This window comes from Lagenorhynchus albirostris, chromosome 6 (assembly GCF_949774975.1).
Source record: "Lagenorhynchus albirostris chromosome 6, mLagAlb1.1, whole genome shotgun sequence".
Lineage (NCBI taxonomy): Eukaryota > Metazoa > Chordata > Mammalia > Artiodactyla > Delphinidae > Lagenorhynchus > Lagenorhynchus albirostris.
Genome location: NC_083100.1, coordinates 114559888 through 114620835, shown reverse-complemented (window position 1 = coordinate 114620835; position 60948 = coordinate 114559888). Strand labels below are relative to the sequence as shown.

General features: G+C 43.3%; 1 protein-coding gene across 2 annotated transcripts; it reads left to right on the top strand.

Moving 5' to 3' along the window:
* The first annotated feature begins 11711 nt into the window (after positions 1 to 11711).
* Positions 11712 to 48906, top strand: ERCC3 (ERCC excision repair 3, TFIIH core complex helicase subunit). 2 transcript variants are annotated; one of them, XM_060153068.1, is made up of 15 exons: positions 11712 to 11790; positions 12157 to 12362; positions 13049 to 13285; positions 15006 to 15055; positions 15485 to 15620; positions 15797 to 15961; positions 16433 to 16637; positions 17916 to 18230; positions 23322 to 23506; positions 26511 to 26713; positions 38322 to 38418; positions 39763 to 39880; positions 44399 to 44517; positions 46704 to 46856; positions 48427 to 48906. In XM_060153068.1, exons 1-15 carry the CDS (start codon positions 11763 to 11765, stop codon positions 48556 to 48558), a joined length of 2349 nt encoding a protein of 782 aa, XP_060009051.1. In that variant the 5' UTR covers positions 11712 to 11762; the 3' UTR covers positions 48559 to 48906. The 2 variants fall into 2 exon arrangements, with proteins under 2 accessions (XP_060009051.1, XP_060009052.1); XM_060153069.1 differs by lacking the exons at positions 46704 to 46856; positions 48427 to 48906 and adding an exon at positions 46547 to 46696.
* The last annotated feature ends 12042 nt before the right edge of the window (positions 48907 to 60948 follow it).

Below are 60948 nucleotides of genomic sequence, written 5' to 3'. Positions count from 1 at the left end.
GCATACATGCAGAATTTGTCCCCAGGTAGGATTTCTGAGTCCCTTAATGCCAGTTGAGAACAGTAAAGTTTGTGACTATACTGAAAAGCACTTTTGTGTTCACTTATTTATGTAAGTAACAATTGGTGACTTTAGCATTAGCATTACTTGGAGGGGAGAGATAAGTAACAAAATTACATCCTAACTCTATTAGATACTTAGGCTCCAAAATGGATTTGTCATGTTCTCATTTTTTGCAAAGACTTTTTTCCACCTGGAATAAGAAGAGAGAACTAGTGGAAACATTTGAGCTGGAAAGGTTTATGGGCCAAAAAAAAAAAAAAAGTGGGCCAAACCCTTGCAATATACCCTGTTCAAGTGAAACTACAGTGTCTAACGATAAGAATACTTCTTTAAAAACAAACAATTGTTTTTAATACAATCTTAATTAGTAAGTAAAAGGTTTACATTTTTTCTATTGCTGTTGGTTTTAAAATTTGCTACCCTGCATTCTGAAACATTGTAAAAGAGTTAATACCAAAAATACTTTCAATGTCTGACATCTCTTACATTTCACATGGTTCTTTTTATTCAAATATCATTGTAAATAAAAGTAAACTTGGATAAATCTGAGAATAAACTTTTAATTGTTGCAAACTATGATTATCAATTTGTAAATTTACCCTTTGACCTAATGTACATTTTTAAATGTAGCCATTAAATTCTCTATATTTAATCCATTAGTTTCTCTCTGTAAACGTTTTTAATCTCAGTTGAATGCTGGGCAGTTTATAATTATGTACAAAGGTGTTCTTTTCCTATCAAGGTTGACTTTTTTGCACATTTTTGGAAATGTTTAATTTGTACACTGATTTACTACTCTGACCAATAATTGTTGATGGGTGTATGAGCATCATGAATGCGTGCATTGAACTACTGTCTGTGTCTCTATGTTTAAACTTCTTTCAAGATGTAGCCGTCAGTAACTGCACTGCTATTACTGACTTAAATGGACTTTCTTGCTTTTACAAAGTATACATATCTATGGTTCTATCTTTGTTGAAGAACTCAGGAGTTCGACATCACTTTCTGATTTTATATGTATTCTGAAATCCATGACTAAGTGGAAAGTATGCTTGTAACTCTGTGTCAGGGGGTGTGTGTGTGGAGATGTCTTTGTCTGTAGGTACTTGTATATATCCCAGTAATTTCTTATTTTCATTTCTACATTTTTATGAACTTGTTTTATAAGGGTACTGTTTAGTTAGAATAATTAAATATATATAAAGCTTTCTGAGAGATTATTTACTATATGAATATATTTTCAGCTGGCTGATCAAAAATATTTTTTTAGTTTTGTTTTTAACCATTCAAAATGTATTTGTATTTCCACAATTGGATGCAGATTTACTTAGATATCTATCAATTAAAATACTCTTGCAAAGAACAACATTGAATTCTCTCTGAGAATTCTATGAAATGCAAATTAAGAGAAAAAAATAGGTTTTAAGCAGTAGCAAAAACACTGTCCACTAAAACAGTCTTTGAATTCTCAGAACTATGAAAAAATGTGAGAAGCTAAATTAATTTGAAGAGATGTCAAAGGTTTTTATATCTCCAGTTGCTGTTGGCCTGGCCTACTGTTGTTTTTGAACATTTCCTTTATTCTTCCCCAAAGATTTCAACTTTCAGTTTTTTTCTTACTGGGCAAGGTCAGACCTCATTCATAAAACAATATATTGACAAATTCTGATTCTCTGTAATTGACTATAAATTGGTTTAGAAATGTCCAAACATACATTGTGTCTTTATACCGTACTGTGTATTTTAAGTAACTGGCAGAAAAAGAATTGGGAATTAAAGTTCCAATCTGACAATGTTGTTGTGCTTAAGGAAAACCTTGTTTTTAATATGCGGTACCATGTAAAATTACTTATGTTAGGAATAAAGTCCACTGTTGAAGTTGAATGTCACTAAGCTTATTATGTTACAAGGAGCCGATATGATTAGAAAAACCTACCAGAAGCCAGATACAGTGTGGTGTGTGCCACATTTCATGCACATTTTGACTTTGTGTTCATTCAAAATTGTGCTTGTAAAAATGTATAAAATTTCTGAGTTTTACAGATTTTATGTACTTGTTTTTTCTTGCTGGTAAATAGCCTTTTTTTTTTAATCTAATGTGAAAGAAACCATGTTTATATTTTGTTAGTGATCAATGACTTTGTTTATATGGAAATTTGTATATTGTTGGCACCCATCTTTATTTAGATTTATCGTGCATGAAGGCCTGCAATAATTAGCACAATGAAAATTGCTTTTTCTTACATGTTAGTTCATTTTTTGAAAGATTGTGGTGCAAAGGCTTACTCTAAGTAACCTTCTGGACTATGGAATGAATATAAATGAATGGCACTTTGAGTGTTAATAAAGCTGATATTTATTTCCACTGTGACTGTTTTGTCCAGATCTGTTCTTGGACACATTGCGCTCATGGTTATCTTTCCTTTGCCTGAGCTGATCACTTCCTAGGAGACCAGTAATAGACCAACCTAGAAACACTGCAACTAAATCTTCCCAGGATACAAGTTTATAATGTTCTACCCAACATACTCTGGCATATTTCTCTGGACACTTGGATTACCCAAATCAGAGATCAATGGTGATTAAAAACAAAGTCTGTTGTCAGAGGGTAAGGAATGGATGCTCCCACAGTATTGGAGATCATTTGAGTTAATGCCGCATATAGAGCAGGGGTCCCCAACCCCTGGGCCACAGACCGGTACCGGTCCACGGCCTGTTAGAAACTGGGTCGCACAGCAGGAGGTGAGCAGCGGGTGAGCGAGCGAAGCTTCATCGCCCCGTCGCTCCCCGTCGCTCGCATTACCGCCTGAACCATCCCCCCCGCCCCACTCCCCTGTCCGTGGAAAAATTGTCATCCACGAAACCGTTCCCTGGTGCCAAAAAGGTTGGGGAACGCTGCAGAGGGCAACTTAGCTGTGCAAGTCAACAGTCTCAATCTTGTATATCCTCTGACACAACAGTTTTGTATGTAGGAATATGATTGCAGATGCGCTAAAGTATATCCATAAAAGCCCAAAATTGAGGTGCTACATGTCCAACAAAGTACTACAACGGGGTGGCTTGTAACAGAAATTTATTGCCTCAGCTCTAGAAGCTGTAAGACCAAAATTAAGGTGCCAGCAGGGCCGTCTGTGCTCCCTCTGAAACCTGTAGGGGAGCCCTTCCTTACCTCTTCCTAGCTTCTGGTAGCCCCAGGCATTCCTTGCATGTGGCTGTAACTCCCACCTCTACCTCCTGTGTTCCTGTGGTGGTCTCCCTCTGTGTGTTTCCCTTTTTGTAAATAAGGACACCAGTCATTGGATCAGGGCCCACCCTACTGACCTCATTGTAACTTGATTACCTCTGTAAAGACTATATTTCCCAATAAGGCCGCATTCTGAGCTACTGGAGATTAGGACTTCAAAATACCTTTTTGTGGGGAACACAACCGATTACAGTCTGCCCTGTGGCCTCTGAAAATTCATATTTTTCCCAGGTACCGAATACTTCCACCCCAGCCCAACTTCCCCCAAAGTCTTAATCGTTCCAGCGTCAACTCTTAAGTCCAGTATTTCATCTAAACCACATCAACTCAGATGTCATCATCTAAATTATCCAAATCAATTATGGGTAAGAGGTATGATTCATGCTGGAGCAAAATTCCTTTCCATCTGTGAACCTGTGAAACCAGACTGGTTATCTGCTTCCAAAGCACAGTGGTGGGGCAGGCAGAGAGGATAGACACTTTCATTCCAGAAGGGAGATGTCAGAAGGAAAAAAGGGACACAAGTCCCAAGCAGGTCTGAAATCTAGCAGGGCACATTTGATTAGATTTTAAGACTTGAGAAGAATCCTCACTGGCTCCATGCCCTGTCTTAAGGAACCTACTGGGGTAGTTGCACTGCCCCCTCAGAACCAAGAAGGTGGCCCAGAGTCAGTGGACCTGCACCCTGGCCTGTCTCTTCTGGGCCTATGGTGGCAACAGCAGCCCTGCTGGCATCTGAACTGCCCTCAAATCGTTCTTCCCTTTTCTTTAAGGGTAACACATTTGCAGCCGAAAAGCTCTATCCTTTTCCTGCCTGTAGAATACCTGATATCTACCAGCCTTTCTTCATTTTGTCCCATCTCTGTCCCCTTCCAAGTGGTCAGGGTTTTAGTTGATTGGATCCACAAGTCACAAGCCTAATCTCTTTAGCAAATGGTTGTCCAGCCACACCCTTGGTGTTTTCTTCAGAGCATCCTTTCTAGTTATTTGCCAAATGGATAGGCTGAGAACTTTCCAAATCTTCAAATTCTGGCTCCTTTTTGCTTAACAATTCCTTCTTCAATTTATCGTTTTCGTCTCACATTTAAACTTAGCAGCAAGGAGAAACCAGGCCACACCTTCAACCTTTGCCTACAAATCTTCTCAGCTTATCCAAATCTTATCCAAGTTCGTCACTTAACAAGTTCTCCTTTCCACCCAACAGAAGCAGTTCAGCCAAATTCTCTGCCACTTTATAACAAGAATCATCTTTCCTCTAGTTTCCAATAACAGAATGCTCATTTCCATCTGAGCACTCAGCACAATGTCCATGTTTCTACCACCCATCTCTTCAAGGCACTATAGGCTTCCTCTATCGTGCATTGCAAAATTCTAGCCTCTACCCATTACCTGATTTCAAAGACACATCCACATTTGGGGGTATTTATTGCAGCACTTCCCTTTACCAAAATCTGTACTAGCCTAGGTTCTCAGAGAGGCAGAACTTGTGGGTCACAGTCTGGAGGCAAAATTCCTTTTTCCTTCGGAAACTTCTCTTTGCTCTTAAGGCCTTCGACTGGTTGGATGGGACCTGCCCACATTATTGAGCAAATTCTGCTTTAGTTAAGTCTACTAATTGCAAATGCTCATTGCATCTAAAAAAAAAAAAAAAGACCTTAGTAGCAACATCTAGACTGTGTTTGACCAAACAACTGGATACCATAGACTAGACAATTGACGCATAAAATGAACCATAGCAGGGATTGAGCAAAAAAATTGTAGTATATCTGTACAATGGAACTCTTCATCATGTATTATCGACTGAAAGAAAGCAAGTTACACAAGATGTATAGTTTGATCCCACTTTTTGTTTAAAAATAGCTAGAAAAAATATTGAGAGAATATATATGTCACTCAAGTGATGGTTATTACTTTACTTATCTGTAATTTTAAAACTTTTATGATAAATGTGGGTGTTTTTGTTTTGTACAAAATACTTTCCACCCTCCCAGCTTTATTGAGATATAATTGACGTAAAACATTGCATGTAAGTTTCAGATGTACAAAGTGTTGACTTGATACACTTACATATTGCAATATGATAACTACCGTAGCATTATCCATCACATAATTACCATTTCCTTTTTTTGTGATGAGAAGATTAAGATCTAGTCTCAGCAACTTCCAAGTATTTATTTATTACATGTGGTTGTTTTTTTAATGTGGACCATTTTTAAAGTCTTTATTGAATTTGTTGCAACAGTGCTTCTGTTTTATGTTTTTGGTTTTTTGGCCCTGAGGCATGTGGGATCTTAGCTCCCTGACCAGGGATCCAACACACCTCATCCCCTGCATTGGAAAGCGAAGTCTTAACCACTGGGCCACCAGGGAAGTCCCCGTCTTACAAATATTTAATACAGTGTTATTAAGTACAATCACCATCCTGTACACTAGATCCCCAGAACTTATTCATCTTCTAACTGGAAGTTTTACTCTTTGATCAACATCTCCCCATTTCTTCCCACCCCCAACCCCTGGTAACCACCACTCTACTCTCTGTTTCTATGAGTTCAGAGTTTTTTAGACTCTGCATATGAGTAATATCATACAGGATTTGTCACAAATGGCAGGATTTCCTTCTTTCTCATTGCCGCATAATATTCCATTGTATATTTAAACCGAATATTCTTTATCCATTCATCCATTGACACACACTGAGGTTGTTTCCATACCTTGGCTATAGTGAATAATGCTGCAATAAACATGGGAGTGCAGACATTTCCTTGAGACCCTGTTTTTATTTCCTTTGGATATATACCCAGAAGTGGGATTGCTGGATCATATGGTTGTTCTACTTTTAATTTTTTGAGGAACCTCCATACTGTTCTCCATAGTGACTGTATCAATTTACATTCCCACCAACAGTGTAGGAGGGTTCCCTTTTCTCCACACCCTCTCCAGCATTTGTTATTTGTAGACTTCTAAAAAAAAATTATTGGAGTATAGTTGATTTATGACGTTGTGTTTGTTCCTACTGTACAACAAAGTGAATCAGTTATACATTTACCCACTTTTTTAGATTCTTTTCCCATATAGGTCATTACAGAGTACTGAGTAGAGTTCCCTGTGCTAGATAGTAGGTCCTTGTTAGTTATCTGTTTTACATATAGTAGTGTGTATGTGTCAATCCCAATCTCCCAGTTATCCCTCCCCCCTGCCCCTTTCACCTCTGGTAACCATAAGTTTGTTTTTTTAAATTTCCACCTCTATATCTTTTTTGTAAATAAGTTCATTTGTACCCTTTTTTAGATTCCAAATATAAGCAATATCATATGACATTTATTTTTCTCTGTCTGACATTTCGCTCAGTGTGACAATCTCTGGGTCCATCCATGTTGTTGCAAATGGCATTATTTCATTCTTTTTATGGCTGAGTAATATTCCATTGTATATATGTACCACATCTTCTTTATCCATTCCTCTCTTGATGGACATTTAGGTTGCTTTCATGTCTTGATTATTGTAAATAGTGCTGCAATGAACGTTGGGGTGCATGTATCTTTTTGAATTATGGTTTTCTCTGAATATATGCTCAGGAGTGGGATTGCTGGATGATATAGTAGCTCTTTTTTCAGTTCTTAAGGAACCTCCATACTATCCTCCATAGTGGTTGTACAAATATACATTCCCACCAACAGTGCAAGAGGGTTCCCTTTTCTCCACACCCTCTCCAGCATTTATTGTTTGTAGATTTTTTGATGATGGCCATTCTGACTGGTGTGAGGTGATATCCCATTGTAGTTTTGATTTGCATTTCTCTAGTAATTAGTGGTGTTGAGCATCTTTTCATGTGCCTCTCGGCCATCTGTAGATCTTCTTTGAAGAAATGTCTATTTAGATCTTTTGCCCATTTTTTGATTGGGTTATTTGGTTTTTTTGATATTGAGCTGCATGAGCTGTTTGTATATTTTGGAGATTAATCCCTTGTTGGCTGATTTCATTTGCAAATATTTTCTCCCATTCTATGGGTTGTCTTTTCATTTTGCTTATGGTTTCCTTTGCTGTGCAAAGGCTTTTCAGTTTCATTAGGTCCCATTTGTTTATTTTTGTTTTCTATTTTCATTACTCTAGGAGGTGGATCCAAAAAGATCTTGCTGCAATTTATGTCAGAAAGTGTTCTGCCTATGTTTTCCTCTAAGAGTTTTATAGTATCTGGTCTTACATTTAGATCTTTAATCCATTTTGAGTTTATTTTTGTGTATGTTGTTAGGTATTGTTCTAATTTCATTCCTTTACATGTAGCTGTCCAGTTTGCCCAGCACCACTTATTGAAGAGACTGTCTTTTCTCCATTGTATTTTCTTGCCTCCTTTGTCGTACATTGGGTGACCATAGGTGCATGGGTTTATTTCTGGACTTTCTATCCTGTTCCATTGATCTGTATTTCTGGTTTTGTGCCAGTAAATTACTGTTGGAGAGGAGCGAGTGACCAAAGGAACCATAACTGATTTAATGAGCCATTCACAGTTTCACTGTAGCAGCCATGCATACTTAGACAGGCATGGTTTAATCTTTGAGACAAGCATGTGCTACTGGCATGACCAACCGGGTATGTTATTTGTAGACATTTTAGTGATGGCCATTCTGTGGTGTGAGGTGGTACCTCACTGTAGTTTTGATTTATATTTCTCTAATAATTAGTGATGTTGAGCATTATTCATGTGCCTATTGGCCATCTGTATGTCTTCTTTAGAGAAGTGTCTGTCTAGGTCTTCTGCCCATTTTCTGATGGGGTTGTTTGTTTTTTTGTTATTGACGGACACAGGAATCCCTTTCCTCCACATCCTTGCCAGCATTTTTTACACTCTGTCTTCTTGATAAGCCATTCTGACCTGTGTGAGGTGATATCTCACTGAGGTTTTTGATTTGCATTTCCTTGATGATTAGTGATGTTGAACATCTTTTCATGTATCCTTTGGCCATTTTTAGGTCTTCTTTGAAAAAAAGGCCTTTACAGTTCCTCTGCCCATTTTTAAATTGACATTTTTTTGTATTGGGTTGTGTGAGTTATTTATATATTTTGGATATTAACCCCTTATCAGATATATGGTTTACAAATATTTTCTCCCATTCTGTAGGTTGCCTTTTCATTTTGTTGTCATCCTTTTGCTGCACAGATTTTTACTTTGTTATAGTCCCACTTATTTATTTTTGCCTTTGTTTCTTGTGTTTTTGGTGTCATATCCAAAATGTTGCCAAGACCAATGTCAAAGAGCTTTTCCTTGTTTTTTTCTAAGAGTTATATGGTTTCATGTCTTTTATTTAAGTCTTTAATCCATTTTGAGTTAATTTTTGAGAGTGGTATAAGAAAGGGGTTCAATTTCATTCTTCAGCATGTGGTTATCCAGTTTTCCCAACAAAATTTATTAACGAGACTAACCTTTCCCCATTGAGTATTCTTGTCAAATGTCAGTTCACAAAATATCTTCTTAATTATGAAAAGGTCAGATTAGTCATTCTTCCTCATCAAATCCTTCAGTAACATTAACCAGGTTTGGCAATTAGAGCTTAATCAAAAGCCATATGTTTAAGGCCATTATTTCTTTTCTCTCTCTCCTTTTTTTTGGCTGTGCCATGCGGCTTGCAGAATCTTAATTCCCCAACCGGGGATCGACCCTGTGCTCTGTGGAAGCGTGGAGTCCTAACCACCAGAAAGCCAGGGAATACCCAAGGCCATTATTTTTATTTCTTAGAATTTGCCTTAAAAAAATTCAAGATGTAGTTAGAGATTAATTGCCAATGATACTCATTGCAGAGCTATTTACAATGGGATAACCTGGAACTATTCCAATGCCCCCAAATTAGGGTTTGACTAAATAATGATATTACCATACAACAGAAAATTAAGTAGTCCTTAAACATTCATTTTAGTGAGAGGTGAACAAAGCTTATGTTAGAAGAATATAAAATTATATGTCCAGGTGACATCTTCTTGGTATTAAAAATGCCTACTCACAGGAAAAAAGCCTGAAAGAAAATAAACCAAAATATAGATAGCTAGGGGTAGTGTTATGTATGATTTAAATAAGCTTCACCATGCTTTTCTCTGTTTTCCGAGATTTTCACACAGCATGCATTACTTTAATCAGAGGGAAAATATAAAAATGCAAAAGTCAGTTTTAACGGTGTGGTTCCTCCATTACCTGAGGAAGTGAAATTCATTTAGAGCAGGGAACAAAGCTTCAATTTACTGAAGGCCATTTAGCTGAGAGCTGATCTCTACATTGCAAATTTTGTGGCTGAGTCTTGGTCTTCAATTTGCTCAGCTGATCAGCAGCATCTAACACAGTAGATCACTCCCTCCACCTTGAAATGAAATGAATGAAAGGACTTACAGGATTCCCGATTTTCCTATCTCACTGACTGTTCTTCAACTGGTGTTGCCCAATTCTCCATCTTCCAGCCTCTTCACTGTGAAATGTTCCTAGATGTTCTCTTTACCTACATTCATTCCCTAGGTAACCTCAATCAGTTCTATAGATTCAATAGCATAGATATAATGGCAATTCCCAAACTTATATTTCTAGGTCCCTTGTTGGATGGAACTTCAGACTTCCATCCAACTGCCTGCTTGACACTTCCTTTGATCATGTAATAGGCTACTTCTGTGAATTGCATCCTTCCCCAAATTCATACATTGAAGTCTTAACCCTCAATGTGACTGTATTTGAAGACAGAGCTTGTGAGGGGGTGATAAAAGTTAAATGAGGTCATAAGGGTGGGGCCCTAATTTGACAAAGCTGGTACCCTTATGTGAAGAAAAGACACCAGAGAGCTTGCCGTTCCCTCAGTCCCCATGTGAGGACATAGCAAGAAGGTGGCTGTCTGTGAGCCAGGAAGAGAGCAGGACCTTCAACTTGGACTTCCAGCCTCCAGAATTGTGAGAAAATAAGTTTCATTGTTCAAGTCACATAGTCTGTGGTGTTTTGTTATGGCACTCGGACAGGCTAACATAGCCACTTGTATTAAATACATCCAAAACCAGTGTTCAAATCCGTACTTTCCGAGGAGAGGACGCTGCCGAGTTCTGGGAGCCGCCCACACAGATTGTTTCCTTCAGGTGTTTCGAAGTCTGGGGAAAGGTGCAGTGCAGCAGGGACCCATACTTCCTGGAAGGACAGTGCAGATCTTGGCCAACGGTGAAATCGTGCAGGATGACGAACTCCGCGTGAGGACCACTACCCAACCTTGCAGTAGCACCCCTTAACAGAGACTTTGAGCGGGGGTCCTGGCCCTCACCAGCAGCAGGCTGGGTGCTGCTCAGTCCCCCTTATTAAAAAGAAAACAAAAACCTGTACCTTCCCTGAGGTACAACATTTTTGTAATTGCTCAGATCAAAAACATTGCAGTTTTCCTTTATTCCTCTCTCTCACCTTCCATATCTAGTCAGCAAATCGTGTGCTATCTTCAAAATATATTCAGAATGGAACCACTGTTCATCACCTTTACCCCAACACCCTAATAAAGCCAGTTATTTCTCAACTGGAGCGCTGCGATAGCTGCCCTTGACCTTGCAAAGTCCATCTTCAACACAGCAGCCAGTGCAGAGTGATCCTTTAATACGAAATCAGATTGTCATTTCTCTGCTCAAACCTCTCCAGTAGCTTCTCATTTCATAATAAAATCCAAAGTTTCTGCAATGACCTACACAGCTCTACATTAGTTGTTCTCAGAGTTGAGCATCACAGTCTTCTGGAGGGCAGGATGGTTGCGCCTGCCTGCAAAATTTTATGACTTAGATATTTTGCGTTTGTGCCTTTCCGATCAGTTTTAACTAGTTTCCATATAATGTCGATGCAGCCAGGGGACCCCATTTTGAGAATCACTGCTCTCTACGTCCTGTACCGTCTCCCACCTCTTACAGCCATACTGCTCTCCCTCTCAGCTCCCCTTAAACGCCAAACGTGTGTCGGCCGGCCCCTAGACCCACACTGCTCCTTCCTGGTATTTACATAGGACATTATCTCACTTTCATGACCTTTTTCTCAAATAACACCCCTTCAGCGAGCTATTCTGGGACAGCACTGCCTGCCATTCTGGGCTCTGTTTTATTTCTTCCTTAGAGCGCTTAACACATTTGTTTACGACCCACGTCTCTCTGTTCCAAGAGGCCAACGCCTTCGCTCTGTTCACTATCCTGCCCCAGGGGCTAAAACAACAGTGCCTGGACGATCGTTAACAGGTACTGAAAAAATACTTCACTGACTAGGAGAAAAAATGGGGAGAAAGGGCCTGCACCCGGGTACAGTCAGCGGACCGCTCAGCTGCGGGCTCAACCACCGACGCCTCGCCCGAGCGCCCAGAGGCGGGACTTCCTGTGCGGTGGCCGGAAGAACTTCCGGTGTGGACCGGAAGTTCCACAGAGAGCCGTCTCCGGGGTTCCTCGGCGGTACGGGTTGCCTGCTCCGGACGCCGACATGGGCAAAAGGGACCGGGCGGACCGCGGTGAGACGTGGCGTAGGCGCGTTTCGGGGCTGCCTGCACCTGCCGTCCCTATCATCCTGTGTGGTAGCTGCTCAGGGTTTCTCGGCGGCGGTCGACCCCAGAGTCGCTCGCCGTCGTCACGTACTGTCCCGACAGGCCGCTGGGCGGGGGTGCGACCCCTGACCTCCGGGCAGCCCTGCCCCCCGGGCTGGGTGGGCAGCGTTTGAGAGAGAGGACGCCTGCGGCGCGCAGTGGCTTTGGGCTAGGGGTGCTTGGCGCTGGGGAAGTCCGGCTGCAGCCAGGTTCCCCCGACCTGCGGCTAGTCGGTGCTGGGGGAACGCAAGGCTCCTGCGGGGCTCACTTCTGTGTCCGTGTCCGTATCTGCAGAGAAGAAGAAGTCCAAGAAGCGGCACTACGAGGATGAGGAAGACGAGGAAGACGACGCCCCTGGGAATGACCCTCAGGAAGCGGTTCCCTCGGCGGCCGGGAAGCAGGTGGATGAGTCCAGCACCAAAGTGGATGAGTATGGAGCCAAGGACTACAGGCTGCAGATGCCGCTGAAGGACGACCACACCTCCAGGCCCCTCTGGGTGGTAAGCACGCCTCAGCCGGGGCCGGGCCCAAGAGTGGGTGCGGCCCAAATGGGAACGCGGGATCGTGAGCTTTGCTTCAGAGCCCACTGGCAGCGAGCTTTCATTCTCATAGGCAGTTTGAAACAGCCGAGATAGCAATGAGCATATGCTAGCACACATGTGCTGGCTAGACTTGGGCTTCCGTCCTCTCTAACCCCTCCTTTTGCTCCCCTTTCCCTCTCCAGTTCTGCCACATGTTTGGAAACAACTTTTTGTTGTTTTGTTGTCTAAAGAATAAATGGCATTTATTATGTAACATTTTAATTCCCCATTAAAAAAAACCTAATGAGACATATATTTGCTAGGCAGCTTTTTTGCTCAACTTGAAGTAATTAATGTTGTCCATTCATTTGAAATCTAGTCAGAAGGATAGCCAGTAAGGTGGGCTCTTCCTGTGAAGAATCGTGAGAGGCAGCTACTGACTTTGGAAACCTTTTCTTCTATTCTCTCTACTCCTTGTATCCGATTCAAGTAGCAGGACCCACAGTTGGCTGAAGATGTGCTTACAAAAATATTCCTGGTGTTGGCTAGCTTTAGATCACTTTCTGGGCAGCTTATCCTTTCTAGATAGTGATGTGGGAAAGAGTCTCATCGTCTCTGCAACTCATTAGTTTCCTTGTCTGTTGTGTCCATTTGGTGTTTCTCAGGCTCCTGATGGCCACATCTTCTTAGAAGCCTTCTCTCCAGTTTACAAATATGCTCAAGACTTCCTGGTGGCTATTGCAGAGCCGGTGTGCCGACCAACCCACGTGCATGAGTACAAACTAACTGCCTACTCCCTGTACGCGGCTGTCAGCGTTGGGCTGCAAACTAGTGACATCACTGAGTACCTCAGGAAGCTCAGCAAGACGGGAGTCCCTGATGGAATTATTCAGTTTATTAAGGCAAGTGGGGGCTAAGGCTGGCTCTTTTGCCCTCCTTCGTAACGTAGTGATAGTGGGGACAGGTGCTGTACATTGTTAACTTGTAGCAGTCATGAAAATGCCATTCAGATCCAGTGTGGGGAGCATAGTAACCGATTACCCCAGCTGCTACTCCTCTGGATCCAGCATTGTGTTTTGCTGAGGGCAGACTTCCCATGGGCTGCTCTTAGCCAGTGGGTGCTAACACAGCAGGGTTACTAATTCAGGCCCATTCTGGCCTGGGTTATTTGGGAGTATAGCCCGAAGTGAATGGTGTTACGGACTGAATTGTGCCCCCTCCAGAATTCGTGTGTTGAGGACCTAACCCGTAATGTGACTGTATTTGGGGTAAGGATATAATTAGAGTTAAACGTGGTTATAAGAGTGGGGCCAACAGGATGAGTGTCCTTATAAGAAAAAACACCAGAAGGCGTGTGTGCTCTCTTTCTCTCTTCATTTGTACAAGGAAGATGTAACGTGAGCATAGAGCAAGAAGGTAGCCCCCTAGAAGCCAGGAAGAGAGCATTCACTGGAAACGAAATGGCTGGCATCATGGTCCTGGACTTCTAGAAATAAGTTTCTGTTGTTAAACAACTCAGTCTGTGGTGTTCTATATGGTAACCTGAGCAAGTTAGTACAGATGATAAACTCCATCTAAGTTTGCATACCTGCACGAGACCGCTAGTCAACAACTTCCATGAGGAAAAGTCAAAAAGGACTTCAAAGTTTGAAGTGGGTAGGGTTCTATGTGACGAGCACTTGAACCTGCTTGGGTTTGTTCTGAGAGAGAGTGAATACCATTAAAAAGAGATGGACAGTGGCTCTCGTTGTCCTCGGCTGATCTACAGGGAATTAGACTCAGACCCCCAGATCTGAAGTGGCAGAAGATGAGTGCCACAGGCATCCAGTACAGTAATGAAGCCAATCTTAGAGAAGCTGGCAGGAGCCCTGGAGAGAGTTCCCCTTTCTTCTGATGTGAAGGGGTGCCCTGGGAAAAGGGCTTGCACCTTGTAGAATGAGCCTATTTCAGTACCCTGGCTGTTCTCAGTCTTGGTTGGGAGCTGCCTGTGGGAATGTGGGTGTTGGTTAGTGCAGTGGTGGATGCAGAAGGGCAGCAGTGGAGGCGGCAGCAGCCTGAGATCTGCATTGTGAATTTTCGTGGCTACTGTATAATCTCTGCTGCATTCCATCCTAAAGATTTTTGGGAACCTGGAAGGATTTTCTACCATCAAGAGGCTTACATCTAGTTGGGGAGATAGGAACATTGGTGAGGAGGCCAGAGGCTTCACATTTAATTTACGCAGCTCACAATTAGTGGACACATAACTACCAGCTTTGTGCTGGGATCTGTGGTAGTACTGGTACAATGAGATGAACTCCTGGATTAGGATGGGGCTCTGGGAATGGAGAAGAAAGGGAAAAAGAAAATAAAAGAAAGATTCTAAGCAGCATTTTTTAGATTAAGGGATGTGCATCAGAATTAGCCAGGCAAGAGGAAGGTTTTGCCCTCAAAAAGTAGGAGCTAATAGAAAAGCTCAATTTAGGCAGATCTACCCCCTTTAGGATTGCACATTGGATTTTCCTAAAGTAAAATGAACTCTTCACTTGTTTGATAGGTGGTAAGATGTGCCCAGTAATGAACGAGTTCTCAGTGAGGTGCATATTGCTAATTTTGCCTGTATGGTGTTGTCACTTCTTGCAGTTATGTACTGTCAGCTATGGGAAAGTCAAGCTGGTCCTGAAGCACAACAGGTAAGGGGTTCTGTGATAGGCTCATCCAAGGCACGTTCACCCTCTGCATATCAGGTGGCAAGGAGCTAACACTTGTGGACTGTCTGCTCTGCACTAACACCTACTCCCCCGAGTAAGGGGCTAAAAGGAAAAAGTGAAGTGATGTGGCCAAAACCGGAAATTCATTCACTGATCACTGTATTCCCCTGAACAGTGGAGCTGGGGTTCAGATGCCTGTTAGTTTGTCTTCACAGTGGGGCTTTGCCTGCAACCCTCGTATGTTACGTCATGGCCAGTAGCTCATATCTCAGATTTGGCAAAGGGTTGGGGGAGGGTGAGCGTGGAGAGAGGCCTTAGGCCGCTATCTCCAGATCATCTTATGAGTGAGCAGTGGAACCTTCTGAAAATGGTGTACTGGTCAGTATGCACCTCCTTCCTCCCTTCTTATAGGTACTTCGTTGAAAGTTCTCACCCTGATGTCATCCAGCATCTTCTCCAGGATCCCATGATCCGGGAATGCCGCCTGAGGAACTCTGAGGGGGAGGCAACCGAGCTCATCACAGAGACTTTCACAAGCAAATCTGCTGTATGTGGCCTCCTGGGTCACCCTTGGGGGTGGACGCATTTAGGACTTTAATTCTCTCAGGTGCTTTTAGGCCAGCATTTGCAGTCTAGTAGTCCCTGTTTTCTTGCAGCTTTGTTGCTTGGTAACAGTAGGGTTAAATGTTCTGTGCAAGTCCAGATCCTGCCTTTCTCTTTCAGATCGCTAAGAGTGCTGAAGGCAGCGGTGGGCCGTCCACTTCCCGGGTGACAGATCCACAGGGTAAATCTGACATCCCCACGGACCTCTTCGACTTTTATGAGCAAATGGACAAGGACGAGGAGGAAGAAGAAGAGACACAGACGGTATCTTTTGAAGTCAAGCAGGTTAGTGAACGTACCCCTCCTGGTTGCTTCTCTAAGCCTGTGTCAGAAGCTGGTTCAGCCCTTCAGGGACTGTTCGTAGCCTGTGTGAGAGGAAGGAATCCCCATCTGTCCCCAGATTTTGGTGTCTGTGCACTGCAGCACCATTCTTCCTGATGGAGTTAGATCTGAGTGTCCTGTTTTTCAGGCTGGGGGGTCAGTGTTCACAAGTTCCTGGGGAGATGTGAGAAACAGTGCCTGGGGGGCATTTTTGGTGGCTGATTGGATTTAATTTTGTCCATGTCCTTAGTTTGGGGCCCTTAGTCTGTGCTTTAAGCTGGCTCTCATCAAGCAAGATCTGAAATTTAAAAGTCTAGCTAACCTTTTTTTTTTTTTTTTTTTTTCTTTAAATTATTAGGCTCCTTAGAATGTGTGCTGTTTGTGAGCACACTTTGGAGTTAACAGGATTATAAAACCTTCGTGCTCACTTTCCAGGAAATGATTGAGGAACTCCAGAAACGTTGCATCCACCTGGAGTACCCTCTGTTAGCAGAATACGACTTCCGGAATGATTCTGTCAACCCTGACATCAACATTGACCTGAAACCCACAGCTGTCCTTAGACCTTATCAGGAGAAGAGCTTGCGGAAGATGTTTGGGAATGGGCGTGCACGTTCCGGGGTCATCGTCCTTCCTTGTGGTGAGTGATGCCTGAGTGAAGAAGATGGCTAGGCTGCTCTGTCCGGATCTGCCTTACGCTCTCCCTGAGGGCCTTCCTCTAAATCCCACCTGGTCAGGGAACAGCCAGTGTCACATGGCTCCCTGATTCGTGACTTGACGAATACTTGCGTGCCTGCTCTGTGCAGGGCCCTGACCTCCACGCTGGGCATGTAATGGTGGATAGAACAACACTCCTGACCTCATGGAGCTCATTGTGGTTGGGGTAGCTCAGACAGTGAACCAATCAGCTAAGCAGTGTATAAAGTCTTGGGCAGTGAGGAAGGATGGTGTTGTGGGAAAGGGCTAGTTTACATCCTGGGCTTAGAGTTCCTCACACTCAGTCTTGTAAGTTGTGTGTACTTGGAGGCTCCCTAGCACAGAAACTTTGTTTGGTCCTGGACTGCTTATTACAGTGTGCACATCCAAGAAGGGGCTGTGGCAGCCCCCTTGGCGCCCATCTAACATCATTTGTCCTAAGTCGTGTCAGGTCTGGCCTAGGTTCTTGGCCAGAGGTCACAGTAGGCTCAGCTGGTGGCCTACCCCATACTCAAGAAGGCAGACTGTCTAGGGGAGGGGCAGGCACCTTCAGTTTTTTGTTTTTTTTTTTAAAGCCTCATGGGTTATTTTGATGCACACCCCTGGTAAAGGAAGAATTGCTGTTTCAAGGAATAGCTTGATTTTTAAACTTGATCTTCACACAGTAGGTGGTAGTAAACTCAGAAGCCCCTGGAGTTTCACCTTCCTCTGTCTTTGCCAGTAGCAGCGTACGTACCGCATTCCCAAGTGCTCAGCCCAGTTTGTTGTGTTATCATAGTAGCCGTCTTTTACTGAGTCCCTCCTGAGGTAGTCTGGGTGCTGGACACACTGTACCCCAGCAGCACTGCTGTCCCAGGGCCTTGGGTGACTTACCGCTCAGCTTTAGTTTTCCCATGTTTAAAATGGCAGTAATAGGAGTGTCTCTTACCTATGGTTTATTTTGACAAATGTTGTTTTTCAACATTTAAATGAGATGCATGTAGAGTGCTTTAATAGGGCCTGGCGCTTGTGTCTTTTCATTCTCACGTTTGTGTGTGGTGTGTGTGCCTCCTTTTTCTAAAGAAGGAAACAGGTTTGGAGCAGTAAGCACCTCCACAGTGTCAGCCGCGAGGATTATTACAAATGATTTTGGCCAGATTGGTGGGCTGACAAGTCCTTCTGTCTGTCCCTGTCCCTCATTTCAACCCGGCCTTGGGTAGGATTGCCCTTTGGTTTCTCGTAGGTGCTGGGAAGTCCTTGGTTGGCGTGACAGCTGCGTGCACAGTCAGAAAACGCTGCCTGGTGCTGGGCAACTCAGCTGTGTCTGTGGAGCAGTGGAAAGCCCAGTTTAAGATGTGGTCCACCATCGACGACAGCCAGATCTGCCGCTTTACCTCCGATGCCAAGGACAAGCCCATAGGCTGCTCCATTGCCATCAGCACCTACTCCATGCTGGGCCACACCACCAAAAGGTCCTGGGAGGCCGAGCGGGTGATGGAGTGGCTCAAAACTCAGGAGTGGGGCCTCATGATCCTGGACGAAGTACACACCATACCAGGTAAGCAGGCTGAGAGCTGGGATGCCTACTCATCGTAGAGACAGATTGATTTCCATGAGCATGGGTGGGTGGGGTGGGGTGGGGCTTAGTGGTAGGTGGGTGTACACACTGGCAGCTTCCTTAATCACTGGCCCAGAGTAGTCATCTAGAAAGTGATATTTTCTTCCATCCTCCCTCTCAACTGTTGCACCTCAGCTTACCCTTAACCCATTTTTTTCTTTTCGGTCCTGCAAAAACTAGACTGAGAGCACAAAAACGTCCTTGCAATATTTGTTTTATTTGAGGACTAAATTATTGTTCCTTAATATGTTATAGAAGTCCAAGTATTGCCGGCAGTCCTTTTAAACAGCCATATTGACATAATTTATAAACCGTAAAATCTACCCATCGTAAGTACACGATTCAGGATTTTTAGTAAAATGGAGTTGGTGCGACCATCACCATGACCCAGTTTTAGAACATCGTCCTCATACTCACTTACCATCGGTGTTTTCATCCTTAGCCGCAGGCAGTCACTGAATTGCTTTCTGTTTCTAGAGACATGCCTTTTCTGGCAATATATTCACAGAATCACATAATATGTATTTTCTTTTACCTGACTTCTTTCACTTCACACAGTAGTTTACCCACGTTGTAATACGTACCAATGCTGTGTTCCTTTTATTACTGAATAGCATTCCAGGCAAACCTTTCTTTTTTTTTTTTTAAAGAAGATGTTGGGGGTAGGAGTTTATTAATTAATTAATTTACTTTTGCTGTGTTGGGTCTTGGTTTCTGTGCGAGGGCTTCTCTAGTTGTGGCAAGCGGGGGCCACTCTTCATCGCGGTGTGCGGGCCTCTCACTATCACGGCCTCTCTTGTTGCGGAGCACAGGCTCCAGACGCGCAGGCTCAGTAGTTGTGGTTCACGGGCCTTGTTGCTCCGCGGCATGTGGGATCCTCCCAGACCAGGGCTCGAACCCGTGTCCCCTGCATTAGCAGGCAGATTCTCAACCACTGCGCCACCAGGGAAACCCAGGCAAACCTTTCTTGATAAAACAAGTTAATGGGTAGCCCTGATCAATTACGAAGTGTAAATTAGAGATTACTCTGAAGTAAATGAAATCAGAGGCATTTTCACATAGAGTATTCAAAACATTGTCAAAATGGCCTTTCTATCTGTTTTTTTCTGTGTAATGAGAGCTCCTCCAACACCTCTGGATGTCTGAAAACACCGAGAGATGTTCATAGCAAGCCAGGTAGGGATGAGAGGGGTCTCTCGGGTAGAAGGAAGCAGTCCTGAGGTGGGGAAGTAGTACTTGCATGGCCTGACAATACTGTAGCCCTGCAGCTGGAGGGGAACGTGGAGGAGAGCGGTCAAAGCTGAGGTCAGAGAGGCATTGGAGCCAATCCTGTAGGACCTGAAGGAGGTCTTTGGCTTGCACTCTGGGTGAGAAGCCATTTGAGGGATTTGAGCTGGGGGTGACATTATCTGACTTAAAGTTATAAAAATATCACCCTGGCTGCTGTGCTGAGAAGAGACTGCAGGAAGCAAGGGTGGAGAGCAGCTAGGTAGGTTAGTTGGTGGAATCCCAACATGAGGCTTGGACCAGTAAGAATAAAGGTAAACTGATTCTGGTTATGTTGTGAAGGTTAAGTGGGCTGGTTAGATGTGGTTCTGAAAGAAAGAGGAATCAAGGATGACTGTCAGCTTTTGGCCTGAGCCGCCAGAAGCGTGGAGTGGGTGTTGGGATGGGGAAGACTCTAGAAGGTGCAGGTTTGGAGAGAGAAGATCAGGAGTTAGGCCGTAGACATGTTAATTTGATTGCTGTTACAGTCAGGCAAAGGCAGAAATGTTAGAGAACGGGCAAAAGACATGAACAGATTTTCACTCGAGACTATACAGACGCCAGTAAGCATTTGAAAGACGTTCTGCAGCGTTAGTCCCCAGGGACATGCAGGTTAAAGCCACGATGAGATGCCACTACAGACCTATTAGAGTGGCTAAAATAAAAAATATTGACAGTACCAAGTACTGACAGGAGTGCAGATCAGCTGGAACTGGCATACGTGGCCAGAGGAAGTGCAAAATGTACAGTCACTCTGGGGAGATTTGGCAGTTTATTAGAAAATTACCATATAGACCCAGCAGTCCCACTCTGGGCATCTATTCTAGAGAAATGAAAACTTAGGTTCACACAAAAACCTGTGCATGAATGTTTATAGAAGCAGCTCTGGTCGTAATCTCCGAAACCTAGAAAACAATGGAAATGACTGTCAGTGAGTGGCTGGATGGACAAGCTGGCCCCTCAACTGCTGGGACGCTCCGTGGAAAGGAGTCTCAGAGGCTTGGTGCTGAGTGAAATCAGCCAGTCCCAAGAGGTTACAGAGTGTGTGATGCCTTTGGTAGGACATTCTTGAAAAGACAAAACTGTAGTGACAGAGAACAGATGGGTGGGTGCCGGGGTGGGGCGGGGAGGGTATGACTGGACAGGGAGAGCACGAGGCAGCTTTTGGGGTCATGGATTGGTTCGTCTCCCGAGTATGATGGTGGTGGTGGCTACGCGAGTCTGTACACGTATGAACATGTGTAGAACGACTCTCACCCACCCACCCTCAGAAGAAGTGCAGTTTACTGTGTGATATTTAAAAACTAAACCAAGAGAAAAAAAAAACCTTTAAGGAGAGGATTGGTATTGGGTCTGGCTGGATTGGGAATTGGTGATCTAGAGAAACATCTTTTGTAAACGACTTTGGAATTGCTTTGTAGCAGTTTAGTTGAAGCCTGTGTTTGAAGCGTGGGGATGTTTGAGGCCTTCTGCCGGAGGATATATTTAGCATACGTTGGTGTTCCTCTTTAACTTGGGCCCCAGGTCTTAGAGGGTGGCAGCCAGGCTTGGGGTTGGTTATCTGGTGATGAGGATATAGAGGTGTACCCCACACAGTTCACTAGGTGTGTCTGTCTCTCCTCTGGTTCATTGGAGCAGTTTGCCTCTGTTTAGGTAGAAGAGTGAAACCAAACTGCTCTAAAGGATTTTGCATTCAGGCCTAATAAGCCCTATGGCCATGCTCACTGGGCCAGAGAGCAGATGTTAAATAGGGAATTCTAGCAAATCAGAGTAAGATTCTGCCATAAACATTTATCATTTGGACTAGGTAGAATGGTAAATCTTTTGAGATTTATCCCAGAAGATAAAGATTGTTGTGTTCTTTTATAGATCTTCCAAAAGGATGCCTATTAAGTCATTGTAGTAATAAGAAATTCTTATTACAGTACTTGCATATATTAGGTGTTTCCTGCATGCAAGGCACTGTGCCACTTTCATTATTTTAACAAGTATTTATTGAGAACCCATTAAGTACCAGGCACTCTGCTTGGCACCGGAGACAAAGTGGGAGAGACAGTCAGAGAATCACACAAATAAATGTCAAATGACAACCGCGACATAATGTCTGGTGAAACAAGCCCCGCACGTGCAAAGTACGTACTGTGATTCCATTTACATGAACTTCAGACCGGAGGCAGACCTCCTCTCTGATGACTAAAGTTGGATCGGGGTTCCCTTGAGGGAGAGTGCTGGTGTTGACCAGAGGGGTCAGAGGCGAGACTTCTGGGTGCTGAGAACACTCCCATCATCTGGGTGGTTCCACAGGTATGTACCTGTGTAAAAATTCATGGAGCCATGCACATTGTTGTATGTGAGTTCTTCCCCCGTGACAGCTGTTATGGCTGTGAGAGAACGTAGCAGTGGGACGTGACTCGTTTGCAGGGCCGATGCCTCGGGGAAGGCTTGTTTCTGGCTGCAGAGTGTCCAGGCAGGGTCCCCGCGTTGTGCTTCCCTCGGGTTGATGCAGTCCCCGGGCCGCCCCAATACTGCCTCCCTGGAGCCCACAGTAGCTTGGGGTCTCCACTGCCTTGGCTGCCATGTCCTTCTGACGTGGGGAACCTGGTCTGGGGTCCTTGGCTGCCCTTTTTGGAGCCGGCACAGTCCTTGGACATAAGCCTGACCCTGGTTTTTTGTTTGTTTTCCAGGGGTGTGTGCAAGCCGTGTTAGGCTTCAGTGTGTGAAACCGTGAGACCTGGGCACTTACTGGGGTTAGACAGCCCTTTGTTATTTTACTGTTCTTATGTTTTTGGTTTGTATTTTGGTGACGTCTGCCCTTCTTTCCCTCGGATTTTTAGGTCTATTTCTTTTTTTTTTTTTAATCTGGCCGTAACACGGTGGCTTGTGGATCTCAGTTCCCTGACCAGGGATTGAACCCCGGCCCTTAGCCGTGAAAGCATGGAGTCCTTACCACTGGACAGCCAGGGAATTCCCAGGTCTATTTCTGAAGTATCACTAACCTTGCCTTTAATTGGATATAAGATAAGCATGACTTCAACATTTTTACCTTTCTTCATAGTGTTAAGAATTTTTAAAAGGTGAGCCTGTGGAAACCCATAAATTGAGTTTTTAAAAATGAATATCTTGTACCCTTTTAGTGTTTATTTAATTTAATTTGATACCTCAGAAAGAATTATAACATTCAAGCGAAAGGAAGGCAAAGGACGTTGCTGGTTGACCAGAATGAATGTAATTGGAAGAGTGTAGAGAGGGATGTTTCCTAAGGTGGGAGAGGTGCCTGGGGTTTCATCTCTCCCTTGTTTCTTCCTGGTTTCTGGGAGGGTGGTGGGAAGTGGAGCTCCTTTCATTCCTCTGGTCCTCCAGATACCCCACCATCTTCCCAGTAACCGAGGTACAGGCCTCAGGGTGAACCAGTTCCTTGCATGATTCAGAGCTCAGTGGCATTTTAAGTGTAGGTCATGTTTCAGATTGCCGTTTGTGCTCTTGATAGCCGAGCTGTTGTGAGGGGAGTGCTGGGGTTCCCTAGCTTAGGGCTTCCTCCAGGTCATCTCCCTCTCTTGTTCTCCTTTTCACCCTTCTTTTGGACAGGTCTAAAAGTGGAGATTAAGCAGTCGCACCTAATCATTCTTGTCTAGAGCCAGGTTCCTGTGATCCAGAAGCCCGGGGGTCAGCCGTGCAGTGTCCTGAGCCAGTATTAGGTCGAGGCTGTCTTTGGTACTTTGAGCGTTTAAAAAAGTGACAGCGTGAATGCGCCGATTGTTTCCCCAGCCAAGATGTTCCGACGGGTGCTCACCATTGTGCAGGCCCACTGCAAACTGGGCTTGACTGCAACCCTCGTCCGGGAAGATGACAAAATTGTCGACTTAAATTTTCTGATTGGGCCCAAGCTCTATGAAGCCAACTGGATGGAGCTGCAGAACAACGGCTACATCGCCAAAGTCCAGTGCGCTGAGGTAGCTGTCCCCTTCCTGGCACGGTCCCTGGGGGAGGGAAATGGATCAGGTCGATTCCTCGTGGGCAGGTACACAGGTCAGGACCTCAGCAAAAGTGCTGCTGCCTCGTGCAGTACCCTCAGCCCCCCGTGGGGTGGGCAGTCTCCCGCGATTTCACAGATGTGTGAAGCAGAATCACTTGTCCACGGGCACACAGGAAGTGGTCAGGTCAGGAGGCTAATCCAGGCTGGCTTGGCGTTTCATCCTCTTTGGGAGTGAGCACCTCAGGGTACTCCTGCCCACCCTCACCCCGGAGGGATTCTTGCTGGTCCTGCGTGGGCAACCCACAGGCCACCCCCAGCCTGTTGGTTTTGATGCCCCCAGAAGGCACATGTGACCTTGATTATTTTATTTCTTAAAACCCATTTTCCCTATATTCTGTGATGAATACCTGCACAGGTATGTGTTTAAAATACATGTTCAAAGAAAGGTAAGTCTTCTCAGAAGGAACAGCAACAGAAATCCTTTCTGGCACCTTAAAATGACTGTCACTCAGTGGCTAGAGTAGGGTGGGCTGTGTCCTCAGAGGGCAGACATGGGCCTCTCGGGTGAAGGTGAGTGTGAGGAAGCTGTGCAGGTGGACTTGCTCTGTCGAGAAGCTTCCTTACCCTTTGGTTACATCTTCGTAATCAGCACCCACCTTACACAGCATTGTCAGAACTTTTGAGGTGCCTGTTCCTCTCTAGTTGCATCTCCCCTCTCCCTGCCAGGGTAACCGCTGTCTTGGAGCTTAGGTTTGTCACCTTGCTTTTCTTTATTATTTTACTTCCTATGTATAATTCCCAAAACGTTCATTGTTTAGCTTTACCTTTTAAAAAATCTTTATGTATATGCAAATAGAATCAGGTTATATGTGTTGTTGTATGACTTCTGTCTTTTGCTTAGTATTTTTTTCTTTGCATAATGCATTATTTTTTTAATGATACATGTAGTTGTAGTTTATTAGTTTTAATTCCTCTGTAGTATTCCATTGGACAAATATACCACAATTTGATAGCTAATGGAATATTACACAGAAGTAAAAATAAAATCTTTTCTAACGTCGACAGATGTTTGGGTTGCTAAGTTGTTTTTTTTCACAGCCTTGTCGAGGTCTAGTTTATGTTCCATAACATTCATCTGTTGTAAGAAAATAGTGTGATTTATAACTTTTGTGATTTTAGTAAATATAAAGAGTTGTGCAGCTATGCCCCCAATCCAGTTTTAGAGAATCTCCCCCATCCCCAAAAGTTCCCTTGTGCCCATTAGCAAGGCCCTGCTTCTAGTCCCAACCCTAGGCAGACACTGTCTCTGAATTTGGAGCTGTTTTTTTGTTGTTATGACAGTATTGCTACATGTATTTTTTGTACCTGTTTCCTGTGTCAGACGTTTTCTAAAGCAGTGTTCACACTGTGGACTGTGACCACATAGTAGATGGTGACATCACTTCGGTGCGTCATGGTCAGGATAGAATAGAATCTATCAGAATGCATAATATGTATTAAAGGTATATATTGTTTCCTAAGACTGTGTTTGTGTGTGGGAATGTTAAGTTTATGACATAAACTGGTCCAAGTTTGAAGGCCACTGCTGTGGCAGGTGCACCTAGAAGTAGCACTGCTGGGTCAAGGGCTTTCCGGATGCTCACTTCACTAGTCATGTGGAAAACTCTGTTTCCCAAAGTGGTTGCACCAGTTAACACTCTCGTCCAGGGTGAGTGAGCTAGCTCCACATCTCCAGCACCTAATATGGAAATGTCTTCTTTTAATTTTTACAGACCTGATAAGTGTGAAATGGTATCTTTTTATGGTCTTAATTTGTGTTTTCCTGTTTACTGATGACGTTGAGTATCTTTTCATATGTTCATTGGCCACTTGTGTTTCATATTCTGGGAAATGCATGATTTTAAAGATTTTACTGTGAAAAAAGAATTGCTTTGGTTGTGAAGAACTAGAAATTCTAAAGGGGTCCTAATAGGATATGTCCCAGAGAGAATCAGAAAAGGTAACGACAGCAAAACTTAGATTTGAGCTCAGCACAGAGTTTGACATGTAACCATGTCAGCTAATTCTGCAGTGGTGGCAGCATGAAGAAGTGGTCTGTGGCGATCACACAGAAGTGGCGCTGGTTGCAACCAAAAGCTCAGTCTGCCAGTGTAGGCTATGGCTTGTTCCAGTGCAAAGCTCCTGGAGGGTCTGTACACAGCCTTGAGACCTTTAGTCATGGCACTTCAGTGTACTTGCCCGAGCTTCCTTTAGTTTGTCAACAGCCAAGCACAGGGCTTAGCAGAGAGGAGGCCCTCAGGAATGTTACTGTCATTATTTAGATGCTCAAATTGTCTCAGATGTGACCAGTGGGACTACATTCAAGCTAGTTTCTATGACCATTTGACATGTTCCCATCAGACTTTGAGCACTTCCTTGCTTTCTGGCACAGTAAGATATTTCCGGCTCATCTGGTACTTTCCCTGCCCTGGCCCTGGAATCAGCCATTTCACCATGGAGCCCTTTTAGCAGAGAATGTAATTTAAAAGCCAAGATCTGGGTGCTGGTGTGTTCATTACTCCTGGGATGTCATTGCTAGGCTAACCCAACAGACAGAGCTGGCAAGTGTGTGTGCAGTTCTCTGTAGCAGTGCTGTGTGTGGAGGTGTGATCTAAATGGGAGGGATTGTTTGCACCACTGGCTGGGAATCTGATTTTCTTCACTTGGAGCTGGTGTGAGAATAATTCCCTGGATATTGATGCATTTTAAAATCTCTGTTATTAGCATGTGAGAGTATCCTGGTTCAACACTGGGTATTAGGTTTTGTTTTGTGGTGTGTGTGTGTGTGTGTGTGTGTGTGTGTGTGTGCTTACAATATTACTGAGATACAATTCACATACCACTGGTTGTGTCTTGATTTGTTTTAAAGCTAATTTGCTGAAGTTCCCAGTTGTATGATGCTTAAACTTGCATACTGACCCCTGATTCTTATTGTATCACAGGTTTGGTGCCCGATGTCTCCTGAGTTTTACCGGGAGTATGTGGCAATCAAAACCAAGAAACGAATCTTGCTGTACACCATGAACCCCAACAAATTCAGAGCTTGCCAGTTTCTGATCAAGTTTCATGAAAGGAGGAATGACAAGATTATTGTTTTTGCTGACAACGTGTTTGCTCTGAAGGAATATGCCATTCGACTGAACAAGTAAGAATTGGAAAGTTAGAGCAGCCTCCAAAGCCAGTTCAGCTTCCCCATGTGAGAGTATAGAAGGTGCCTGTTTTCTTCTCGAAGCTCTCAGGAACTTCTTAGTATCTGAAGGTCTAGTTCTGTGGTCCCAGGGACCAGGTGAGACAAAAGGGCAGGTGGTCAGAGTCATTGGTTAGAGTGCATGGGAACGGGGGCCTGGTCACTCTGAGCTGAGGGAGCGGGGGCTAGAGTTGTGATGATGTGGAGCTGGGCTCCAAAGGTGGGCACGGCTTGGCATCTGCAGTTTCAGGCTCAGTGGGTACTCTGGCCAGAGATGAGATCACACTGTATTTGGTCAGGGGCCAGGAAGGCAAGGTTTGGCCCAGCATCTAGAAAGAACTTCTTAGGAAACACCGACCAGGGTCCTCCTTAGCCTACAGCCCCACCCAGATATTGTGTTTAAAACCTGGCTGTTGAAAATTTCCTGCCAAGAAAGGAGGAAGAGGCCTGTGCTTCTGTGCACAGTGATGCAGGGCTTCAGGTGCTGTGAGTGGAGCAGAAGGCAAGGTCCCCTGAGAAGATAAGCCTTCATTCGTTATGTGGTGGGTAGGGATGCAGAGGGAAGAGTGGGTACAGAACAGTTTCTCTTCACAAACTGTGATTTAATCACCACATGAGGTCATTGTACTATTCTCATTTTACAGATGAGAAAACTGAGACACAGAAGGATTAAGTTGCTGAAATTTCTAAAATCATACCTTTTTTTTAAAAGCATTTTTATTGGAGTATAATTGCTTTACAATGGTGTGTTAGTTTCTGCTGTATAAAAAAGTGAATCAGCTATACATATACATATATTCCCATATCTCCTCCCTCTCGCATCTCCCTCCCACCCTCCCAATCCCACCCCTCTAGGTGGTCACAAAGCACCGAGCTGATCTCCCTGTGCTATGTGGCTGCTTCCCACTAGCTATCTATTTTACATTTCGTAGTGTATATATGTCCATGACGAGCTCTCACTTCGTCCCAGGTTACCCTTCCCCACTCCGTGTCCTCAGTCCATTCTCTATTTCTGTGTCTTTATTCCTGTCCTCCCCCAAGGTTCTTCAGAACCATTTTTTTTAGATAACATATATATGTGTTAGCATACGGTATTTGTTTTTCTCTTTCTGACTTACTTCACTCTGTATGACAGCTTCTGGGTCCATCCACCTCACTACAAATAACTCAATTTCGTTTCTTTCTATGGCTGAGTAATATTCCATTGTATATATGTGCCATATCTTCTTTATCCATTCATCTGTCGATGGACACTTAGGTTGCTTCCATGTCCTGGCTATTGTAAGTAGAGCTGCAATGAACATCGTGGTGCATGACTCTTTTTGACTTATGTTTTTCTTAGGGTATATGCCCAGTAGTGGGATTGTGGGGTGGTATGGTAGTTCTATTTTTAGTTTATTAAGGAATCTCCATAATGTTCTCCATAGTGGCTGTATCAATTTACATTCCTATCGATAGTGCAAGAGGGTTCCCTTTTCTCCACACCTTCTCCAGCATTTATTGTTTGTAGAGTTTTTGATGATGGCCATTCTGACTGGTGTGAGATGATACCTCATTGTACTTTTGATTTACATTTCTCTAATGATTAGTGATGTTGAGCATCCTTTCATGTGTTTGTTGGCAATCTGTATATCTTCTTTGGGGAAATGTCTATTTAGGTCTTCTGCCCATTTTTGGATTGGGTTGTTTGATTTTCTGATATTGAGCTGCATGAGCTGCTTGTAAATTTTGGAGCTTAATCCTTTGTCAGTTGCTTCATTTGCAAATATTTTCTCCCATTCTGAGGGTTGACTTTTCATCTTGTTTATATTTTCCTTTGCTGTGCAAAAGTTTTTAAGTTTCATTGGCTCCCATTTGTTTATTTTTGTTTTTATTTCCATTTCTCTAGGAGTTGGGTCATAAAATATCTTGCTGTGATTTAGGTCATAGAGTGTTCTGCCTATGTTTTCCTCTAAGAGTTTTATAGTGTCTGGCCTTACATTTAGGTCTTTAATCCTAAATGTGACTTTATTTTTGTATACGGTGTTAGGGAGTGTTCTAATTTCATTCTTTTAAATGTAGCTGTCCAGTTTTCCCAGCACCACTTATTGAAGAGATTGTCCTTTCTCCATTGTATATTCTTGCCTTCTTTATCAAAGGTAAGGTGACCATATGTGCCTGGGTTTATCTCTGGGCTTTCTGTCCTGTTCCATTGATCTAATTTTCTGTTTTTTGTGCCAGTACCATACTGTCTTGATTACTGTAGCTTTGTAGTATAGTCTGAAGTCAGGGGGTCTCATTCCTCCAGCTCTGTTTTTCTTTCTCAAGATTGCTTTGGGTATTCGGGGTCTTTTGTGTTTCCATACAAATTGTGCAATTTTTTGTTCTAGTTCTGTAAAAAATGCTGTTGGTAGTTTGATAGGCATTGTATTGAATCTGTAGATTGTTTTGGGTAGTATAGTCATTATCACAGTGTTGATTCTTCCAAACCAAGAACATGGTATATCTCTCTGTTTGTTTGTATCATCTTTAATTTCTTTCATCAGTGTCTTATAGTTTCCTGCATACAGGTCTTTTGTCTCCTTAGGTAGGTTTATTCTTAGGTATTTTATTCTTTTTGTTGCAGTGGTAAATGGGAGTGTTTTCTTAATTTCTCTTACAGATTTTTCATCATTAGTGTATAGGAATGCCAGAGATTTCTGTGCATTAATTTTGTACCCTGCTACTTTACCGAATTCATTGATTAGCTCTAGTAGTTTTCTGGTGGCATCTTTAGGATTCTCTACGTATAGTATCATGTCATCTGCAAACAGTGACAGCTTTACTTCTTCTTTTCTGCCTTGGATTCTTTTTATTTCTTTTTCTTTTCTGATTGCTGTGGCTAAAACTTCCAGAACTATGTTGAATAATAGAGGTGTGAGTGGACAACCTTGTCTTCCTCCTGATCTTAGAGGAAATGGTTTCAGTTTTTCACCATTGAAAAGGATGTTGGCTGTGGGTTTGTCATATATGGCCTTTATTATGTTGAGGTAAGTTCCCTATATGCCTGCTTTCTGGAGGGTTTTTATCGTAAATGGGTGTTGAATTTTGTCAAAATTTTTTTCTGCATCTATTGAGATGATCAAATGGTTTTTATCCTTCAGTTTGTTGATATGGTGTATCACATTGATTGATTTGCAGATATTGAAGAATCCTTGCATTCCTGGGATAAACCCCACTTGATCATAGTGTATGATCCTTTTAGTTTGTTGTTGGATTCTGTTTGCTAGTATTTTGTTGAGGATTTTTGCATCTATGTTCATCAGTGATATTGGCCTGTAGTTTTCTTTCTTTGTGGCATCTTTGTCTGGTTTTGGTATCAGGGTGATGGTGGCCCTGTAGAATGAGTTTGGGAGTGTTCCTCCCTCTGCTATATTTTGAAAGAGATTGAGCAGGATAGGTGTTAGCTCTTCTCTAAATGTTTCATAAATTCGCCTGTGAAGCCATCTGGTCTTGAGCTTTTGTTTGTTGGAAGATTTTTAATCACAGTTTCAATTTCAGTACTTGTGATTGGTCTGTTCATATTTTCTATTTCTTCCTGATTCAGTCTTGGCAGGTTGTGCCTTTCTAAGAATTTGTCCACCTCTTCCAGATTGTCCATTTTATTGGCATAGAGTTGCTTGTAGTAATCTCTCATGATCTTTTGTATTTCTGCAGTGTCAGTTGTTACTTCTCCTTTTTCATTTCTAATTCTATTGATTTGAGTCTTCTCCCTTTTTTCTTGATGAGTCTGGCTAATGGTTTATCAATTTTGTTTATCTTCTCGAAGAACCAGTTTTTAGTTTTATTGATCTTTTCTTTTGTTTCCTTCCTCTCCTTTTCATTTATTTATGGTCTGATCTTTATGATTTTTTTTTTCTTCTGCTAGCTTTGGGGTTTTATTGTTCTTCTTTCTCTAATTGCTTTAGGTGCAAGGTTAGGTTGGTTTTTCAAGATGTTTCCTGTTTCTTACGGTAGGATCGTATTGCTATAAACTTCCCTCTTAGAACTGCTTTTGCTGCATCCCATAGGTTTTGGGTCATTGTGTTCCCATTGTCATTTGTTTCTAGATATTTTTTGATTTCCTCTTTGATTTCTTCAGTGATCTCTTGGTTATTAAGTAGTGTATTGTTTAGCCTCCATGTGTTTGTATTTTTTACAGATCTTTTCCTGTAATTGATATCTAATCTCATAGTGTTGTGGTCGGAAAAGATACTTGATACAATTTCAGTTTTCTTAAATTTACCAAGGCTTGATTTGTGACCCAAGATATGACCTATCCTGGAGAATATTCCATGAGCACTTGAGAAAAATGTGTATTCTGTTGTTTTTGGATGGAATGTCCTATAAATATCAATTAAGTCCATCTTGTTTAATGTATCATTTAAAGCTTGTGTTTCCTTATTTATTTTCATTTTGGATGATCTGTCCATTGGTGAAAGTGGGGTGTTAAAGTCCCCAATATGAATGTGTTACTGTCAATTTCCCCTTTTATGGCTGTTAGTATTTGCCTTAGGTATTGAGGTGCTCCTATGTTGGGTGCATAAATATTTACAATTGTTGTATCTTCTTCTTGGATTGATCCCTTGATCATTACGTAGTGTCCTTCTTTGTCTCTTGTAATAGTCTTTATTTTAAAGTCTATTTTGTCTGATGTGAGAATTGCTACTCCAGCTTTCTTTTGATTTCCATTTGCATGCAATATCTTTTTCCATCCCCTCACTTTCAGTCTGTATGTGTCCCTAGGTCTGAGGTGGTTCTCTTGTAGACAGCATATATAAGGATCTTGTTTTTGTATCCATTCAGCCAGTCTGTGTCTTTTGGTGGGAGCATTTAATCCATTTACATTTATTGATATGTATGTTCCTATTACCATTTTCTTCATTGTTTTGGGTTTGGTATAGTAGGTCTATTCCTTCTCTTGTGTTTCCTGCCTAGAAAAGTTCCTTTAGCATTTGTTGTAAAGCTGGTTTGGTGGTGCTGAATTCTCTTAGCTTTTGCTTGTCTTTAAAGGTTTTAATTTCTCCTTTGAATCTGAATGAGATCCTTGCTGGGTAGAGTATTCTTGGTGGTAGTTTTTTCCCTTTCATCACTTTAAATATGTCCTGCCACTCCCTTCTGGCTTGCAGAGTTTCTGCTGAAAGATCAGCTGTTAACCTTATGGGGATTCCTTTCTATGTTATTTTTTGTTTTTCCCTTGCTGCTTTTAATATTTTTTCTTTGTATTTAATTTTTGATAGTTTGATTAGTATGTGTCTTGGCATATTTCTTCTTGGATTTATCCTTTATGGGACTCTCTGTGCTTCCTGGACTTGAATGACTGTTTGCTTTCCCATGTTAGGGAATTTTTCAACTATAATCTCTTCAAATATTTTCTCAGTCCCTTTCTTTTTCTCTTCCTCTTTTGGGACCCCTATAATTTGAATGTTGGTGCATTTAATGTTGTCCCAGAGGTCTCTGAGACTGTCCTCAATTCTTTCCATTCTTTTTTCTGCTCTGCGATAGTTATTTCCACTATTTTATCTTCCAGGTCACTTCCGTTCTTCTGCCTCAGTTATTCTGCTATTGATTCCTTGTAGAGAATTTTTAATTTCATTTATTGTGTTTTTCATCATTGTTTGTTTGCTCTTTAGTTCTTCTAAGTCCTTCTTAAACGTTTCTTGTATTTTCTCCATTCTATTTCCAAGATTTTGGATCATCTTTACTATCATTATTCTGTATTCTTTTTCAGGTAGACTGCGTATTTCCTCTTTATTTGTTTGGTCTGGTGGGTTTTTACCTTGCTCCTTCATCTGCTGTGTGTTTTTCTGTCTTCTCATTTTGCTTTTATCTTACTGTGTTTGGGGTCTCCTTTTCACAGGCTGCAGGTTTGTAGTTCTTGTTGCTTATGGTGTCTGCCCCCAGTGGCTAAGGTTGGTTCCGTGGGTTGTGTACGCTTCCTGGTGGAGGGGACTGGTGCCAGTGTTCTGGTGGATGAGGCTGGATCTTGCCTTTCTGGTGGGCAGGTCCACGTCTGCTGGTGTGTTTTGGGGTGTCTGTGGCCTTATGATTTTAGGCAGCCTCTCTGCTAATGGGTGGGGGTTGTGTTCCTGTCTTGCTAGTTGTTTGGCATAGGGTGTCCAGCGCTGTAGCTTGCTGGCTGTTGAGTGGAGCTGGGTCTTAGCGTTGAGATGGAGATCTCTGGCAGAGCTTTCGCTGTTTGATATTACATGGAGTCGGGAGGTCTCTGGTGGTTCAGTGTCCTGAACTTGGCTCTCCCACTTCAGAGGCACAGGCCTAACACCAGGCCGAGCACCAAGACCCTGTCAGCCACACAGCTCATAAGGAAAGGGAGAAAAAAAAGAAAGAAAGAAAAAAAGAAAAGAAAGTTATTAAAAAATAAAAAATATGGGGCTTCCCTGGTGGCACAGTGGTTGAGAGTCCGCCTGCCGATGCAGGGGACAGGGGTTCGTGCCCTGGTCTGGGAAGATCCCACATGCCGCGGAGCGGCTGGGCCCGTGAGCCATGGCTGCTGAGCCTGAGCATCCGGAGCCTGTGCTCCACAACGGGGGAGAGGCCACAACAGTGAGAGGCCCGCATACTGCAAAAAATAAAATATTGTTGAAAATTTAAAAAAGTTAAAGAGTAATAAAAAAGGAAGAAAGAAAGAAGAGAGCAACCAAACCAAAAAACGAATCCACCAATGCTGACAAATGCTAAAAACTATTAAAAAATAAATAAAAACTGACAGAGAGAACCCCAGGAAATGTGGTAAAAGTAAAGCTATACAGAAAATCACACAAAGTCCACCTCCTCAATTTTGGGATGATTCGTTGTCTATTCAGGTTTTCCGGAGATGCAGAGTACATAAAGTTGACTGTGGAGATTTAATCTGCTGCTCCTGAGGCTGCTGAGAGTTATTTCCCTTTCTCTTCTTTGTTGGCACAGCTCCTGGGGTTCAGCTTTCGATTTGGCCCCGCCTCTGCATGTAGGTCGCCTGAGGGCGTCTGTTTTTCGCTCAGACAGGATGGGGTTAAAGGAGCCGCTGATTTGGGGGCTCTGGCGCACTCAGGCCGGTGGGAGGGAGGGGTATGGACGTGGGGTGAGCCTGTGGCGGCAGAGGCTGACATGACGTTACACCAGCCTGAGGCATGCCGTGCGTTCTCCCTGGGAAGTTATCGCTGGATCACGGGACCCTGGCAGTGGCGGGCTGCACAGGCTCCTGGGAGGGGAGGTGTGGACAGTGACCTGTGCTTGCACACAGGCTTCTTGTTGGCTGCAGCAGCCTTAGTGTTTCATGCCCATCTCTGGTGTCCACAGTGATAGCTGTGGCTCACACCCATCTCTGGAACTTGTTTACACGGTTCTCTGAATCCCCTCTCCTTGTGCACCCCGAAACAGTGGTCTCTTGCTTCTTAGGCAGTTCCAGAATTTTTCCTCGACTCCCTTCCGGCTAGCTGTGGTACAGTAGCCCCCTTCAGGCTGTGTTCACACAGCCAACCCCAGTCCTTTCACTGGGGTCTGACCTCTGAAGCCCGAGCCTCAGCTCCCAGCCCCGCCCACCCCAGCGGGTGAGCAGACAAGCCTCTCAGGCTGGTGAGTGCTGGTCGGCACTGATCCTCTGTGCGGGAATCTCTGCTTTGCCCTCTGAACTCCTGTTGCTGTGCTCTCCTCTGTGGCTCCGAAACCTGCCCCCCGCCCACTCCCGTCTCCATCAGTGAAGGGGCTTCCTAGTGAGTGGAAACTTTTCCTCCTTTACAGCTCCCTCCCACTGGTGCAGGTCCTGTCCTTATTTTTTTGTTTCTGTTTTTTCTTTTTTCTTTTACCCTACCCAGGTACGTGAGGAGTTTCTTGCCTTTGGGGAAGTCTGAGGTCTTTTGCCAGCATTCAGTAGGTGATCTGTAGGAGTTGTTCCACATGTAGATGTATTTCTGATGTATTTGTGGGGAGGAAGGTGATCTCATGTCTTACTCCTCCGCCATCTTGAAGGTTTCGGTCCATACCTTTTATTAATGTAGGAAAGATTTTACTTTTTATCAAAGTAACAGACTTACAAAAACTAGCAGTTCCTTGCACCTGTCTTCCTACTCACAATTCCTCTTCCCCAAAGATAGCCACTTTCAACTCTCTTCTCTATTTACCTTCATATTTCTAAGTAATAATTTATATAGTAATTTCTTGATTATTATAGAAATTGCTTATTAATTTCCTACCATGGGAGTTGTGGATTTAGCTGTCTTACATATGCCGCTCCATCCCCTCCCCCCACTCCATCCTCCCAGTGTATTTGGGGTTAAGTTAGTGTTCAATGTTACATTATTTTGGCTGTGTAAGTATTCAAGCCAAGTTCAAGCCAAGGCAGATAGTGTACCATTCTTACATTTTCCTCTGTGTTAACATTTGTTTTTCCTGAAGTTAATAATTGCCTTGTCATTACTTTCGCTTGGTTTTCTATATAATTACTAATTAGTCCTTTTCAGACTCTTCATGCAGTCATAAACTCCTTCTCAGAAGGGTCAGATCCATCAGGTAATCTCTCAATTTCTTTTCACTTTCTTTCCCTGGTGGATCCCTTCCAGTACTTCATCCTCCACCAGCCTCAACCAGCACTTTATCCTCCTACTCTGCATTGGTCTGCTTGCTCTCTAGGATTAGAGATGCTGCCTAACTGTTGTCTTTAGAGATGCTGCCTAACTGTCCCTCTGACATGATCCTGTGAACTCCTTGTGCCTCTTCCCTGTGTTGGAGCCCCTGTTGCCGAATCTCAAGTGTCCTCTTTCTTGGTCACTCGTTTTGATGGAGTGTATCATTTAGTAGATTTCTGAGAGAAGGTACGTGGAGGAAAAGTTTTTAAGAATTCGCTTGGAGATGTCATTATTCAGTCTCACACTTGATCAGTAGTTTGGCTGGGCCTCAGAATGTCAAAGGCAGGGCCCTTTTCTTGGGGCTTCCAATGCAGCTGCTTGCAAGTCTGATGATGTGTTCTGGTGGTCCTGAGTTCCTTCTCTCAGGAATTTAGAATCTGTTTTTTCATTTTGGAAATTTCAAAACAATATGACTAGTGTGATCTTTTTTTCTTGCATTATGATAGACACTCAGTAGACCCTCTCAGTCTGGAAACTGGTGGCCTTCAATTCCGAGAATTTCTTTCTGTTTTTTCTTTGTTACTCATCTTCTCCGTTTTTTCTTTTCTCTCTTTTTTGAATTCCTGCTGGTCAGATGTTAGATCTTCTGGACAGCTTCTCCAATTTTCTTTTCTTTTTTCTCCCTTTCTTTTTGGCTGTGCTGCATGGCTTGTGGGATTGGGATTAAACCCGGGCCATGGCAGTGAAAGCGCCAAGTCCCAGCCACTGGACTTCCAGTGAACTCCCATTTTCTCCCATTTTTTCTCCCTTTTTTCTTCCAACCCTATTGAAGCTTTTGTTAATTTCCAAGAGTTCTTTATCGCCAGCTGTTCTGTTTCTTGAGTGAGTACACTGTCTTACCTGAGGCTGTTAAAGCTTTTGAAGCTTTCTGCTGTTGCCTACACTGTCTCTTTTCTCCAGGTGTTTTGATTGTTTCAGCTCTATCTTTAGAGATCTTCTTCTGATTTTTGGTAGTCTTTGGCTCTAGTTTCTTATTTAACGGTCAGTCGCTAAAAAGCTGATCGGCCTTTGTGTATAGCTTAGTGGGTTTGCCGACCTGTGGCCCTCTCCATAGCATGATCATGCAGGACCTGGCTAGTTTGTCAAGAGATTGCGAGATTCCAGTATCTCTGGGTCTTTTCTCTTGTGCTGAAAAGTTTCTCCAGAGAGGAATCTTCTGGTCTCCTAGATACCAGCCTGTGGCAGGGGAAGGAAAAGGGAATCCCCGTCATTCTTCACTTTCAATCTTGCTTTGCCCTCAGCTCTGCCTGAGGTCCCTAAGTGTAGACCTTCCTTTTCAGAATCTAGAAAGTAAACTTCCAGTTCTCTGCCAGGTGGGAGGAGGCATGCCTGGCTGTCAGGGTTGGGGTCTGACACTTTTCCTTATGCATGTACTCTGTTGGTCCTTCTGTCTGTAATCCTACCCTACCACCCACCTTCCGAGGGTTGTTTGATAGTGTGAGGTAGTGGGTAGAACATGAACTTTGGAGTCAGACACGCTGGATTTGACTCCCAGCTCCTCCTCTTATTAGCTGTGTGACCTAGGGAAAGTTCTTTACCTCTCTGAACCTCCTTTTGTTCCACTGTCACATGGAGTTACCACCACCTACCTCAGAGGATTCCTGCATCTAGTAGGTGTTCAACAAATGTTAGGTCCTCTTTCCGAAGGATGGTTACCCTTCTGTTTCATTCCCTATATGAGAGAACCTTCAGAAACTGAGGGCTCACCACTATTTGAGTTGTTTTTCCTGATGACGAGTGAGGAGGAGAAGAACCACCTGAAAACCTGGGTATCAAGAGACAGACTGTTCTGAAGAGTGCACTTTCCTGACCTTTTTCACAGCATGACACATACAGAAAATCAGAAGATTTGTGTGGTGCCCCGAACACTCTCACAGGCCAGGCTTGCCGTGGTTAGGGAAGCATCCAGCTGTCCCAGGCACCTGCCCAGCTTCCCCACAGGCAAGGGGGCTGCTCTCTCGGGTACACCTGTACCCAGTTTGTAGCACAGTGTTGGGAAGCACGTGTGGAGTATCAAAAGTCGTGCTTCCTGAGCCTTCCATGGGCACTGCCTGGGGGTAGCTCGTGGCCTCAGTGGTGGAACAGCCACTTGGGTCAGCCTCCTTAGGCTCCTGACCCTCAGTTCCTCGTGTGTAAATTGGGAACACGAAACCTACCTTTCACAGTTCCGAGGAATATCGGCAGGCATGGATGTTTTTTTCCCAGGGTAGAACCCAGCTGCATGTTTGGTGTGGGCGGGCCCTGCATGCCTGCTAGCTGTCCTCCTCGTCCTTGTCGTTGTCATCGTCACCATCACTGTTATTGCTGACCCTTCGGAAGCTACAAAACCACGTCATTACAAGAAAAGCAGAGGAATGGCTTTGCCAGGTGCCAAGAGGTGATAACCAGTGAGGTTGTCAGATAGGGTTGTACCCTTTGGCACAGAGCTGGAAACTCAAGAGAAATGTTTGAGCTTAGTGTTATAGAGGGTCCATGGGGAAAAGTCTGGAAGGGGCTCTTTTCTCCTTTCTTGGAGAATGATTGTTTGATTAGGAAACAGTTCCTTCCAAACTTCTGTTTGCAAATGGCAATGTTTTCTTTGCCACTCCCATTGAGCTTCGTGAAATCTAGGGGATTCTCCTTGTTTAGACACTAAGCTTAGTGTGAGAGATACTGAGGCAGGAAGGAGCACAGGCCAAAAACAAAAAAGTAAAGGAGGGAATCTTGAAGAGAGTAGTGATCTGCATCTTGGCTCAGAGGGGAAAGGGTGGGGTGTGTGTGTTTTGGAAAGGTGGTGGGGAGGGTCTGTAGCCTCTCACTTTTGTGGCTCTCTTCCTGATGTTTTTGCATGACAGAGGGCTTCCTGGAAGAGAGAAACCTTGCAAGATCTCCCTGTCCCTCTGACATGCTTTCAGGATAATTGAGTGATTCTGTAGTCTTCCTAACACAGCTTTGTTCTTCTCTAGACCCTATATCTATGGTCCTACATCCCAGGGAGAAAGGATGCAGATTCTCCAGAATTTCAAGCATAACCCCAAAATCAACACCATCTTCATATCCAAGGTCAGTGTGGCATGCAGCAGCCCCCAGGCCTGGGGGACACTCGATGATTTCTGGGCAGTGAATTGGTATTTGTTGAAGGAATGTCACGTGTCAGTTTTCATTCCCACGTGTCCAGTGTCTGGGGGCAGAGGAACGTTGCCTGTCAGGTAGTGGAAGAAGCAGATGTACGGTTTTAATGTACATAATCTATATTCCTAACTCAAGGAGTATATAATCTAGCAAGTCCTTTTGCTTGACTTAAGTTTTTCCCACCTCTTTTTGGGATACAGGAATTTTGAGTTGTATTTTCTTTATACAAGGGGGAGAAGTTCATTACCTACTATGGCAAAGGTGGGCATTTGCATAAGGTTCTCTTTGTGGCTTTGGAGATTCCTGTGGGTCGTGGGCAGCTTTTATCCTGGCTCCTGGTATGCCTTGGGGGTGGGTGGTGAATATAAACACAATGCAGAATCATGTAGGCTCGGCTTGGTGATGGTTTTAATTTGCAGTTAGAAGTGGTGGCCCAACAGTTTAGAATAGTCATTCAGGTTAGAACAGACCCAAAGCCCAAAAGAAACGAGATTTACCTATAAAGTGATCATGGATGGGTCAAGCTTTTATTTCTGTGTCTGGGAACCTTGATGGTTGGATCCCCTCCCCCAACCCTCCCCAAGCTAAGGCAGCTACCCAGAGTCAGAATCCAGCCCACTGCAGGCAGTGGCCCCTCCCAGGTCACGTGTCTGACCTTTGCTGTTGGCCTCAATAGCCTCCAGTTAAGATTGTGGATGGTTTTGTGCAGACCTATTTCTGTAGCAAAAAATAAGAAGAATCACTCACAGAGAGTCTGTTGATAGGGCCCTCTTGTCTCTGGGTCCCTAGCAGCCACACCAGGACTGTTGCTGAGACAGATGGTTAGGAGTCAGGTCTTGACAGCTTCTATAGGTCAGCTCTTAGGAGAACATGCTAGGTCCTTAGAGGCCTGCGTGCATCTGAAGGACCCTGGTACTGATTGAAGAGGATAGTGATTGTTTTTCTGAATTACCTACAGAGCTTATTTAAATTTGAGGCCAGTTGACTTTTTTTTTCCCTTTTTGACTCATATATAAAAATCTTCCCAGGGCTTCCCTGGTGGCACAGTGGTTGAGCGTCTGCCTGCTGGTGCAGGGGACACGGGTTCATGCCCTGGTCAGGGAAGATCCCACATGCCGCGGAGCGGCTGGGCCCATGAGCCATGGCCGCTGAGCCTGCGCGTCCGGAGTCTGTGCTCCGCAACGGGAGAGGCCACAACAGTGAGAGGCCCGCGTACAGCAAAAAAAAAAAAAAAAAAAAAACCTTCCCAAACTCACAGCTGGTTCATTTCTATAGGTGGGTGACACATCGTTTGATCTGCCAGAAGCAAATGTTCTCATTCAGATCTCATCTCATGGTGGCTCCCGGCGGCAGGAGGCCCAGAGGCTGGGACGAGTGCTCCGAGCAAAAAAAGGTACCTTCTGCTCCAGGCGGTCTCTCTTTTCAAACCACTTCTGTCAGGTGTCTGTTTGTGAGGGTGAGCCTGTGCTCCTGGGCTAGGTAGACCCTGAAGGGGATGGACGGGGGTCCCAAAGCTAGGACCAGGGTCTCCTTGGCCATTGTTATTTCTCATGTGCTGGGGTTGAGCATGTGGACGTTTTCCATGGCAGCTGTCTGGAGGTCACAGTCTGAGCTGAGTGTTTGTGTTGGTAGATAGAGGAGCCAGGAAAGCAGTGCGTAATGGTGTAGATGTAGAAGGGAGAAAGCGGAGCGTAGACCACCAGTGCAAGTGTAGGAGCTGGCAGCTGTCCCCTGAACCTTGAGTTAAGAGTAAGGGGAGGGCTTGGTAGGAGCAGCTTGGGCAGCCACAAGGTGGATACCTTGCTCATGACCTGTGAAGAGTGGTCCCTTGAGTGGCAGCTTACAGCAGGGGGGACATCACAAGCTCGGTGAATGAGGAAGCAAGAGTCATGCTTCCTCTGCTTGTTAACTGCAGTAAAGGAGCCCAGAACCCAATCATGGGCAGAGTAGAGACTGACGTTTCTGCTAAGAGATGGCATCCTCTTAGCAGACCAGGCAGGTCCTAAAACAAGGACACAGGCCCTGTCCTCAAGGAATTCACTAATCTTAGGAAGAACTTGGACTGCTAGGATGTTTGAAAATGACAGGATTGGTGGGCAGGTGTTGTAATTGTACTGCGTTTGAGTATGTTTAGGAAACAGCTAATTGATTGTGTTTGAAATGGAGACAGGGCAAGTTAGTGGAAATAGCAAACATGGACTTGGGCACCAGACCAACTGTGTGACCTTGGGCAAGTAATTTGACCCTCTGAGCTTTGGTTTCTCATCCAAAGTTGGAGTGACAATCCTTATCTAGCAGGACTGTTAATAATGAGGAATGAGAGTACATAACAATATAATAGACTGCTGGATAAATCTGACTAGCATATATGAAAGTGATTCATTACTTATTCCTTACTCATCACACACAAAGCTAATTTGAAAATCCCTTTGAATTTGATTGGAATTTTGTTTTTTAAATACAGTTTGACTCATTTTACAAGGCCAGTATTACCCTGATACCAAAGCCAGAAAAGTTTACTACAGAAAAGAAAATGACAGGCCAATATCCAATGAATACAGTTGTAAAAATCCTCAATAAAATACTAGCAAACCAAATTCAGCATCATATTAGAAGGATCATTCACCATGATCAAGTGGGATTTATACCTGGGATGCAAAGAAGGTTCACCATATGCAACTCAATAAATGTGATATATCACATTAATAGAATTAAAGACAAGATCATATGATCATTTCAATGGATGCAGAAAAAGCATTTGACAAAATTCAACATCTGTTCATGATAAAAACTCTTAACAAATTAGGTATAGGAGGAAAGTACCTCAACATAATAAAGGCCATATATGACAAGCCCACAGCTAACCTCATACTTAATAGTGAAAGATTTGAAAGCTTTTCCTCTCAGATCAGGAACAAGACAAGGGTGCCCAGTCTCACCAGTCCTATTCATCATTGTGCTGGAAGTCCTAACCAAAGCAGTTAGGTAAGAAAAAGATATAGAAAGCATCAGTATTGGAAAAGAAGAAGTAAAATTTTCTCTATTTGCAGGTGACATGATTTTATACATAGAAAATCCTGAAGACTTTACCAAAAAACTGTTAGATCTATTCAATGAATTTGGTAAAGTTTCAGGATTCAAAATTAACATACAAAAATCAGTAGTGTTTCTATACACTAACAACAAACTATCTAAAAAAGAAATAAAATGATTCCATTTACAATAGCATCCAAAACAATAAAATATTGGGGACTTCCCTGGCAGTCTAGTGGTTAGGACTCCGAGCTGCAGGGGTCACGGGTTCAATCCCTGGTCGGGGAACTAAGGTCCCACATGCCATGCAGCCAAAAACAACAACAACAACAAAAAAAATCCACAATAAAATATTTAGGAATAAATTTAACCAAGGAGGTGAAAGAGCTCTACACCGAAAACTACAAGACATTGATGAGAGAAATGTAAGAAGATAAATGGAAAGTATCCTTTGTTTATGGAATGGAAGAATTAATATTGTTAAAATATCTATACTGCCCAAAGCCATCTATAGATTCAATGCAATCCCTATCAAGACTCCAGTGGCATTTTTAACAGAAGTAAAAATAACAATCCTAAAATTTTTGTGGAACCACAGAAGACCCCAAATAGCCAAAGCAAGTTCTGAGAAAGAAGAACAAAGCAGGAGGCGTCACACTTCTGATTTTAAGTTATATAATAAAGCTGTGGTCATCAAAAGAGTATGTTACTGGCATAAAAACAGACTTACAGACCAGTGGAACACAATCCAGAGCCCAGAAATTAAACCCATGCATATATGGGTTTAATATTTGGGTTTAATATTTGACAAGAGAGCCAAGAATACCCAGTGGAGAAAAGATAGTCTCTTTAATAAACGGTGCTGGGAAAATTGGATATCCACATGTGAAAGGATGAAATTACCCCTGTCTTACACCACTAGCAAAAATTGACTCAAAATGGATTAAAGACTTAAATGTAAGGCTGGAAACCATACAACTTCTAAAGGAAAACAAAGGAAAAATGCTCCTTGACATGGGTTTTGGCAGTGTTTTTTTTGGATATTACACCTGAAGCTTAAGCAACAAAATAAAAACTAAGTGGACTACATCAAACTAAAAAGCTTCTTCGCAGCAAAAGGAATGATCGACAAAATGAAAAGGCAATGTATGGAATGGGAGAAAATATTTGCAAATCGTATATCTGATAAAGGGTTAATATCCAAAATAAATGAAGACCTTATACAACTCAATAGCAAAAAAAACAAATAATCCAATCAAAAACTGGGCAAAAGACCTGAATAGACATTTTTTCCAAAGAAGATGTACAAATAGCCAACAGGTACATGAAAAGGTGCTAAACATCACTAATTATTAGGGAAATGCAAATCAAAACTACAATGATGGATGTGAACTAAACTCACTGAGGTAATCATTTCACAATATATGTAAGTCAAATCATTATGCTGTGTACCTTAAACTTATATAAAACTATATGTCAATTTTATCTCAATAAAACAAAGGGAGAAAAAGGAAAATATTTGATATAATATACTTAGCCCTTTTCTTTGCATCTCTGAACTCTTGTAAGACAAGGAAACAGTTGAATTCAGGGGCGGTACACAGATACTTAACTTACTGACATTTGAACTGTGAAGCAAAAATATTCAGATTTTCCTGCAGGATCAGATTTTATAGGCTACAGTATTTTCTGTCCTAGTTACTATGATAATTCTGTTACTGGGTTTTCTCTCTGAACCTTTTTTTTTTTTAAGTAGTTTTAGCATAATGTTTTCAAAAGGGTTATCCATATTGTAGCATGTATTAGTACTTCATTCTTTTTTATTGCTGAATAATAGTCCACTGTATAGACATACCACTTTTTTTTGATTATTATTTTTTAAATTTTATTTATTTTTTGGCTGCGTTGGGTCTTTGTTGCTGTGCGTAGGCTTTCTCTAGTTGCGTCGAGCAGGGGCTACTCTTCATTGTGGTGCACGGGCTTGTCATTGCAGTGGTTTCTGTTGTTGTGGAGCATGGTCTCTAGGGCGTGTGGGCTTCAGTAGTTGTGGCTCTCGGGCTCTAGAGCGCAGGTTCAGTAGTTGTGGTGCCCGGGCTTAGTTGCTCCACGGCATGTGGGATCTTCCTGGACCAGGGCTCGAACCTGTGACCCCTGCATTGTCAGGTGGATTCTTAACCACTGCTCCACCAGAGAAGTCCCTGGACATACCACTTTTAAAAATTCATTTATGGACATTTGGATTGTTTCCACTTTCTGGCTCTTAGAATAATGTTTGGGTCATGTAATAACTTTATGTTTAACGTTTTAATAAACTGCCAGACTGTTTCCAAAGTGGTTGTGCCATTTTCCATTCTCACCAACAGTGTATCAGCATTTCAGTTTCTCCACATCCTTGACAACAACTGTAATCATCTTTTTTATTCTAGTCATCCTAGTGTGTGCCAGGTAGTATTTTGTCATGGTTTTGACTTGCATTTCCCTGATGACTATGATATTGAGCTTTTTTCATGTGCTCATTGACACGTGAATCTTCTTTGGGGAACTGTCTGTTCAGATCCTTTGTCCTTTTTATAATTGGTTTATTTGTCTTTTCATTGTTGAGTTGTAATAGTTTTTTATATTCCCTAGATTCAAATCTCTTATCAGATATATGCTTTGTAAATGTTTTCCCCAATTCTGTGGGTTGTCTTTTCACTTTCTTGATGGTGTCCTTTGAAGCACAAAAGTTTTTAATTTTGATGAAGTCCTCGTGCAGAATCAGGGCAATGGCCCCTCTGACTGCAGAGCTCTCCCACTGCAGTACTTGCTTTTGAACCCTGGACCCTTAGTTCCTGCCGTTCTAATAGTTAATATTGTCCTTTTATGTGCCCTCCTCCAGGGATGGTTGCAGAGGAGTACAATGCCTTCTTCTACTCGCTGGTGTCCCAGGACACACAGGAAATGGCTTACTCAACCAAGCGACAGAGGTTCTTGGTAGATCAAGGTTATAGCTTTAAGGTATGTAAGCATTTGGTCTCTGGTCGGAGTAGGACCGAGGCTTTTTTGTACCCAGCCCTCCATGAGAAGTGGGGGGCCGCTGTCAGCATGAGCATGGGACAGATTTCAGGCAGGCACAGGACATTAGGGGACATTAGGGTACCTTTTTCCTTGCATGAATTGTGGGGAGCTTTGAAGGAAAAATATTGTGCAGGATCCCTCCTGTTTCCAGCTTCTCACAGTGAATGGTCAAAGAATGGGGCCTCTGAAGCAAGAGGCCTGTGGAGTCTAAGCTTGTTAACTTTTTACAGTTGTCTTGAAGAGAAAACATTAGATGTTGGTGAGGAAATGTGCTAGCCTAGTAGGACTCAAGATGAAGGAACTGTGGCTATCACTGTGTTAGTCTGAGCCCCTCGGGGTTACTTTCTCAGGGGGTGCCCCCCCTCCAGGTAGCTGGGAGAGTCTGCCCTTAGTCATCTGGTAAGCCTGGGCCTCAGTGGGCCTCACAGACATCAGAGCCATCCATGTACTGTAAATCTGGTATTTTAATAGTTTGGGAAATTCTAAAGCTTTGGCAAACTTTCATTGGCTAAGGCATTTGCTTTCTTTCCTATTGACACAAATACTAAGTTTTTGTTAGGATTTAGTGTCCCAAAGGGCTTTTACTTGTGGTAGTGGGTGGAGGGTGCTGGAAGCAGGGGATTAAAAGGATATCTTAGAACATATAAGTTCCCAGGTTCTTGATTTGTGAAAGACTGTAGGCTGCCTTTTCAGATACTTTAGATTGTATCTTTTTCAAATTGGTTTAGGGCAGAACTAATTAGGGAACTAATAGAGTTCCCTTTATTAGCTTTAGAAAAGAGGACAGGGTTGTCTGATCCCTCCCCTTTTAGATAGAGGCAGTGACACTTTTCAGACTTCTCATGCTGAACTGTAGTTCAGGACACTTGGGGCAGTTTTTCGAAGGATTTTCATTTCGACCTTTTTATCTGTCTGTGTAACGTTCGAGCTGATAATAGCATCCATACCTCCTGATTCCCGGGAGAGTCGTAAGAGTAAGAGAAGCAGCAAATCAGGAAGTGCTCTGGGTTCTTTGATGGGTGAGCTCGACAACATGGTACCTGAGCACATGGTTGTCTGTGTTGGTTGGAGCTGCCTTTGCCTTCCTCACCTCCAGGGCTGCCTGCTGAGAGCAGCCAGGTTAGGGTTCCCAGAATCTGGACCCTGGTGATCAGGCCATGGCAGAAGTGTCCTGTATCTGTACTCCAGATCTGTGGCCACCTGAAGGGTGCAGCCAGATACTTCTAGGAATTTTCTTTTAATTAAAATTATAAGGATGAGAGAGAGAGAGAGGAAAAGAAGTTCCCTTTCTGACTCAGTGGTCCCCAGCCTTTTTGGCGCCAGGGACTGGTTTCATGGAAGACTATTTTTCCACAGACCGGTTGGGAGAGGGGGTAATGTGAGCGATGGGGCGGGTGGGGGGGGATGGTCCAGGCGGTAATGCGAGCCGTGGGGAGCGTCAGATGAAGCTTTGCTAGCTCTCCCGCCGCTCGCCTCCTGCTGTGTGGCCCGGTTCCTGACAGGCCGCAGACCAGTACTGGTCCTCAGCCCGGGGGTTGGGGACCCTGCTGTACGTAATCAATCCAAGCTTTCTGCAGGGATAGGTAGGCCTTGTAGTAAGTTATCTCCAAAGAAATGAAAACCAAATCTCCACCATGCTTTTATCTTTCTCTTTTGGAAAAAAAATCTTATAAATCCATTCTTAATATCCTATCATTTGTAAGTGTCCCTCCTGCTGGAAGCCCTGGGTGCCAAGCCCTGAGGTTGAAGGCCTTCCTGAAGGGCAGCCGGCTGTGCCTTTCGGTTTTTGGTTCTTTGTTTAACTGGTGCAAGGTGGGAAAACTACCAGAATGGTTGTTTTAAGATTGCCGAGATCCCTGTTGATCTTCTGTAAGTGATCATTTAGCTGCCATGTGTGGGGAGCAGAGTTTTCTAGAATTTCCTGAACCTCTCCTGCCTTGCAGTCATTAGTTAAGCTCCTTGTTGACAGTGGCTCTGAGGCTGGTCTCTGCACTGCCTAAGAGGAGCTCTCCGTTATTATCCACCTGCTCTGCTGGGCCTGAGGGGGGAAGTGACCAGACCAGGTGAGCCTAGGAGAAGGCAGGATCGGGTCCAGGGAGAGAAAACAAGAGGGTTCTGTGCTGCAGGTGATCACAAAGCTTGCCAACATGGAGGAGGAGGAGTTGGCGTTTTCAACAAAAGAGGAGCAACAGCAGCTCTTACAGAAGGTCCTGGCAGCCTCTGACCTGGATGCTGAGGAGGAGGTGGTGGCGGGAGAACTTGGCTCCAAATCCAGCCAGGTGAGTGAGTGGGTGAGGCTCCACATGTCAGTTCTCCCGAAGGACAGCATCTTAGACACACATACGCCTGCACAGTCCTTTGTGTGTATGTGCCTGTGTGATTTTCTTAAGAACTTGGAGACTGTAGAGAAGAGAATAATCGAAAACACCCCTGCTAACTGTGCTGTGCGTCTGTCTTGTTTTATGTGTCTGAGCCCACGGGGGGTGTGGTTGGTCTCCTGCTCTGTTCACATAGCAGTCTGGCGTAAGTATTTGTTAGTATTTGGATGTGGGAGCCCAGGCTCTGCCTAGGGTGGCTACTGGAAGGAGCGTGACAGACCTGGGGCTGCCTTTTTGGCCTTGGGCGTGTCACCTTATCCCTGGCTTCCTCCTCAGTAATGAAACTGAGCCTTCCAGGCTGTAAAATGGGTCTGAGAATCAACTCATATTGTAGTTTCCATACATTCTTCGAAAAATTTAGAGTTCTCTGAAAATGTACAACTTTTCAGTTATTCTGCACATACTTCCTGAATGCCTGCTATGTGCCAGGCAAATATAATACGGTATAACTAATGAAAGTATCATTATGAGGAATTCTTATTATCAGGCCCTTCCAAGGAGAGAAGTACCGTTTCATCAGGTGCTTTTGAAACTAAGTTGGTGTTAGAGCTGGAAAGTGAGTGATGGCTGGAACAAGGGAAGAAGGAAGCAGTGTCACCAGGGAGGTGCTGCCCTCCCCGCAGCCTGAGACCTTTCTGTCCCCAGACCTGGGGGTTGGGGGCTGGGCCTCCTCCTGGGCACTCTCCATGGGAGCCCAGGGAAACTTCCTGTTTCTGTGTCTGAAGGTGGTGTCTGGTCAATTCCACCTCACAGTGGGTCACCCAAGGTGAGGCTGTGCAAGGCGTGGCTTCAGTGCCTGTCTGCATACTTTGCTTGGAATCTGGTCCGAGTGATGTCCCAGGCTCGGGATCAGACCCTTGACTTGTGTGATTTCTGTTCACACCACACATGTCAAGCAGATGTGGTTATCCCCATTTTACAGATGAGTTCATTGAGGTGCAGACATTCAGTATTTTCCCAAGGCCACCCAGTGAGACACAGAGCCAAGATTCAGGCCCAGGGCTAGAAAGGATTTCCAGTTGATTCAAAGCCTTATGGTAGGGTCTCAGGAGATTTTGAGGGACTCCTGCCCTCACTGTTAAAATTCTGTTTATAAATTGTCATTAAGAGAGGCAGGGTGGTGTATGGCTAGGTACAGGGAATCTGAAGCTGACTGCCTGGGTTCAAGTCCCATCTGTTTAAGAGTTGTGTGATCTTGGACAAATACTTCATTTCTCTGTGCCTGTTTCCTCTTCTGTAAGATGGAGATTATAATGGTTGTGAGGATTAGATGAGGTAAGACACGTAAATAAGTATAAGCTGCTTAGAACAATGCCTGAGACATACTAAGTGGTCAGTAAATGTTATTTAAAAATAATAAAATCTATGAAACTTTTATAAGTTTTATAAGTTTATCTTATTATGATTATAGATGTTATAGGAGGAGGGTGTTTTGCTTTGTAAACTAATGGTGGGCCGGGTCGCCCTGCAGGTGTCTCGGCGCTTCGGCACGATGAGCTCTATGTCTGGGGCCGATGACACAGTGTACATGGAGTACCACTCGTCACGGAGCAAGGCTTCCACTAAGCACGTGCACCCACTTTTCAAGCGCTTCAGGAAATGACGCCCATAGGGTCACGTAGGTGAAACTTGGGTGCCTAGCGCCAGCATTGGAAAGGGATTTTAAACATAGCATTTTCTTCGCACATCCGCGTTCTTTCCAATAGCATCGGCCAAACCAATGTAGATTCAATATCTGTTGACTGTGTTGAAGAAGATGCATCAAGAGCTTGATCCTGTCTTCCTGGGCATTCCAGGGTTTGAAGTGGGAGTGGGGGGACTGTATTTTTTGTTTTTTTCAGACTGCTTTTTAAACTTGTTGGGGAGTAGTCATTCCTGTACATAAAAATTTGTAATATTTAGGTGTATTTATCTTACTGTTCTCCTGAATAAACAGCACTGGGATGTTTAACCACTCTTCATCGTACGCCTTGTTCTTACACCTTGTCACAGGCATGGGCTATGTCTAGATGACAAACCTCCATCAGGGCTCCACTTGGTGGCAGGCCCAGAGGAATTAGACAGGGCCCATCCACAGGGAGCACTGGAGAGACGAGAAGCCTTGCCCGTTAGTGCGCAGCGTTGACAGGGGACGGTGCTCCAGAGCAATGGAGGAGCTTGAGCAGTCTGCAGTGCTGCCGGGCCCCTCCCTGTTCAGCTCAGGTGGGTTCCATGGGAGGCACCACAGCTGTAGGTCCTCTAGGTCACCCGAAGGCCATCACCTTCGCAGGGAGCCACAGTGCACACAGCTTCTGATGGTTGATCTTCCCTGAGAGAATCAGCTCTTACTTCTACCCCCCCAGATACATTGTTGATGTGGCTGGGAGGCTGGATTCCTCTTCTGATAGCAGTTTAGTACCCTTGGATCTTTAACGGCTGGTTCGTCTATTCTGAAAGATGTCTCTGGGCTTTTCTTCTCTGTTCCTGGTATGAAAGAAAAGGTGTTCAGGAAAAGATACACGAGGCAGGATTGGTCCATAGAAGACAGGCAGGCACGCACAGGCATAGGTCATTGAAGAAGAATGTGTTATTTTGAGGAGACTCGTTCTAGGAGGCGGCAGCCCCACGCCTGGGGAGTGTTGGAAGCCTGTGCTCACTAAGGCCGCTCGACTTGGAGTCCTCCCACCCCTGCCGCGCGGCAGCAGTGATCCCAGCTGTCATCGCCCAATCGGGGAGAAGACCACATTCATTCTGGCAAGAGTGCTTCGGAGCAAAAGCCACCTTCCCTGAATTGCACTTCACTGAGCTGACCTTCTGGGGACAAACGCACTCTCACAGTCTGCCCAGCAGTTGGTGCTGACCCGTGGAGAGCCGCTGTGTCCATGCAAACCCTGGAAATGGCCCCCAGCAGCCAGACCTGAGGCCTGTGCTCAGGCACATCCGTGCTAAGGCCACTCGCCCCAGTGGGTGGCACCCAGATGTCACAGACTGGATTATAACCAGTATTATTTCCAGGTTCTCACATCCCGTCATGCTTGGGATACTCAAGCAATGCCAAGCACTTAGTGTATCTCCTTGTTGCTCACTGTTTCCTTGTTCTCTAACATGTCTACAGATAACGTTGAATTTTACCCAAGCCCTGTGATCCTGGAAAACTGGGACTTTCAAAGAACCACACACCCGCCCGTGCCCCCACCCCCCGCCATCTTTTGTGTTCCGGAAAACAGCTTACCACAAAGAACCACCTTTCCCCATGTCTGAGATAAGGCTCATGGGTGCCTTCCTTGTCTACCAGTGACAAGGCCAGACACAGACCTTCCAGATTCCCACTCTTTGCTCCGAATGATTAGCTGAAGCGCTTGTCCCCGCTGATCAAATTGGAACAAAATGCTTGTTAACCAAACCTTGGTTAAGATTCTCTCCTTTCTGCAGGCCCCTGACTTTTGGCCCACACTCAGCCTACAGCCCCTCCTGAGTCCAGTGGGACTCAGGGTAAAACACTGTCTGATCTGCCATCTGCCATTGCCACTCCCATTCGTCCCACTTCCTTAGCCCCTCCTGTGTTTCCTCCTCCCTATAAAAGAAAAACTTTTTTGCTTAACTCTTGAGATGCTTGCTGATCATATGGTCAGTGTGTTCTCCCTGTTGTAATAGCTGCCCTCCCCTTTTTTCTAAAGCAATCCTTTCAAATAAAGTCTCTCCTTGCCAAGTCGGGATTAGTTTTTTATTTGACACCATGTAACAAATTCTTATTTATTCTCTAAAAGTACGTTGAGATGTATCATCTCCAGGAAACCTAACTCCTGCGCCTACCCCTAAAAGTGTTTCCTGTACTGTGCTATGTCCTTTATGCTGTCCTTTTTTTTTTTTTTTCCATTTTTGGTGTTTACATTTTTGTATCCTGTTGGTTTGAGTTCTATCTGTACCCCAATATCTGGCATATAGTAGGTATCCAGTGACTATTGAATTGGACTCTTTTCAAAGTTTATGGACTTAAAATAAAAGGAACACAATAACCCTGCCTGCTTACACCTTGAGGGAAGTTGTGAGGGAACCTCTCACTGGTAACCATCTATCCTGTTATCCCTTCCTGCTGCCTTTTCCCTGAACCAGCCCTTATACCCCATAGCAGATGGAATTTATAGGACAAAGTACCAAATAGGAGAGCTGCACAAAGAGATTTGCTGAGGGGCCCTGAGTCTTCCACTGAGCACTCAGTGTTCTGCACATGCATGTAAAGAAGATATCCCAAGGCTGGGGAAGGAACCACATGAAAGGGTCAGGGGGAACTTATTCCAGGGCCTGGACTATTCCTGTTCCCACCAGCCAGATTGAAAATCCTCAACTCACGGGGCATCTGGTAGAGTGTTTAGCAAGGTTTTGCTTCACTATTGTGGAAAGTTAGACCTAAACTAATGCTGCATGAGTCCTAACAAAAGTTTGAAGGCAAGACCCGAAAGGATCCAATTATTTCCAGGTAACTTACTACAATCCAGGACAAAGCTAATTATTACAGCACAAAAATATCTAGCAACCAATAAGGTAAAACTTGCACTGTCTGACATCCAATCAGAAATTACCAGGCAAGCAAAGAGCCAGGAAAATACAACTCATGATGAAAAGGCTTGTTTCCATACTCTCTCTGACATTTCTTATTTGCTTGCTCTGACAAAGTAAGCTGCCCAGTGGCGAGGCCCACATGGCGAGGAATGGAGGGAGCCTCAGTCCAATGGCCCACGGTGGACTGAATCCTGCCAGTACTCACAGGAGTGAGCTTGGAAACTGTTCCTCTCTTGGTTGAGCCTACAACCAATGACTACATTGGTTAGATGACTACAGCCCTAACCTACCTCTTGATTGTATCCTGTGAGAGACGTGAACCAGAGGACACAGCTAAGGTCCTGGATTCCTGATGCGCAGAAACTGTGAGATAATAAATGTTGTCATTTTAAGCCACAAAATTTTAAATTTAAAAAAATTTTAAATTAAAAAATGTCTTATCTACATTTCTCTCTTTTTTTTTTTTTTTTTTTTTTTGCGGTATGCGGGCCTCTCACTGTTGTGGCCTCTCCCATTGCGGAGCACAGGCTCCAGATGCACAGGCTCAGTGGCCATGGCTCACAGGCCCAGCCGCTCCACGGCATGTGGGATCTTCCTGGACCGGGGCACGAACCCATGTCCCCTGCATTGGCAGGCGGACTCTCAACCACTGCGCCACCAGGGAAGCCCCTACATCTCTTTTTTAAGAAAGAAAATTGATTGCTAAGTTCTGGAGATGGATCGTGGTCACGGTTGCCCATGATTACAAAGCAATAGATAACTAATATAGATTTTTGGTACCAAGCGTGGGATGCTGTTGTAACAAATACTCAAAAATGTGGCAGTGGCTTTGGAGCTAAGAAGTGGGGAGAGGCTGGATTTTGAGGAACATGTTAGAGAATGCCTAAATTACCTTCAACAGACTATTAGTGGAAATCTGGACTTTGAGAACACTGCCAGTGAGTGCTTAAAAGGAAGTGAAGAAGCTGCTATTGGAAACTGGAGGAAGGGGGATATCTATTACACAGTGGCCAAAAATTTAGTGACACTGTCATCTGCAGTTATATGGCAAGCAGAATGTGTCCAATGAACTTTGTGGTCTAGATTTGCTAAGATTTGCAAGCAGAATGTTCAAGTAGCCACCTGATTTCTTCTTGCTGCTTAAATAGTAAAATGTGAAAGGAGAAAGAAAAAGTGAGGGCAGAACTGTTTTTAAAAAGGAGCCAGAGAGGACACTTTTTGTGCAGGGAAACACAGATAAAGACGGCAGACTATGCTCTGTGACCACAGTGGAATTAGATTTAAAATCAGTAAAAGAAAGATCTGTTGGAAACCCCCAAATATTTGATGAGATTTCTTATTAAAAACTATGCAATCAAGAAGACTATTGAGGGCTTCCCTGGTGGCACAGTGATTGAGAATCTGCCTGCCAATGCAGGGGACACAGGTTCGAGCCCTGGTCTGGGAAGATCCCACATGCCACGGAGCAACTGGGCCCATGAGCCACAGCTACTCAGCCTGTGCGTCTGGAGCCTGTGGTCCGCAACAAGAGAGGCCGCGACAGTGAGAGGCCCACGCACCACGATGAAGAGTGGCCCCCGCTCGCTGCAACTAGAGAAAGCCCTCGCACAGAAATGAAGATCCAACACAGCCAAAAAAATAAATAAATTTATTTTAAAAAAAAACTTATCGAGAAATATCTTTAAGTATTGAAAGAAAAAAACCAACAACTTAGAATTCTATACCCAGCGAAAAGATCTTTCAAAAATAAAAGTGAAATTCTTCAGATATAGGAGTGCTGAAAGAATTCATTACTAGCAGACGGGCACTAAAGGTCATGTTAAAGGAAGTCCTTTGAGGAAAGGAATATAATGCTAGTTAGAAATTTGTATCTACACAAAGGATTGAAGACCACTACAAACTACCTTGATACACATAAAATGTTTTCTATTATTTACATTTTTTTAAAGGAGAACTGATCTCTAACTCCTGGAGATAGATAGTGGTCATAGTTGCACAACAGTGTGAATGTACTTAATGCCACTAAATTGTGCACTTAAAAGTGGTTAAAATGGTAAATTTTATGTTTATGTATATTTTACCACAATAAAAAAATAAAGATAACTGTTTAGAACAAAGGAAATGCATTGTGGAGTTTATAACGTGTAAAAGTAAAATGTATAACAACAATAGTACAAAAGCCAAGAGGGTAGAAGTTGATGTGTACTGTTGTAAGGTTCTTGTGTTATACATAAAGTGGTATAACATTACTTCAAAGTCGCCTGTGGTACTGAAGCAACCACTAAAATAACATAAAGAATTATGGTTAATAAACCAATGTAGGAGATAAAATGAAGTCATAAAAAATACTCAATTCTAAAGAAGTCAGAAAAAGAGGAAGAAGGAAATAAGGAGCAGATGGGATAAGTAGAGAATAAATAGGAAATGGTCTAAACGCCCTCAATTAAAAGTCAGAAATTGTCAGATTTTTTAAAGAAGAACAAAATTATGCTGCCTACAAGATTTAATATTAGGATGCAAATATGTTTAAAGAATGGAACGATATGTACTATGCTAACGTGAAGCAAACGAAAGCTGGAGTAGCTATATTAATATTGGGCCAAGTGGATTTCAGAGCAAAGAATATTACCAGGATCATTTTATAAAGAGGAGCTAATAATTCTAAACATTTGTGTCCCTGATTACAGCTTAAAAATACTTGAAGCAAAAACTGATACACCTGAAAGAAGAAATAGAAAAATTCACATTTCAGAGATTTTAATGCCTTTTTCTCAATAATTGATAGAATAAATAGACCAAAAATCAGTAAAGATACAGAAGACTTAAACAACACTGTTAACCAACTTCACCTGACTGACATTTATAAAACACCACCCAGTAACCGCAGAATACACATTCCTTTCAAGTTCGTACAGATCATTTACTAAGATTCAATTCTGGGCCGTACAACCAGTCCCAATAAATTTAAAAGGATTCAAGTCACACAAGCTCTGTTCTTTGACCACAGTGGAAATAAATTAAAAATCGGTAAAAGATCTGTAGGAAACACCCAAATATTTGAAAACTAAGTAACACAATTCTAAATTTAAAAAAAAAAATCAAAGAGAAATTACTATTTTTGAATTGAGTGAAAATGAAAACTACATTTTATATATATATATATATATATATATAAATTATTTATTTCTGGCTGTGTTGGGTATTCGTTGCTGCACATGGGCCTTCTCTAGTTGCTGTGAGCAGGGGCTACTCTTCGTTGTGGTGTGTGTGCTTCTTATTGCGGTGGCTTCTCGTTGCAGAGCACAGGCTCTAGGCACACGGGCTTCAGTAGTTGTAGCACACGGGCTCCATAGTTGTGGCTTGTGGGCTCTAGAGTGCAAGCTCAGTAGTTGTGGCGCATGGGCTTAGTTGCTGTACGGCATGTGGGATCTTCCTGGACCAGGGATCGAACCTGTGACCCCTGCACTGGCAGGTGGATTCTTAACCTCTGTGCCACCAGGGAAGTCTGAAAACTATTGATTTTGTTTATAATTTTCTGTATTTTATGTTTTGACATCTTAAAAACTGTTCTGGTTGGGGAGAGATACCCCTTGCTGAGACTAGCCTATTCTGTTTTTTGGTTTTTTTTAATTGAAGTATAGCTAATTTACAATGCTCTGTTAGTTTCTGGTATACAGCAAAGTGATTCAGTTACATATACATTTTTCCATATTCTTTTCCATTATGGTTTATTACAGGATGTTGAATATAGTTCCCTGTACTATATAATAGGACCTGTGTTTATCCATTCTATATATACTAGTTTGCATCTGCTAACCCCAAACTCCCAATCCATCCCTCCCCTTTCCCTGTTGGTAACCACAAGTCTGTTCTCTATGTTTATGAGTGTTTCTGTTTCATAGGTAAGTTCATTTGTGTCATAGTTTAGATTCCACATATAACTGATGTCATATGGTATTTGTCTTTCTCCTTCTGTACTTCACTTAGTATGATAATCTCTAGGTCCATCCATATGGCATTATTTCATTCTTTTTTGTGGCTGAGTAGTATTCCACTGTGTGTGTGTGTGTGTGTGTGTGTGTGTGTGTGTGTGTGTGTGTGTGTGTGCACCACATCTTCCTTATCCATTCATCTGTTGATGGACATTTAGGTTGCTTCCATGTCTTGGCTACTGTAAATAGTGAGCCTAGCCAATTCTTGAGACAGCAAAGGGCACAGCCAGGAGCATGTCTTTGATTTACAGACTAAACAGTCCAGAGCCATATCTCCTCTATCTGGCCCATACACCCCAGGAGGCAATATACTCTGTCTTAATCATCCCAGGGCCAGGTACCAGGCAACTAGGGACCACCCTTACAGTGTAGAGCCAGCTGAAATTATTCAAACTAGAGAGTTCTAAACTGTTCATTCTGCCCTGCCTTGCCTGTCCCACAGAAACTCCAATAAAGATTCTAGCTTCGGCTTTTCCCTTGCTCCTGCTTTCTGCGTGCTGACCACTCTGAGGCTTTCCCATGTGGCCCTACGTGGAACGGTATGCTGTGCATCCAATTTTAGGACCTGGGAGCATAATAAATTTGTTTTCCTGAGCCTCTCATGTGTCACCTCTTGTGGCTACACCTGTCAATCACATAAAAGAACACAGAACAAAAAACAACATACTGGAGGGGGACCTTCAAGATGGAGGAGGAGTAAGACGTGGAGATCACCTTCCTCCTCACAAGTACATCAAAAATATATCTACAAGTGGAACAACTCCTACAGAACACCTACCAAACGCTGGCAGAAGACCTCAGACTTCCCAAAAGGCAAGAAACTCCCCACGTACCTGGGTAGGGCAAAAGAAACAAGAAAAAACAGACAAAAGAATAGGGACGGGACCTGCACCTCTGGGAGGGAGCTGTGAAGGAGGAAAGGTTTCCACACACTAGGAAGCCCCTTTGCGGCGGAGACTGTGGGTGGCGGAGAGGGGAAGCTTTGGAGCCATGGAGTAGAGCGCAGCGATAGGGGTGCAGGGGGCAAAGCGGAGAGATTCCTGCACAGAGGAACGGTGCCGACCAGCACTCACCAGCCTGAGAGGCTTGTCTTCTCCCCCGCCGGGGCGGGCGGGGCTGGGAGCTGAGGCTTGGGCTTCGGTCAGAGCGCAGGGAGAGGACTGGGGTTGGCGGCGTGAACACAGCCTGAAGGGGCTAGTGTGGCACAGCTAGCCGGCAGGGAGTCTGGGGAAAAGTCTGGACCTGCCGAAGAGACAAGAGACCATCGTTTCACGGTGCGCGAGGAGAGGGGATTCAGAGCACCACCTAAATGAGCTCCAGAGACGAGTGCGAGCCGCGGCTATTGGCTTGGACCCCAGAGACGGGCATGAAACGCTAAGGCTGCTGCTGCCGCCACCAAGAAGCACAGGTCACATCCACACCTCCCCTCCCGGGAGCCTGTGCAGCCCGCCACTGCCAGGGTCCCATGATCCAGGGACAACTTCACCGGGAGAACACATGGCACGCCTCAGACTGTTGCAACATCATGCTGGCTTCTGCCACTGCAAGCTTGCCCCTCATTCTAATTATGACTACCGTACCCCTCCCTCCCCCCAGCCTGAGTGAGTGAGAGCCCCCTAATCAGCCGCTGCTTCCACTCCCTTCTATCTGGGTGGGAACAGATGCCTGAGGGTGACCTATATGCAGAGGCGGGTCCAAATCCAAAGCTGAACCCTGGGAGCTGTGTGAACAAAGAAGAGAAAGGGAAATTTCTCCATGCAGCCACAGGAGTAGCGGATTAAATCCCCACAGTCAACTTGATGTACCCTGCATCTGTGGAATACCTGAATAGACAAAATATCATCCCAAAATTGGGGCGGTGGACTTTAGGAGCAACTGTAGACTTGGAGTTTGCTGTCTGTAACTGATTTGTTTCTGATATATATGTTTACCTTAGTTTAGTTTTTAGCGCTTGTTATCATTGGTGGATTTGTTTATTGGTTTGGTTACTCTCTTCATTTTTAAAAAAAATTATTATTTTTTTATGTTAATAATTTATTATTATTATTTTTTCCTCCCTTTTCTTCTGAGCCATGTGGCTGACAGGGTCTTGGTGCTCCCGCCTGGTGTCAGACTTGAGTCTCTTAGGTGGGAGAGCCGAGTTCAGGACATTGGACCACCAGAGACCTCCCAGCCCCACATAATATCAATTGGTGAGAGCTCTCCCAGAGATCTCTGTCTCAGTGCTAAGACCCAGCTCCACCCAATGGCCAGCAAGCTCCAGTGCTGGATGTCCCATGCCAAAAAACTAGTAAGACCGGAACAGAACCCCACCCATTAGCAGAGGCTGCCTAAAATCATACTAAGTTCACAGACACCCCAAAACACAACACAGGAGGTGACCCTGCCCACCAGAAAGACAAGATCCTGCCCCACCCACCAGAACAGAGGCACCAGTCCCCTCCACTAGGAAGCCTACACAAGCCACTGAACCAACATCACCAACTGGGGGCAGACACCCAAAACAATGGGAACTACAAACCTGCAGCCTGCAAAAAGGAGACCCCCAAAACAGTAAGTTAAAGAAAATGAGAAGACAGAAAAGTATGCTGCAGATGAAGGAGCAAGGTGAAAACCTACCAGACCAAACAAATGAAGAGGAAACAGGCAGTCCTTCTGAAAAAGAATTCAGAGTAATAATAGTAAAGATGATCAAATATCTTGGAAATAATAGAATGGAGAAAATAATAAAACATTTAACAAGGACCTAGAAGAACTAAAGAGCAAACAAACAATGATGAACAACAAAATAAATTAAATTAAAAATTCTCTAGATGGAATCAATATTAGAATAACTGAGGCAGAAGAATGGAGAAGTGACCTGGAAGATAAAATAGCGGAAATAACTATCACAGAGCAGAATAAAGAAAAAAGAATGAAAAGAATTTAGGCCAGTCTCACAGACCTCTGGGACAACATTAAATGCACCAACATTTGAATTATAGGGGTCCCAGAAGAAGAAGAGATAAAGAAAGGGACTGAGAAAATATTTGAAGAGATTATAGCTGAAAACTTCCCTAACATGGGAAAGGAAATAGTCAAGTCCAGGAAGTGCAGAGAGTCCCACTCAGGATAAATCCAAGGAGAAACATACCAAGACACATATTAATCAAACTATCAAAAATTAAATACAAAGAAAAAATATTAAAAGCAGCAAGGGAAAAACAAAAAATAACATAGAAAGGAATCCCCATAAGGTTAACAGCTGATCTTTCAGCAGAAACTCTGCAAGCCAGAAGGGAGTGGCAGGACATATTTAAAGTGATGAAAGGGAAAAACCTACAACTAAGATTTCTCTACCTAGCAAGGATCTCATTCAGATTTGAAGGAGAAATTAAAACCTTTACAGACAAGCAAAAGTTAAGAGAATTCAGCACCACCAAACCAGCTTTACAAAAAAATGCTAAAGGAACTTCTCTAGGCAGGAAACACAAGAGAAGGAAAAGACCTACATAAACAACCCCAAAACATTTAAGAAAAAGGTAATAGTAACATACATATCAATAATTACCTTAAATGTAAGTGGATTAAATGCTCCCACCAAAAAAACATAGACTGGCTGAATGGATACAAAAACAAGACCCATATATATGCTGTCTACAGAGACCCACTTCAGACCTAGGGACAAATACAGATTGAAAGTGGGGGATGGAAAAAGATATCCCATTCAAATGGAAATCAAAAGAAAGCTGGAGTAGCAATTCTCATATCAGAAAACAGACTTTAAAATAAAGACTATTACAAGGGACAAAGGAGGACACTACATAATGACTAAAGGATCAATGCAAGAAGAAGATATAACAATTGTAAATATTTATCACCCAACATGAAGCAAATAAGGAAACACAAGCTTTAAATGACAATTAAACAAGACGAACTTAATTAATATTTATAGGACATTCCATCCAAAAACAACAGAATACACTTTCTTCTCAAGTGCTCATGGAACATTCTTCAGAATAGATCATATCTTGGGTCAATAATCAAGCCTTGGTAAATTTAAGAAACTTGAAATCGTATCAGTTATCTTTTCTGACCACAACGCGATGAGACTAGATATCAATTACAGGAAAAAAAAAACTGTAAGAAATACAAACACATGGACACTAAACAATATGCTAACAAATAACCAAGAGATCACTGAAGAAATCAAAGAGGAAAGCAAAAAATACCTAGAAACAAATGCCAATGAAAACACGACAACCCAAAAACCTATGGGACGCAGCAAAAGCATTTCTAAGAGGGAAGTTTATATCGATACCATCCTACCTCAAGAAAAATCTCAAATAAACAACCGAAACTTACACCTAAAGCAATTAGAGAAAGAAGAACAAAAAAAACCCCAAAGTTAGCAGAAGGAAAGAAATCATAAAGATCAGATCAGAAATAAATGAAAAACAAATGAAGGAAACAATAGCAAAGATCAGTAAAACTAAAAGCTGGTTCTTTGAGAAGATAAACAAAATTGATAAACCATTAGCCAGACTCATCAAGAAAAAAAGGGAGAAGACTCAAATCAACAGAGTTAGAAATGAAAAAGGAGAAGTAACAACTGACACTGCAGAAATACAAAGGATCATGAGAGACTACAAACAAGCAACTATATGCCAGTAAGATGGACGACCTGGAAGAAATGGACAAATTCTTAGAAAAGCACAACCTTCCGAGACTGAACCAGGAAGAAATAGAAAATATGAACAGACCAATCACAAGTACTGAAATTGAAACTGATTAAAAATCTTACAACAAACAAAAGCCCAGGACCAGATGGCTTCACAGGCAAATTCTATCAAACGTTTAGAGAAGAGTTAACACCTATCCTTCTGAAACCTTTCCAAAATATAACAGAGGGAGGAACACTCCAAGACTTATTCGACAAGGCTACCATCACCCTGATACCAAAACCAGAGAAAGACGTCACAAAGAAAGAAAACTACAATGCAATATAACTGATGAACATAGATGCAAATATCCTCAACAAAATACTAGCAAACAGAATCCAACAGCACACTAAAAGGATCCATACACCATGATCAAGTGGGATTTATCCCAGGAATGCAAGGATTCTTCAATATACTCAAATCAATCAATGTGATACACCGTATTAACAAACTGAAGGATTAAAACTTTATGATAATCTCAATAGATGCAGAAAAATATTTCGATAAAATTCAACACCCATTTATGATAAAAACTCTCCAGAAAGTAAGCATAGAGGAAACCTCCCTCAACATAATAAAGGCCATATATGACAAACCCACAGCCAATATCGTTCTCAATGGTGAAAAACTGAAACCATTTCCGCTAAGATAGGGAAGAAGACAAGGTTGCCCACTCTCACCACTATTATTCAACATAGTTTTGGAAGTTTTAGCCACAGCCATCAGAGAAGAAAAAGAAATGAAAAGAATCCAAATCGGAAA

Excerpts from the sequence above, each read along its gene's own strand:
- ERCC3 (XM_060153068.1), top strand. The coding sequence starts at position 11,763 with ATGGGCAAAAGGGACCGGGCGGACCGCG. Across the intron at positions 11,791-12,156 it reads AAGGGACCGGGCGGACCGCG|AGAAGAAGAAGTCCAAGAAG; the intron begins GTGAGACGTGGC and ends CCGTATCTGCAG. Across the intron at positions 13,286-15,005 it reads GAATTATTCAGTTTATTAAG|TTATGTACTGTCAGCTATGG; the intron begins GCAAGTGGGGGC and ends CACTTCTTGCAG.